Source organism: Petromyzon marinus, chromosome 17 (assembly GCF_048934315.1).
Source record: "Petromyzon marinus isolate PM22_M1 ecotype Great Lakes invasive population chromosome 17, UKy_Petmar_22M1.pri1.0, whole genome shotgun sequence".
Lineage (NCBI taxonomy): Eukaryota > Metazoa > Chordata > Hyperoartia > Petromyzontiformes > Petromyzontidae > Petromyzon > Petromyzon marinus.
The window spans coordinates 14,138,570-14,189,556 of record NC_133683.1 but is presented as its reverse complement, the minus strand read 5'-3'; the positions used below and the strand labels follow the sequence as shown (position 1 = coordinate 14,189,556).

The following is a 50,987-nucleotide window of genomic DNA, read 5'->3' as shown; positions in this document are numbered from 1 at the left end:
GCCGAGGGAGATTGACAGTTATTTTGTGTTTCTTCCATTTGCAAATAATCGCACCAACTGTTGTCACCTCACCAAGCTGCTTGGCAATGGTCTTGTAGCGCATTCCATCCTTGTGTAGGTCTACAATCTTGTCCCTGACATCCTTGGAGAGCTCTTTGGTCTTGGCCAAGGTGGAGAGTTTGGAATCTGATTGCTTGATTGCTTCTGTGGACAGGTGTCTTTTATACAGGTAACAAGCTGAGATTAGGAGCACTGCCTTTAAGAGTGTGCTCCTAATCCCAGCTCGTTACCTGTATAAAAGACACCTGGGAGCCAGAAATCTTTCTGATTGAGAGGGGGTCAAATACTTATTTCCCTCATTAAAATGCAAATCAATTTATAAGATTTTTGACATGCGTTTTTCTGGATTTTTTTGTTGTGATTCTGTCTCTCACTGTTCAAATAAACCTACCATTAGAATTATAGACTAATCATTTCTTTGTAAGTGGGCAAACGTAAAAAATCAGCAGGGGATCAAATACTTTTTTTCCCTCACTGTAGTTAAATAAAAAAAAGTCGTGGTTAAACCTCCCAATATTAAAACAAATCCTGGAAATGACTCTAGTCAGTTGGGATTTCACGAAGCAGCAATATCGCCTCCGACCACAGAAACCCAACAGGATCCTTCTGAAAAAAAGAGTCTTGAGACTCGGTGAGACTTTACTGGGTGAAAAAAAGCACAATCGCAATAATAAAATAATAACAGTGCTGCGTTTGAAGGCGATATCTAAGGAGGATCCTGCTACATTGGGATGTTTGGCTCACAACAATTACGTTTTATGTTTTAGATATGACAGGAAACCAGATAGCCTGGAGGAAATCTACGCAGAACAGGGGGAGAACACACAAACTCCAGACACTCACACACTTTGCAGAACAGGGGGAGAACACACACACTTCATACACTCACACACTTTACAGAACAGGGGGAGAACACACAAACTCCATACACTCACACACTCTGCAGAACAGGGGTAGAACACAAACTCCATACACTCACTCTGCAGAACAGGGGTAGAACACAAACTCCATACACTCACACACACTGCAGAACAAGAGGAGAACACACAAACTCCACACACTCACACACTCTGCAGAACAGGGGGAGAACATACAAACTCCATAAACTCACACACTTTACAAAACAGGGGGAGAACACACAAACTCCATACACTCACACACTCTGCAGAACAAGGGGAGAACACACCAACTCCATACACTCACACACACTCTGCAGAACAGGGGTAGAATACACAAACTCCATACACTCACACACTCTGCAGAACAGGGGTAGAACACAAACTCCATACACACACACTCACTCTGCAGAACAGGGGGAGAACACACAAACTCCACACACTCGCACACTCTGCAGAACAGAGGGAGAACACACAAACTCCATACACTCACACACTCTGCAGAACAGGGGTAGAACACACACACTTCATACACTCACACACTCTGCAGAACAGGGGTAGAACACAAACTCCATACACTCACACACACTCTGCAGAACAGAGTGAGAACACACAAACTCCATACACTCACACACTCTGCAGAACAAGAGAACACACAAACTCCATACACTCACACATTCTGCAGAACAGAGGGAGAACACACACACATTCCATGCACTCACACACTCTGCAGAACAGGGGTAGAACACACACACACTCCATACACTCACACGCTCTGCAGAACAAGAGAACACACAAACTCCATACACTCACACACTCTGCAGAACAAGAGAACACACAAACTTCATACACTCACACACTCTGCAGAACAGAGGGAGAACACACAGACTCCACACACTCACACACTCTGCAGAACAGGGGGAGAACACACAAACTCCATACACTCATACACTCTGCAGAACAGGGGGAGAACACACAAACTCCATACACTCACACACACTCTGCAGAACAGAGGGAGAACACACAAACTCCATACACTCACACACTCTGTAGAACAGGGGGAGAACACACACACTTCATACACTCACACACACTCTGCAGAACAGAGGGAGAACACACAAACTCCATACACTCACACACTCTGTAGAACAGGGGGAGAACACACAAACTCCACACACTCACACACTCTGCAGAACAGGGGGAGAACACACAAACTCCATACACTCACACACACTCTGCAGAACAAGAGGAGAACACAAACTCCACTCACACACTCTGCAGAACAGGGGTAGAACACACAAACTCCATACACTCATACACTCTGCAGAACAAGGGGAGAACACACACACTTCATACACTCACACACACTCTGCAGAACAGAGGGAGAACACACAAACTCCATACACTCACCCACTCTGCAGAACAAGGGGAGACCACACACACTTCATACACTCACACATTCTGCAGAACAAGGGGAGACCACACAAACTCCATACACACACACATTCTGCAGAACAAGAGGGAGAACACACAAACCCCATACACTCACCCACTCTGCAGAACAGGGGGAGAACACACAAATTCCATACACTCACACACTGCAGAACAGGGGGAGAACACACAAACCCCATACACTCACACACACTCTGCAGAACACGGGGAGAACACAAACTCCATACACTCACCACACTCTGCAGAACAGGGGGAGAACACACAAACTCCATACACTCACACACTCTGCAGAACAAGGGGAGAACACACAAACTCCATACACTCACACACTCTGCAGAACAGGGGGAGAACACACAAACTCCATACACTCACACACTCTGCAGAACAGGGGTAGAACACACAAACCCCATACACTCACACACACTCTGCAGAACACGGGGAGAACACAAACTCCATACACTCACCACACTCTGCAGAACAGGGGGAGAACACACAAACGCCATACACTCACACACTCTGCAGAACAAGGGGAGACCACACACACTTCATACACTCACACATTCTGCAGAACAAGAGGGAGAACACACAAACCCCATACACTCACCCACTCTGCAGAACAGGGGGAGAACACACAAATTCCATACACTCACACACTGCAGAACAGGGGGAGAACACACAAACCCCATACACTCACACACACTCTGCAGAACACGGGGAGAACACAAACTCCATACACTCACACATTCTGCAGAACAGGGGGAGAACACACAAACTCCATACACTCACACATTCTGCAGAACAAGGGGAGAACACACAAACTCCATACACTCACCACACTCTGCAGAACAAGAGGAGAACACACAAACTCCATACACTCACCACACTCTGCAGAACAAGAGGAGAACACAAACTCCACTCACACACTCTGCAGAACAGGGGTAGAACACACAAACTCCATACACTCATACACTCTACAGAACAAGGGGAGAACACACACACTTCATACACTCACACATTCTGCAGAACAAGGGGAGACCACACAAACTCCATACACTCACACACTCTGCAGAGCAAGGGGAGACCACACACACTTCATACACTCACACATTCTGCAGAACAGGGGGAGACCACACAAACTCCATACACTCACACACTCTGCAGAACAAGGGGAGAACACACAAACTCCATACACTCACACACTCTGCAGAACAGGGGGAGAACACACAAATTCCATACACTCACACACTCTGCAGAACAGGGGGAGAACACACAAACTCCATACACTCACACACTCTGCAGAACAGAGGGAGAACACACAAACTCCATACACTCATACACTCTGCAGAACAGGGGGAGAACACACAAACTCCATACACTCACACACTCTGCAGAACAAGGGGAGACCACACAAACTCCATACACTCACACACTCTGCAGAACAGGGGGAGAACACACAAACTCCACACATCGACGGAGGGGCCCACATCCTTCTTGATGTGAGGCACAAAGTCTTACCAATTTGCCACCCAACCGCCCGGATTACAAGTTAACTTTTTAGTGCCGCGATTTGTAACTGACTTGAAGCCAACATTCTATCATTGCGTATTGAAGCAAGATGTTCAGGAGCTAAATGCCGATGACGAGATATGTTCGCCACAACAAGAGGGCTTCAGGAGAAAGTTCGCGTCGTTTTGCTATTCCTCCTCTGCAGTTGAAGGAGTGCAGACTACAGTGGGTTACTATACGGGACGTGCCTTGGGTCGCATGGCCACAATTACACCGTGGCATGTCTTTAATTCTACATCTATAAAGGAAATGGAAACTTTCATGCTTGCTGCACATGAATCCCATGTTGAATGGAGCTGTGTGATGCTGTGTGATGCTGTGTGATTTGGTGCTGTGTGATGCTGTGTGATTTGGTGCTGTGTGATTTGGTGCTGTGTGATGCTGTGTGATGCTGTGTGATGCTGTGTGATTTGGTGCTGTGTGATGCTGTGTGATTTGCTGCTGTGTGATGCTGTGTGATTTGGTGCTGTGTGATTCGGTGCTGTGTGATTTGCTGCTGTGTGATGCTGTGTGATTTGGTGCTGTGTGATGCTGTGTGTGTGATTCGGTGCTGTGTGATGCTGTGTAATTTGGTGCTGTGTGATTTGGTGCTGTGTGATGCTGTGTGATTCGGTGCTGTGTGATTCGGTGCTGTGTGATGCTGTGTGATGCTGTGTGATGCTGTGTGATTTGGTGCTGTGTGATGCTGTGTGATTCGGTGCTGTGTGATTTGGTGCTGTGTGATTCGGTGCTGTGTGATTTGGTGCTGTGTGATGCTGTGTGATTCGGTGCTGTGTGATTTGGTGCTGTGTGATGCTGTGTGATTCGGTGCTGTGTGATTCGGTGCTGTGTGATTCGGTGCTGTGTGATTTGGTGCTGTGTGATTTGGTGCTGTGTGATGCTGTGTGATTCGGTGCTGTGTGATTCGGTGCTGTGTGATTCGGTGCTGTGTGATTTGGTGCTGTGTGATTTGGTGCTGTGTGATGCTGTGTGATTCGGTGCTGTGTGATTCGGTGCTGTGTGATTTGGTGCTGTGTGATTCGGTGCTGTGTGATGCTGTGTGATTCGGTGCTGTGTGATTCGGTGCTGTGTGATTTGGTGCTGTGTGATGCTGTGATGCTGTCTGATTTGGTGCTGTGTGATTTGCTGCTGTGTGATGCTGTGTGATTTGGGGCTGTGTGATTCGGTGCTGTGTGATTCGGTGCTGTGTGATTTGGTGCTGTGTGATTTGGTGCTGTGTGATGCTGTGTGCTTTGGGGGCTGTGTGATTCGGTGCTGTGTTATTTGGTGCTGTGTGATGCTGTGTGATTTGGGGCTGTGTGATTCGGTGCTGTGTGATTTGGTGCTGTGTGATTCGATGCTGTGTGATTTGGTGCTGTGTGATGCTGTGTGATTTGCTGCTGTGTGATGCTGTGTGATTCGGTGCTGTGTGATTCGGTGCTGTGTGATTTGCTGCTGTGATGCTGTGTGATTCGGTGCTGTATGATTTGCTGCTGTGTGATGCTGTGTGATGCTGTGTGATTTGCTGCTGTGTGATTAGGGGCTGTGTGATTTGGTGCTGTGTGGTGCTGTGTGATTTGGGGCTGTGTGATTTGGTGCTGTGTGATGCTGTGTGATTCGGTGCTGTGTGATTCGGTGCTGTGTGATTTGCTGCTGTGTGATGCTGTGTGATTTGGTGCTCTGTGATTTGGTGCTGTGTGATTTGGTGCTGTGTGATGCTGTGTGATTTGGTGCTGTGTGATGCTGTGTGATTTGGTGCTGTGTGATTTGGTGCTGTGTGATGCTGTGTGATGCTGTGTGATTTGGTGTCCGGTGTTCCTGCACTGGGGAGTGAAACAGTTCCCTGGCACAAAGTTTCGGCAATTAACCTGCGCCACAAAGAAAACTCAAAACGTATGAGTTTGTCAGCTTTCCGCTTCTACAGAAATGAGACTCGGGTTTGTTTAAGTTTTCGGTGTGAAATGGGAAACAGCATTAGTGCACCTGAAAAGTTAAGCTGTCTGCTGTAACATACCGTCGCAGGACACAAAGAACAGAAAATGCCAGATTTCTGCAAAGTCTTTCAAGTTTGTGATGAGTTTTGGCTCACATCTCAGCACCTGCGTGAAATCGGTGGTTATTTGCAGAAGAAACAGGAAGCTCTTTATTAGCTGTGCATACTCCACGCGCCACATTCATTGCCATATTCGCGTCTTCAATATAGCCCATCTCAGCCCTGAGCACGTCCTTCTTTCAGGATTCTGAGCGGAAGATCATCTTGCGAATAAGCTTGCCTTCCACCTACTAACCCAGTGTTTATATACAATTGATCCCCTTGAATCTCAGGAGCTAAGCTGGTTGAGTCTGCTTTGTTTTGGGATGGGAGACCGCCAACCAGGGCTTTCCAGGTGTTGTAGGCGCTTCCTTGCTGTGAAACACGTGTCGTCACTACAGCACCATGCCACAAAAATAAATAATTTGCATTGTTATTATTAAACTGTTGTCCTGCATATTATGCAGTTTATAGTACTATATACAAAACAAAGTACAATCCTTTGTTGATCCGCTGCTGGATGAAGTCGTTCCCACACCATGCCAGTCATGGGGATTCTTCACCACTGCCACCGCTGCGCCGCCTCTGATGCAGTACGCAGCCTCAGTGGCACGCTGCGCCTAGACAAGACGGCATGCGTGCCGACGATTGCTTCATGGTTCTGTCTGCCCACACACAGGGCACAGTGCCCAGCACTGGGCCTCCCTTACCTCCAGCAGCACAGCTGAGGCAATCGCCAGCACGAATAGGTTCTCACGGTGCAATGCCGAGGCATTTTACAACAGCGATCGCTCAAATGACTGGAGCGTCAAGAGATAGTTTTCCTAAATTAAATATGTGGGATGTGGAGCGAATAACTTTCCCTCTTTGATGTGCAGTTCGATCTGTGTGATTCTAGACGATGCTTATAATAATAATAAGACCGAGCTTGAGCTTGTTGGAATTCAGCGCTCTTACTTACTACAAGGCCTAGGGCGTGGGGGAAACAATATCGGGGGGAAATAACATTTAAATTTTTTTTAATTAAATGCATACGATGTCAACTTTTTAAAAATGTTAATGTACAAAAACGAGAGAGCACACGGCTTCTGACAGCAGAGCACGTGGCACGCGGATGGATCCGAGCGCGGCGCGGGTTCAGCGCGATCGCGGCAGCCCGCCACGTGCTCCGCTCGTGGTGACCTTGCGCTGTCTCGCCGAGCCCGGGAGGTTTTTTTTGCCGTGCGGGCCGCGTGCGGGAACTCGAGCTGGCTAAGGGGTTTGTTGGGGGGGGGGAGGTGGGGGTGGGCAAGGCCCCGTTCACCCCAGCCACCCGCCGCCTCCGCTGACAAGTGCTGAAATCCGAATTTCCGAGTCATTGTTTCGTACGGTGGGGAGTTGACCGCCGACGTTTCCATGTCGACGACGAGGCTGCTGAGCGAGCCAGCAGATGGCTAAGGGAGCAGCCGTGGTCAATCTCTGAAACGCTGTCGACGGGTGATGCGAGCGCGCGGTGGTGCGACTATGCAGTTTGTGGTTTGAGTTTGGCGGCTGCAGTCGCAACGAGAGAGACGCTTGCATTGCCCATGGGTGCGGGTGTAGGAGGAGGTCGTCGTATTGGGGCCAAGACGACGACCTGCACTTGGTTGCCCCCCGTTCCGTGTCACTTGTCGGCACTTTTGTGCTGCTCATCAGCACGACAGATGTCGTAAAGAGGTGGTCCAAATAATTTCCTATCCATGCACTTACTCTGTCCATAATCCTTGCTGGCGTAGGTCAAGGATCCTCTTGGCATTCAAATAACAGTTATCTCTACGGCAATTTGAAAACTGTGCGAACAGTAGCAGCGATGCAGTTGGCCTGTAGCCCCACACCGCGGAGGCGAGGGTTGGTAAATCGCATTTATGTTGTGAAACTCCCTTCCCGTAGGCGTCGAGTTGCCACATCCTAGCTCGCCAGCACAAGGCAGCACAGCAAGTGGACTAATCGCCATCTGTTTCCAACTGTATGGGGATAGAGTGTTTCCCCCCGCGCACGTGGGTTCCTCCCACCGGTATAATACACACTCAGAAATTGTCTGAAAACACCTTACAATTAAAACACCAATACGGAACCCTCCTAGAAAACAGTCCTACGACTCAGTGTGGCCCTCCTGGATGAATACATACATTTCAAAAATACGTTTTTTTTTCATTTCATCTCAGTAGCGCGCCTGAACTTGACTGTGTCTCCTCCTCCCACAGCAATGTCCATGTAGAGTGACAGCGCTTTGTGTCAACCCACCAGTGGACGAGGGCCTCCCTGCTCCCTGCAGGTCACGGGAGGTTATTTGACCACCTTAGATTATACTTCACCAAGATGGTCCCAGAGGATTGGTGAAAGTGGGGAGCATAGAAGACGGAGCGTAGTACAGTACAACGATGGATGTAGCTGCACTCCTGCCCGCTGCCAGCGCGGACCTAGGATGGCCGTGTTGAGCACAGTGGCCTTCAGAGCAATCGCCATCACAGAATGCGAACTATTTTCACATCGTATGTAACCAACCGTGCTAATCGGAGGTGCGGGACAAGGATAACAAACTAAACACAAAAAGCTTTCACCACTCTTCCGCAACAACTCCTCCTGCTCCTACTCCATGTCCTCTCCATATCATTGTGAACACAGAATCATCTAAGTGGGTGGGAGTAGGGCAGCATCTCACCTTACACGCCCTGAGTCAGTGGTGGAAAGTGCACATTCATATGGCAGAGGTGAAGCAATCCGTAGGACAGCCTCTGGTAAGTTCCGCACATGGTGATAATTATTTTATCTACCCCCAGGGGATGATGGGCTGAGTGAACCCTGACTGGGATATGAACTCACAACCTTCCGATTGCTAGTCTAACCGCTGCGCCACCCAGCCAGACTTAGTGGGTGGTGAAGCGGTGGGGTAGGGGATATTGGTTTCTACGTCTTGAGTGATGAGCACTGTTAGCAAGATAAATATGAGCCTGTGAGCCACAGAGCGTGTTGAACGCATTCGCGTCAGTGGGTGCTGTGGTCTCCATTCGCCTACTTTGAGATCAGCACAGAGGCAGGCAGGGGTCCGCAACAACTCGCGTTCTGATGCCAGTTCTACCACTGTGAGTCGATGAGAATTCTTATTCCACCATTATCAGCCATGATCTATCCACTGCTAAATAAAGGCCCCATAACACCTAGCTCTGTCTGAGACCTCCATCCAGCGAGCCGTGGACACTTCACGTGACGTCAAGGTGCACCTAGCCTGGTACCGCCACTTACTGACGAACGGTGGATTTTGTTGGGGGTCAGATATTCGCCATGGTCACGAATTGCAACGCGCTACCCGCTGCACCAATGCTCCACCCCTTCACCCGTGTATTCAAAAGAATGTACATCCTTTGTCAATCCACTGCTGGATGAAGACCTCCCTGTGCTGTATCGATCATGGGGGTTGTCTTACCATACTTCACCTTGCTGGTTCGTGAACCGTGGGTCCAGAACCGGTTCCAGATAACACTCACAACTGACGTTATCCGCGGCCAGGAATTGATCTCAGGTATCCAGGTTCATTGGGCAACGCGCTGCGCCTCCACTCCACCCCTGAGCTTGTTGAGGGCAGGACGCTCACGGTTAAGTGATGGCAAGTTCAGGTTGCGTCAATGTTCGAGCTAGGCGCTGATCAGAGCCGCTGGCTTGTGGTCAGAGGACTAAGCTGGCGACGTGCGTACAATACAGCGCGGATGTCGACATCGGCTACACTTAACCGCAGAAAGAGGACCATTGATTCGAGAACACGCACCGATTCTAAGACAATTCAATCTGTGAATAGAGCTCAGTGTGCCTGGGCGGGAGACTGCGTTAGGCGGGACGACGGACGCTGGTCAAGAATCACGACGGAGTGGCAGCCGAGGGACGGAACGCGTCTGAGATGACGTCCACCGAAGAGATGGAGCGATGTGCCCGCTCGTGTGCTAAGGGGATGTTTACACTGCAAGACCGTGACATATTTGGCGGTGGATTGGGGAGGCCTTCATCCAGCAGTGGATTGAGCACGGCTGTTGCGGCTGCGAATGATCGAAGGCAACTGCATCTCAATGATGCTGTACACAAACAGCATGTGTGGGTCATAGGCAATCAATGAAGGCAGGGAAATAAGTATTTTTGGTTTCTCCCGCACAAACTAGGCATTACGAGCCAGAAGCAATCCGTGACCGCACAAATGAAAAGGAAATGGCATCATTTAATTGCATAGTGACCCCAAATGGCCGCAATCCAACCCTGTACCCACAGTCTCGTAGCGCAGAGGTCTGTGGGTATTGTTCGCATCACATCCTCCACATTTACATTTGCATAAAATGAGAAGTTTAGAATTGAGAATTGAGTTTTCATGTCGTGACTGGCTTCGGTTTGATCGTTTGATATGAATCCTTACATTCGCAGTGTGTATCAGATACAGACACATACACACACACACATCATATCAGACAAAATAAATATGTTGGTGGCAAAATGCTGCCCCCTGCCGTGCATGGACCTGGTCACTTGAAGGGATCTCAGAAGTAGTGCTGTGATGTCCGCTTCAGCGGGCCGTTCTGACACGGGGGTCGCGTGTCAGGTTGTATTCGCGTCGATCTCGCATTGTTGTTGCTGCTGAGTGAAGGTCACCGTTAGCGCCCTTGGTGTCGGTGGATGAGGCTGGAGGATGTTCGTCTGCTGGGAACTCGCTCTGCTCATGAGGAGCGAGGTCCCTGAACGTAACTTGGCCATGCAAATTAGATCTCAAATTAAAGCAGCTGTTTAGCATTTCCAGCCTCAGTGTTGCCCACAGCTGCTCAATAGGACGAAACTACCTTAATTTATAGCAAATTACGTCCTGTGTAAATGTTATAAAAGACCGTGAAAATGTTTCTGATACGGACTTGTAAAGGGCAGAGTGGTATTTATTTAGCCTTATATTTGTTCTTTTTTATTATTTATCTCTTTTTGTCGATGTTAAACTGTTCACAGATGAAAGCAGCGCGCATCGATTGAACCCCCCGCGTGCACTTCAGCTGCGTTCACGCTCACGCCTCCAAAGCGCGACTGAGAGTTTGTGGACAGGGCAGCACCCACCTCGCCGACGCACAGCCTCCACGCGCAACCTCACCGCATTGCCTTTCACGTATGACCCACATCCCGTGACTTATGCAGAGTGATATCTGGCAACCCAACAGCATTGCTTAACGAGCCCGAATCCGCTGATGAGGCCGCAGAACGGCGACACCGGTCCAGAGTGTGCCTGCTTAGACAAATCTTGCTCCGCGTTTGTATGGGAAGCGAATAAATAGATTGACGGAACGCGGTTCTGCGTTTATTGACGTACGGGGTGGCGCCAATTGGAGAGATGCGGAGGTCTCCAACGGCGATTTTCTATTCTTGTGCATGGCAGCAAATTGGTTCGGGAGCTAAATGCCACTGTCGACGTCTGCCAGCCACGAGAGGGCTTCACCAGGTCGTGTCGTTTTTTTTTCAATTTCTCCTCCGATAAAAGGATTGCAGACTACAGCGATGTATTGTTTGTTCCATCGTTCGTGTTGAATGGTTTGTGTCTTTCATTAACTTTTCATGAAGGACATGTTCGCGTCGGCCTGTTGATGTTCTTAGAATTAGAATCTTTATTTAGAGTGGAGCCATCTGATGAGCTATCGTGCTCGTTTTCACGGATGTTCAAATGTTCTGATGCGGTTGATGGTTATACCACCAGTGTCTTCCAGGAATGTCACAGCCAGGTAGGATGATGTTTTGGTGTCGAGTGAGGTGTTTATTCTTGACGTCTGCATTGTTCCACTCTGCTCGCCAGCGTTCTTCCTGATCTGGGCGAGATTCAGGGACGGTGACAGCAGCAGAACGATCCCAGAAGGGGATGGATAGGGACTTGAGTTGGCGGCGAGGAACATTGACGAGGTCTTGGTGAACCATGGTTGGTGGTGGCGGTGGTGGTCGTTGGCAAAGAAAACGTGAAAACTCCCTCCCTTGCAATGTGCACGCCGGTAGTGACAGAACGTTCCCCAGGACAGGGAGTCCAGGGGGGGGGGGGGGGGGGTTGGTGTCGGTTTCAGTGTTCTGGTTGTGATGCTCGTCGCATTATCTCACTGCGCATCGAGCAGTCTTGTATACTATGATGCATGTGGAGGTTACGGCCAGTGCAGCAGACGCGTTGTGAGCTGTGTCACTCAGCGGGACGCGTCGCGTGGTAATTGCAGCAGACGAGCGACGCTCCTGCCTCCCAGCAGGCCCCTGCGGTCTCCCCGTTTACTAGCGACTGTGATCATTGCCGTGATTATCGCCTCGAGCGTTACGGGCTGGGCGGATTGCTACGTCGCGGGACCGCGAGAGGTGGCCACGGCTTAGGGTGGCCTTCATCCAGCGGCGGACTGATCATGGCTGACGGTGATGACGGATACTGTGAAATGAGCTGTGTGTAATGATTACATATGAATTGTGGATGATATGAATACTGTGACACAATAGATACGCGGACACTGTTTCCTTATGTCTGCTTCACCGCGTAAAAACACAGAATAAGTTTGGCACAACCCCTCGGCCGTTACGTGGAGAACATGTTTGTGTTGTATGTGGAGAGACAGACTTCGGAAGCGTACGATTCGTGCACGTGGCTTAGCTCGTTACCAGGCGAGATGACTACGATGACTGGAAGCCGTCGAGGCTACACGTTGCGAGTTCACGACGGTGCTCTCTCTCACGGTGGCAATCGGAGCCGAAGTTCACGACACTGATGGAGTTTGCCTGATGGCGGTGATGACGGTGATACTGGTGGCAGTGGCGATGGTACTGATGGTGTCGGCAGCGATGGTACTGTCGATGTTGACGGTAGTGCCGGTGACGTGAAGACGCGGATGGCGATGATGGTGGTCGCGGTGGTGATGCTCGTGGTGACGCTAATGGTTGTGCTGTTAGTGTCGGCACCCCCTCCCCCCTTTCCCTCCTCGTCTCTTCCTCGTCTCTTCTCGGGTCGGCGCGATCCGTGCTCGCTCGCTCACTCACACACTGTGCCATAGCAGCGAGGAGTGGTGGTGAGCGGGTGGGTAACTATTGATGAGAGTGTGAGTGGGGAGCTGGCGATTGTGAGCACTGCTAAGCTCACCCATCGTGAGATTTGGGTGATGCGTTGGCGATCAGTGAGTAATGTGCGTCGTGAGGCGTACTTAATATACTAATCGCGGGATTGGTGAGGGTGACCAGGTGAGTGGTGTGGGAGGCTGGCTTAGCTCATGGAAAGAGGTTTATAAAGTGAGGAGTGAGATGGTGAGCAGCTGAGTGATGACAATCTGAGCATTTTAATGTTGAGATAATGAGGAGGTGAATGGTAAGTAGTGAGGTTAGTGAGCGCATATTAGTCTGTGTGTGTGTATATAGCGAGTGGCGTGAGTGGTGAGCAGCTGAGTAGTGAGCAGGTGCTTTGCGTAATATTGAGAGAATAAAATAGGTGCGCTGAGTGGCGAGTCATGATCAGGCGGTGAGTGGTGAGCTGGTGAGTGGGTGAGCACTACACGAGTAATGTGTTAGCGAAGTCGTGACGTGAGATTCTGGTGCACGGTGATCGTGGTGAGCGGTGAGCAGGTGAGCGGTGAGAGGGTGAGTGGTGAGACGGTGAGTGGTGAGAGGGTTAGCGGTGAGACGGTGAGCGGTGAGTGGTGAGAGGGTGAGTGGTGAGAGGGTGAGCGGTGAGACGGTGAGTGGTGAGACGGTGAGTGGTGAGAGGGTGAGTGGTGAGACGGTGAGTGGTGAGAGGGTGAGTGGTGAGAGGGTGAGTGGTGAGACGGTGAGTGGTGAGAGGGTGAGTGGTGAGACGGTGAGTGGTGAGACGGTGAGACGGTGAGAGGGTGAGTGGTGAGAGGGTGAGTGGTGAGACGGTGAGTGGTGAGAGGGTGAGTGGTGAGACGGTGAGTGGTGAGACGGTGAGACGGTGAGAGGGTGAGTGGTGAGTGGTGAGACGGTGAGTGGTGAGAGGGTGAGTGGTGAGAGGGTGAGTGGTGAGACGGTGAGTGGTGAGAGGGTGAGCGGTGGGACGGTGAGCGGTGAGACGGTGAGTGGTGAGAGGGTGAGTGGTGAGACGGTGAGTGGTGAGAGGGTGAGTGGTGAGCGGTGAGACGGTGAGTGGTGAGAGGGTGAGTGGTGAGACGGTGAGTGGTGAGTGGTGAGACGGTGAGTGGTGAGTGGTGAGACGGTGAGTGGTGAGAGGGTGAGTGGTGAGACGGTGAGTGGTGAGTGGTGAGACGGTGAGTGGTGAGAGGGTGTTTGTAAGACTCGTTCGGCGCCACCCCGCCCCCCACGTCTCAGTGGTACCCCAGCAAAGCCCCCACCACCTCCGCTTTGAACAATCGAAGCGCTGCGCGACTCTCGGAGTCGCCACGCATGGAGTGCTCCGCGCCCATTGTTTCCTCCGCGGGCACCCTTGGCACGGATTTTGCTCTCATAATTCACATTATTACAAGGATTAGGGCTGTTGAAATTGGTTCGACGTTCTTTTTTTTTTTCTTAAATCAACGGAGGGTGCCTCTAAAATAAGAACATAATAATAATAATAATAAAGTCTTCCAAACCCTCAACCGAAGGTAATATCCGTCGGTCGTAAAAAAAAAAAATTGGACGTGAAAAGTAGTAAAATTAATAATAATAATAATAGGAGACAATAAGGAATTCGGCCGATGCAGAAGACGCCTTTGGCGACGAAGATTCCCCAGCGAGCAACGGAGCGTCAGTGGCACGGGGAAGACGCAACCCGGCGGCAGGCAGGTGGTGGCGGTCGTGCATCGCGACCATGGCGTTCAGCTTCTCCGCCTTCTGCTACATGCTGGCCCTGCTCCTGTGCTCCACGCTCATCTTCTTCGCCATCTGGCACGTGAGTGATGCTGCTGTTGCTGCTGCCCGCACACCGCGCGGAGCCGAATTGAGTGCCGGTGGCTCGCGCTTGGGTCCTGGGAGACTTGCCCGGGCGTACAGTATTTGGGCTGCGAGGTAGCCACTTGATGCCAGTGCAATGAAATGATTATTAAATCCATCTGTGTGGCGCTTTGAGTGTAGCCCGTCCAGGATGCCTTGTGAGCGTTTGTCTGGCTTTCCACCCCGTTTCCTCTCATGTGAAGCCGATCGGGAGCGTGGCGTTGTTCAAATATCTCATTCCAGGGCCCTCCGGGTAAACATTGGGCATTGCGAGTGCTGCTGTATTGTTTATCTCAAGTGGTGCAATGCACGTGTGTGCGCTTTTGGGGGAGCGGTGGCGCAGTGGTTAGCGCACTGCGCTATGAAACCGGCGAACAGAGTTCGTTTCTCGTTCAAAGACCAATAACAGTGGCGAATATCTGAACCGGTCCAGGACCTCCCCGAGGCTGACTCAGCCTTAAATGGGTACGTGGTGCGATGTGTAAACATCAGAACTGGGGAAACAAAGGCGGCCGGGCGCTGTGCCGGCCACCCACCCCCTGGTGTGCCGTGTCGGCCTTCATAGGTGCTTCGCTAACAGCACTTGCCCCCGACAGTCTTTTGCGGCTACACGTGGGATATTTGTCTTGTGGGTGGTGATGAATCCGCAGTGACTGAACTCGCGTTTAACATCCGGCCGTTCCGTGCTCTCGGGGGAAACCGCACGCGTAGACCATGCAGGGCTCACTCATTGCAGTCCAGAGTTCATTGGCCAAGCATCCTGCCGCCGGACCCGCGTCAAACACAATTCCAAGACTGTGAGGCTTGTTGAGGTAAATGATTTTACACGATCGCTCATATTCAACCGTGCTTTGCGCGATTCTTGGCTACCACCGGTGGCGAGCGATATCCCAACCGGGTCTGAGCCACCTCAACGCCACGCCACTTCAACAACCCGCGCGCCGTGGACCAGCGTGGTGAAGTATGGTCAAACGATCTCTGCGCCAGACACGGCGTGAAGAGGAGGCGTCATCCAGCAGTTGATTGAGAAAGGACTGTAAATCTGTTTAAGCGATGTAGGCGATCCTAGTTGACAACATTGTAAGGCGGCTTAAGATGATGCGTCGTGGGAAACTCTGGCTGCTGTGGCGCTTACATTTAGAGTTGTTAATTTTTGGAAAATGAAGCAAAATAATGAATCATGTGTGGTCGTGTCTATTAATAGTGGAGTTTCATTGCCTCGCGTGGTGCAAATCAAATTTACAAGCGGCCCACTTGGTCTGTAACGGCGTTAGGCCAGTGTGGTAACGAACTTCTACGTCGACGCGAGAACACGTGAAACAGGCAGATTGTTGATAATGTTATTACTATTACAGTTGTATTCATAATTAATCATTTACAGCTCTTGGCATTCCGCTGCTGGATGAAGGCCTTTTTGACACGCTCCGTCGCTCGTTGAGGTTGTTTAACTATACTTCACCAAACTGATCAGTGCGGGTTGGACAGACGCTGACCCATGATGATGAGTGTAGTTATATTTGACAATTTAACACGTAGGCTTTCGCGACCAATAGTATTCATAAGGTTAGATCGCGTTATTTATAAATGTGTCGCAACCCTCCACCACCCGACACGGCCAATCAGTAAAAAACGTGTCACGTTAACAAAAGTCAAATAGTTCACTACTTTAGCCCACCAGTGTGTTGTGTATATTTGACAATATTGCTCTGGGTGTGACATGACACCATAGGTTGTAGAGTACAGCAGTGGGAGTCCACGCCGCTCTGCGCATCCTCCGCCGATTCCGCTTTGTTCGTCAAATTCCACGTTCCTTGTCCACTGGGCGGCAGGGAGGCGCAGTGGTAACTCTCGCTCCTCACAGAAATAAGTGCCTGGGTTATGTGTGGAGTGTGTATGTTGTCCCCCTGCTCTGCATGGGTTTCCTCCGGGTTGTCCCATGGCTGAAAACACACCACGCAATGTAACGGTATTGTCCAAACATCCCAATGCAAAACGTATTACCTGCAAATTACACAATTAGGGTTACACACAGCAGCAACTGTGCCCCTGATGCGAAAACTTGGCAATACCCTCCTGAAAACGAGTCTTGAGTGAACAAGCAGAATGCAACGCAATGTGCTGCGGATTAGAGAACATACACAAGTTAGACATCTCCTTGACTGTTTGGGAAGTCGGTGGGCTTGGGCAGGTCTCTGGAAGAGAAGATTTCTGGCGTTTCAGTCGAAGGACTCAGCGATACAATCAGCCGGCTTGCAGGTGCCAGACCTGTTGGTGCATCGCGAGACTCTAAGAAATAGCAACGGCTTGGGGGGTGCCTTAATACAGCAGCGAATAGATCATGGCTGATGATGATGACGGTAACACCAGGAGTGGACGCCTGCTTCACTTACACCGAATTAGATTCGGCAGCAAGGGCCGACTCACTCGAGGTGTTTGGCGCAAACCTCATCATCCGCACGTGCGCGTGTGTCTCAGATCTAACTCCCCTTACATAACCGCGAGCATATGCCACCGAGCGACGGGTTAAAGGGGGCATCTACTGCGGCACACGGCTGGGGATCTGGCAGTCGGGCGTGGAGATTAATTGCAGAGTCAGCCAACCTGCTATTATATGTAATAATTACCTGAAATGGTGGGCTATCATTAGCCCCATTGCACGTCTGTCTGTGCGATGGTGGCCCTCTGTGGAGGAGGCGGCGTTTCGTGCGCCCACGCGCACGCCGATGCCGCTCATTGTCGTCGATGCCGTTCCATTGCATTCTTTGTACCAGGGGTAACAATGTCAATTTGTATCGAGTCGAGTACTGGTGTGGGTGTTTAATACCCAATAACTTAAGCCATGGGTTTGCGTAAAGCATGTTACTATAATGCGTTCGTATGTACACAGCATTGCACTGCGTGGGTTTGTAGTGTACTGCATGCGTATCTATGTAGTGTACTGCATGTGGTTGCTTGTTGCTGTGCACTAAATGTGTCTGCATACAGTGAGGGAAAAAAGTATTTGATCCCCTGCTGATTTTGTACGTTTGCTCACTGACAAAGAAATGATCAGTCTATAATTTTAATGGTAGGTTTATTTGAACAGTGAGAGACAGAATAACAACAACAAAATCCAGAAAAACGCATGTCAAATTTTGTATGAATTGATTTGCATTTTAATGAGGGAAATAAGTATTTGACGCCTCTGAAAAACATGACGTAGTACTTGGTGGCAAAACCCTTGTTGGCAATCACAGAGGTCAGACGTTTCTTGTAGTTGGCCACCAGGTTTGCACACATCTCAGGAGGGATTTTGTCCCACTCCTCTTTGCAGATCTTCTCCAAGTCATTAAGGTTTCGAGGCTGACGTTTGGCAACTCGAACCTTCAGCTCCCTCTACAGATTTTCTATGGGATTAAGGTCTGGAGACTGGCTAGGCCACTCCAGGACCTTAATGTGCTTCTTCTTGAGCCACTCCTTTGTTGCCTTGGCCGTGTGCATTGGGTTGTTGTCATGCTGGAATACCCATCCACGACCCATTTTCAATGCCCTAGCTGAGGGAAGGAGGTTCTCACCCAAGATTTGAGGGTACATGGCTCTGTCCATCGTCCATTTTATGTGGTGAAGTTGTCCTGTCCCCTTAGCAGAAAAACACCCCCAAAGCATAATGTTTCCACCTCCATGTTTGACGGTGGGGATGGTGTTCTTGGGGTCATAGGCAGCATTCCTCCTCCTCCAAACACGGCGAGTTGAGTTGATGCCAAAGAGCTCCATTTTGGTCTCACCTGACCACAACACTTTTACCCAGTTGTCCTCTGAATCATTCAGATGTTCATTGGCAAACTTCAGACGGGCATGTATATGTGCTTTCTTGAGCAGGGGGACCTTGCGGGCGCTGCAGGATTTCAGTCCTTCACGGAATAGTGCGTTACCAATTGTTTTCTTGGTGACTATGGTCCCAGCTGCCTTGAGATCATTGACAAGATCCTCCCGTGTAGTTCTGGGCTGATTTCTCACCGTTCTCATGATCATTGCAACTCCACGAGGTGAGATCTTGAATGGAGCCACAAGCCGAGGGCGATTGACAGTTCTTTTGTGTTTCTTCCATTTGCGAATAATCGCACCAACTGTTGTCACCTTCTCACCAAGCTGCTTGGCAATGGTCTTGTAGCCCATTCCAGCCTTGTGTAGGTCTACAACCTTGTCCCTGACATCCTTGGAGAGCTTTTTGGTCTTGGCCATGGTGGAGATTTTGGAATCTGATTGATTGATTGCTTCTGTGGACAGGTGTCTTTTATACAGGTAACAAGCTGAGATTAGGAGCACTCGCTTTAAGAGTGTGCTCCTAATCTCAGCTCGTTACCTGTATAAAAGACACCTGGGAGCCAGAAATCTTTCTGATTGAGAGGGGGTCAAATACTTATTTCCCTCATTAAAATGCGAATCAATTTATAACATTTTTGACATGCGTTTTTCTGGATTTTTGTTGTTGTTATTCTGTCTCTCACTGTTCAAATAAACTTACCATTAAAATTATAGACTGATCATTGCTTTGTCAGTGGGCAAACGTACAAAATCTGCAGGGGATCAAATACTTCTTTCCCTCACTGTATATCACATCGCGTTTATAATTAACAAGTGTACTGAAATGTACTTGTGCACGTTCCATTGAACATGCATCAGACGTGTACTGCACGGGTTTCAATACATCTGCGTGCTGCATGTGCATCTATATAGCCGTGCACTGCTTGGATTTGCATAAGACGTGCTGCATGAATTTGCATAAAGTCGTGCACTGCGTTAAGTGCAAGCGACGATGTAAATTCACGGAACGTCGCAGCCTTGAGCACGGTTCCCGCGAGCGAACAACGTAACGCCTCCTTCCCCTCCTCCTCCTCACAGATCGCTGCTTTCGACGAACTCCAGCGCGAATGCACGAGTCCCCTCGAGCACAGCAACGTGTTGAACAAGGTACGGCCAGAGTGGGCAGAGAGGAACGCCAGCCCCGCCGGAGGACTCGGAGAAAGGGAAGTGCCACGGGGCTACCCGCCTTAACCCACGCGCCGTGGTGCCAGCCTCTTTACCAGCTCGTGGGTCCTAGTATTTGGAGGGATGGGGGCATATTTATAACCAACCCTGTAGCTTGACCTGGTTTCAACGGAGAGTGAGAGGCGACATGACATTTTTCCACAGTCCGATTTAAATCATTTGTTTTACTTGAGTCAGGTGACCGCGCGTGCAACGTGAAGTAGTCTCACACGCGCAGCAATAGCACCCGAGTAACGTTGACACGCGAATTTGTGGCTTGCCAATAGGAACTTAGAAGGGGGATTTGACCCTTACGCAGGAGGAGCTCAGCCCCCTCAAGCCCTCCCTGATGTTACCGTCTGGAACAGCCCACCTGAGTCTTGTCAGCCGCTACATTTCCTGCGTAACCGCTCTGGCTTCCTCCCCGAGCTGAGCGCGAAGATAATGACTCGCTGCCTCCACGCACCAATACACGCGTTCACCTGCACGCGTCATTTGCGACCCCGCAGGTGGCGGTGGTGACACGCACGGAGCTAGCGCCCCCGGCTGACATAGGTGCCAGGCCAGGTTTCCCACGTGGAGTTTCATGCCAATAAGTTAATTGACTACCCTGGTGTGACGCAATTAGTGCCTTTCGGGCCGGGATGATGCGGGTCGTCCCTTGGCACCAACTCGGAGTGTTCCGCAGGGACGTCGTGGTGGGAAGCTCGCATTAAACACCTCCGTCAATTGTGCACATGATAGAGATTTCGTACAATGACGATGCAAATATAAATACATTTCAAGGGTGCCGCATAGATATGACAATTATGCGTACGTAGAAACAAAGAATCCCCACAAAGATGATTAATTTCCGCAAAAAAAAGCAGAGTGCAAGGCTGTTGACAATTTGGATAGAATCCACACACACGGACAGTCCTGGCAGAAACGATTATAGCAGCAATTGCCTTTGAACATCGGCACCCGGAAAGATAATGGCACAAGCCCTCCACGCTGTGCTATACATACTTACACGATATACACAGGTACAGGGCAGCACGGCGAGAGGGAGTGTGAAATGTATTATTAATGCTCAGCCTCGGTAAAGTAAATAACACAAATGTTCTCCTAGTTGGCGGGTAAGTGCAGTCGGAGCGTGGTTACGCTTTATCAGAAGTGCCCGCGTATTGATGGGGGCTTCAGAAGATCTGCCCTTTTAACTCCACATACGAGCCGTTTTAATCGCGTTCCACTGTAGATATACACTTGTGCATTGAAGCTATCTGATGGTAACAGAGTACACGTGTTTCTGTTCCATGAGCTAATGCATGCTGCGTGTGAAGTCTAAATCGAGTGCGTAAATGAACAGATATTGCGAACGTGTTCATAATTATACTTATTGAAATGACGCGCGTGTGCGTGTGTCCGTGCGCGTGTGTGTGCGTGCGCATGATGCTGTCGCCTGCATGCAGCAAGAGCGGATGAGGAAAATTGAACGGATCTGCCGCATGCTGAGACAGGTTGGCTTAACCCCTCACCCGCCCGTCACACCATTGTTTGCGAAAAGCGCACCGTGTTCTTTGTCTTGCGCGGAGCGGGCTTGCTGGGCTGGCCTATGGAAATACGCGCCTGTATGTTGAGGTCCGTGTGAGCCTGGGCCCCCCCCCCCCCCCCCCGATAAATCGCAGGAACGTTCGCTCGCAGTGCTCCATTCCCACGGGCGCTCCCAGGCTGTGCCGAGTCTGCAGCTGCTTTCTATATTGAGTTGTAGGCAACATATTATCCCCAGACGCGGCGCAGTCAAATAGTAACGGAGCGTCAAAGGAACATTTCGCACGGGTATACAAAGCAGTCCGTGGCATTCTTGCCGAATGTGCCATCTCGTACCGGAACTGTTGCGCATTGTTTGGAGACACGCCGCATCTGCAATGTCCCCTACTCCACCTGAAATAATTCCTTCGATTGAGCCAGTAACAGCGCATTTTGTAAACAATGTTATCACGAGCATAGTCAGACACGAATGCAATTACAAACTTACATTTCCGGGCCCATAATTCGGCAATCGTAAATCAAAGGCATCTGGCCAATAAGCTCCCGAAATCTGTCGTGAGAGTTGAAGTTGTTATGCGACGAAGAATAACGCACTTTATTCCATGTTAAAATTAAAAAGGAAAATACCACTTTGCAGCACAATAATGTTCACTGATGTGAATGTAATACATTTCCTTCTGAGATAATACCACGTAAATGTAGCCACTCGGAAAACAATCGCACTTGGTAATGTAAATCAGGCAGCCCTTGAGGGATTGAAGCCGATACAAGTATGCTGGAATGTCCCGAAGGCAATTAATGAAATAGATTTTGTAAAGCAGTATGAGTACGGTTTCTCCGTTTTTCCGAGACAATGATAATTTATATTTACCCCTGCAATGCAACATTTGCTGTTTAAGCATTTGCAAATGTGTTGCTGAAATCAATATTTAACTAAATTAGTTCTTGTTCATTTCGGGTGTGTGATTCAATTTGTTGTTAACTTTGCACAACAAACAAAGCACTTTGCAAAACGTAATGAATTTCAATGGCACTTAAATTACATCGCAAAGGATTTGAATTTCACATTGAAAAATGTACAGCAAAACAAAGGGTAAATACGTTTTAAATGTGCGCTGCCTTTGGACCACGAGTGCATTTGAAAGTTCTAATTGTGTCGAGAAGGGACCTGAGAGCCAAACACAGAGAACCTGTTAATTGGATTCCACACCGAGAAATGCAGAGCGATGCTGCTCGCTGGTAATTACCACGGTGCGCACAAAGAGCCCTGACATTTGGTGCCAGCCTCTCTTCGCCACCACTAATCGCGTTCCATTCAGTGATCTCAATTAATGAATGACAAATGGTTGAATGCAATTTGAATGCCAGTTTATTAATCATGTGGAATGCAACACATCTATATATTGTTTTATTTAACACCCCCCTCCCCCCTCCTCCTCCTCCTCCACTAAATTAGCATTACCGGTTTCGTGCGTGTCTCGTGCTTGGCCGATGAATCGATGCTGTGATTTAACGGGGAGCACGGTGGCGCGTCGTGAACCTTTGGATCGTGCGACAGCTTTGTTAGCGCTGCTTGTCCACACCTTGTAGAGCCAAGATTGGCAATGTGATTTAAAAAAAATATATATTTTTTATTTCGGATCGCGATAAATTTGGCAGCAAGTACCGTACTGCCGTTTCTCGCCGCCGTAATATTATCACAACGGCCACGTAGCTTCGTAGAATAAAAAATATATATCTGGCCCACTTGGAAATTAGTATTGTACGAATGCATAATTAAGTTTGGTTTCTTTGCGTTTGATGTTTTTCGTTGCTTGTTAATTAAATAACGCTCGGGAAAACATTTACGTGACATTTTTTGGTAAATTAATCACATGTGCGTGTTCAGAGGTTTTTAAAGTATTTAGGATTAATATTCATTCCCTGTCCTGAGGCCATTAAAAACATAACCATACAAAACACAATTACACAAATACGAATGTCCCTTTATTCGTTCCCACCTTTCCTGCAAACTGCCCCGCTTTGGCCGGGAGCAATGACGGGATGTGCGAGTGTCTGTACCCCAGTACAGAAGAGACACTATCCCACGTGAACAACCAATTACCGTATTATTATTATCATCATCATCATTATTATTTTCTAAATAATGTTTGCCCCGCACGCATTTAAAAGGAACGCAATTCCTCTGAGGCCGCGCGCGCCCTAGCAAGGCTCCCACTGTGCTCACTCCCGCGTCGCCGCCCGCAGTGTCGTTGATTGCCCGCGCCCGGGGCTGTGCGTGCCAAGTCTCTCACAGTCAGTGGCCGGTAAGCCGGGAGGTTCACCATTCACTGGTGGCCATAGCGAGAGGTAGACTGGAAGCGGTGTGCTGGGGCGTGGAAATATTTTCTGGGTCGCCGACCTCTGCTGCATCTGTTATGAAAAAAATATATTGGCTATACATTTATAAGTTGTGTCTTTTGTTATGGGACGTCAAAATATCTGGCCAGATGGCTCATCGGTAAAGAGATGGGCTCGTAATTAGAAGGTTACGAGTTCAATTCCTGCTTGAGGGTTGTAAGCCCATCATTCCTTTGGGGCCAATAAAAAGAAAACCACTCTGTGGGGTAGCCAACACTAGTTGTCTTATGTATAGACTGGCCCCCACCATAGAATGTGGAATTTCCACCACTGACTCGGCTGTAAATAGATGAGCACCGCCAGTATGCTCAATTGAGCAATAAATTACTTGGATTGTTCACGTAGAAATTGGTTATGAATGCACACGTCTCATTTTGTTGTTATACGGATGAGTTTTTAAGCCGTGGTTCTTGACGTTTGTTTCATTGGCTCACGTTAATGTTGTCATGCGTTTTATAGAAAGAGATCAGCGCTGGTCATTAACTCTGAAAGCAGCAGCCGCTTGGGTACAGTTGAGTCTCTTTGTCTTCCGACTGCCCCACGAAATCCACCGAGTGCCGATGACTCGTGCTTTGTGCAGATCAAATTGATTTGTGCGTCTTCATTTAGCGTCTCAACAGAATGTTTCATTGTCATCGGCCATGGTCAATCCACTGCTGGATGGAGGCCTACCCCAACCCGTCACCAACTCTCGCCATCCTGCAAAGCAACAATCCATCTGTAGTGTCATCGCGGATGTCACTGTGTAATGTTGGCTCTAGAGAGGCACGGGCGTGCGATGTATTGCCATCGCGGGCACCACGTGTATGTGGGTGCTGTACCGGCCCTAGGGGGGGCTCGGTGTGCGCTGTCTGACAAGTGCTGAGAGGCACTACGCTCTTCGTGCAGTGCCGACCCCTACAGGATAGGGTGTGAGAGTGCCGGCCATGGAAACGGGGTTGCTAAAGGCCGTGGCACTCTAGTTTACCCCAGAGGATACGTGACCGGTTGAGTCTACACAGGGGCCCCCAAGTGGGGGCTAGGGGTGGTCACGTGTCAGGTGGAGATCCTGCTCGAGGATTCTCGAAGGTGGTCGTGGCCAGGGACGTAGCCAGCCCCGCCACGGAGCATATAAGCCGGGTCCCCGAGCGGGACCGGCTGCTGTTGTTCATCCTGAATAATCTACGTTAGACATTCTACAAGAGTCACCAACACGTGGACCTGGACCCGGGCCAGAGTCCGGTCCGTCGTAGCTAATTCCAGTGTGATTGGTGTAGCTAGCCTGGTGGCCCACCACCATAGGTTGTTAATGTGTTAAGGGGTAGTGCCCCGTGTGTTGGTTTTAATAAATGTGTTGCCTCCAAGAAGTACGTCTGCGACCCGGTTGAACTCACTTCACATCCAGCACCTGCTGCACGTGAAATTATTTAATTGCTCCATCTCCTCGCTGGATCTCCGCGTGGATGCGTTCCGTTCCGTGCCTGCTATTCCATAATTCTTATCGGCAACCGTCCAGAATCGTCTCTTCTCACCATCACATGCCCTGCCTAAGCCCACTGACTTTTCTGAACGGTTTGGATGATGTCGTTAACCGTTAACGTGCGTATGTTCTCCAATCCACGTGTTCCTCTGTATCACAGTATAATGTTATGCATGCGTCTCCCAATGCTTCCTTGTAGTCTTCTCGTTTTTGTAAAAAAAAATTGGAATGACAGTATTCATGAACCATGCGTCATAGCAAGTGATATGCATTGAATGATGCTTATGATAAGAAACATGAACTCATTTTAGTCAGCTCACATTGGAAAATCCAATTCTATTAGTTATAAATATTTGCAGCCCTTTGTCAGTCCGCTGCTGGATGAAGGCTTCCTTATGATGTGGCAGTCATTGAAGGGTTTTGTTTTGAACCATACTTCACCAATCTGGGCAATGCTGGTTGTTGAAGGTGGGGCGCCAGGGCCAGTTTCGATATCACTCGCCAATTATGTTGGCCGTGGCCAGGAATCAAACTCAGGACGCCAGGTTGGTAGAACAGCACTATCAGGAGTAGCAACTGCGTGCCCTTGGCGGTGGGGTGGCGCAGTGGTAGAAATAATTTCCTGGGTTAGATTTCCGACTTGGGTGTTGTATGTTCCCCCCCTGTTCTGCATGGAATTCCTAAAGGTCCCGTAAATCATCAAAGTTACTGTTCAAGGCCAAAACATACCAATGATGAAAATTCAGCTGCAAATTACTCAATTGGGATAACACAGCAGCAGCAGCAACATCGCCCCCCTACTGCGAACATATGATAGACCCTCCTGAAAAATAGTCTTGAGACTCAGTGAGGCATGCCAGGGTAAACGAGTAAAATAACGATGATGATGAGATTCATAAAGTCCCACGTAGGCGGGCTGTGCGGTTCGCGTAGCGATGGCTGCGTGGGATCGGCCTGCACCGAGCGAGGAGCCCGGCGGCGTTTCCTCCGCAGCTCCGCTCCTCGTACTCGGATTTGTTGGCTCAAGCAGGCAGCTCGGCCGCTCCGACATGGCGCGTCGCCCCTCCGACGAACACCACGAGCACTCAACCTCATCCAGTCGGGGTGGGGGGGGAAGGGTGAGCGCGCCGCTCATCCTCTGGAGACGTTATACATTTCAAAACGTTCACGGCGAGGCAATTTAATGAAAGGCCTCGGCACTCACGTGTCTTCCTGGCCACTTTGTACGTTTCATGTCTGATGATATGTACCCGTGTTATGGTAATGATATGTCGATCAGTCTTCGCCAAAAAAGCCGTTTGTTGCCTCTCTGCAGGCATTGAGAATGGTCCCTCCCTGTGTGATGCTTCATTTATTTGGCAGTGTTTGACGATAAGTCAGCACCTGGGCAGGTGGCTCACTCACTGCGCCATTTTGTTGTCAGAGCTGTGCTGTGGTGGTGCCAAATGGACCGTTATTACTCGGGTTGTTAATGTTTGGGCTTTTTTTTGCATTACGGATAATTGCATTGAAAGCGTGGTCAAAGACCGGGTTCGTGATTTGTTGCACATATGGAAATGTACAGAGCAGTAAACATAAATAAACATGCTTTTTAACCGGGCAATGAAGGGCAACTTGTCACGGTGTCATGGTTAGCGCACTGGACTTGCAATTTCGAGGGCGCTGGTTCAATTCCAACTCCTGGTACGGCAGTTGACACAATGGGGCAAGTTTCTCAAATTACCCTGCTTATGTCCACCCAGCAGTATACATGGCGGGGTAAAGTGTGGGTCCATCTATCTCTTCTATAGCATCTGACTAGCGTGGAAAAAGTAGACAAACTACCCTCTAGCACTCCGTCTGGTGTGTGCAGGCAAGGATCGCACCTTTATCTTATGACTGGGAAAAGATAAGGAAAATGTACCAGGTGGAGACTTAGGCCACAAACTGCCAATCGGTGCCTTCATTACTGACATTCCACGGAACCGTTAACAAATTCAGAAAACCATTACCGGCTTGAGTTTTGGGTCTTAAAACAACAAAGTCTCAGGCAGGTGCTTGAATGATGAGCGTTCAAACGCACACTGACTGAGCTCGGTATTTCTACAGAATGTTTCGATCAATTTTTGTCACCCACTGCTGGATGAAGGCCTCCTCGTGTTGTGTTGAACGTGGGGGTCGTTTGACCATGCTGGCCAGTTGCATAGTTTAGTTGAATCTGTTTAACGACGGAATAACTCAAAATGCCAGCGTAGTCTCATTGCGAGTGACGTGGGTCGCCAAAATAACAGTGACGTATCCAGTCGGATCAGGTGCCACTCACTGCTCATGTTGGCCATGGCTGGGAATCAAACTCTGCTCACTGGGTTCATCGCGCAGTTTGCTAACCACTGCACCGACCGCCCCCCCTAATGTACATTGGAGAAATTTGCATCGAGGTGTTTTTCATCAAGATGATAACAGCGTTTCAAATATGCAGCTCGTGCAGCTGATATTGAAGTTCGTTTCATTGCCGTTGTCCTTATTAATTACACGCCCGGCAGTATACATTATGCAAATGTGGTGCTCTCAAGATGAAATGTAAGAAAATTGCTACTCTAGACTGATAAGCGTAAGACCTGCCATTAAATATTTGAAATGTTCTCAAACTATGTTGATGCCTTTTAAATCGTATGGTTGGATATACAGGGTGCCAATGAAGGTATCACCCTCCACTCTGAAAGCATTGCAATTAGACAGCTGATTGCATTATCTGATTGAAATGTTGCAACGTATTTTTGTGATATTCAACAGCACGAAACACAATCATTCAAAACCATCTTACTGGCGATGCTGGAGAACACCTGGGTATCTCTCTCTTAGATCTCCATATGACACGCGACGCCAGCACCATGACAATGGACGTGAAGGCTTGGAGGGATGAGATGCGCACGATCGCACGCTTGCTTGACATTGCGATTGCGTGAAAAGTTCAACTTACCGAGGCCAATTGGCTGTCTAATTATAATTATTTAACAATGCATGATCAAATCAGATTATTGTTTTTATATAGCGCGAGGCTATCACGGACCCACACTATATGTTACTTATTCCTTAGTCAGTAGTAGTTATGCAGCGGTGGGTTTTTCCAGATGTTTCCTGACACCAGCCTAACTTTACAGGGGGCATTCTGCCTTCACATTTCTGATGATGATCTGCAGTAGTTTCGTAGCATGGTGTAATGCATGTTAAACTTCTTTCGCACCGTACGTAGCCAACTGTGCTAATCGGAGTTGCGGGAGAAGGACAATAAACTAAACACAAAACTCAGTGATGTTGCTGCTATGTGAAATCCCAACCGAGTTTTTTTGCAGGTCAATCTTCAAATTTGGCAAATTTGGACCATAACACCTGTCGTGGAGATGAAGACTTTGCCCTAGTGTGCAATTTGGCCTTGATGAACACTTGCCCTTTAACTTTTGCACCAAAGGAATACTTGGAATGGATAATATTTTTCCTCTGGGTCTGATTCTATTATAATCCAGCCAATACACAAAATAGTGTATCATGTTAATACGGGAGCACAGTTGCAAACATAGGCAGCATTTCACGCTGATTATGTTGCGCAGACATATCGTCATATTTCAGTAGGCTTTAATGAAGCCTGTCTGGTGTTCTATGTCTGTTTTTTTTTACAATAGGGAGGTAGTGTATAGTGCTTAAAAAACGGATTTCTCATTTAAAATAACAAACTAATTTAAAACTAGTAATTATCAATAAGGGTTGGATTCACTTATTTTTTGTATGGATATGAGGAAGGGAAAACTTGGATGCATTGTAGTGAGCATTGGCCTGACTGCTGATGATAAAGTGAATGTCAGTCCTGAGTTTAACTTTTGTTGATCCAACGCTGAAATTATGCACTCTGAAAAGGCCGTGTGGCTGATGGGATATGTAAAAAAATACATTTCTTTTTTTACGTGGAAGGACGTGAAGGAGGCTTATTGTCTGATTATTTATTTGTAGTGAGTTTGCTGTTTCATCCAGTAATTGGAGATGTCCTCTGCATCCACAGCTGATCCTGCCAGAATATTTCATCCACAGCTTATTCTGCCTCATGTTCCTGTGTGCCCTGGAGTGGCTGGCCGTGGGGGTAAATGCACCTCTCCTGTGCTACCACATCTGGAGGTAACAAATCAAAATTACTTCGCTCCTTTGCCCTTCCCCATGTGATTCCCCAAGTAACAAACCACCCGTCTGCAAGGTGAAGGATGCGTGCGTTTGACATGTCTCCTTGTCTGGTTACCAGCTACTCCCATACCCTAAATCCATGTGACGTTACCTGTGTAATGACGGTATATTCGCCACTAGGGAGTTAGAGCGCTGTTGCCACCCACATGGGCGGGGCACACGAACGGCCCTAGGGGGCGTGATTCGGGCAGTTAAGGGCGCGAGCCTTCTGGGAGGTGCCAGAAGGAGGGCGTAGCCAGAGGGCGGGGCAAGGCCACGCTGAACAGAATAAAAGGGAAGCGCAGAGCTAGTCGAAGGCGATTCAGTGGGTAACGTTCGGTGGGTCCGGTCACGGCGTCGGGTCATGGCTCTTCAATAGCCTCGTGTATAGGGGGTTACCTAGTGATGGATACGTCTACACTAATTATAAAACCAGTTCCGTAAAAGTCTCGATATAAGGAAGTGTTAATAAATGGGTTGCCTCCAACCACGTAGTGTGTGTCTCCATTTATCAGCACTACAACTGTACTTAATTTTACTATGAATGTATTTTTTTATATATGTAGTGCCGTGAATTCACTCGGACGACAACCGTCTCTTTTTCCGCCGTCACTTTTATTCCATCGTTCCGTACACACAGTAATTCTCTCCGTGCTCCGCCAACACGGACACTCCGATTTACTTCAACATCGTCCGTGCATCCCCTTCCACACACAGTGTTCCTTCCTCTATCTCTTCACACACAGTGTCTTCCCTTCCACACACAGTGGTTCGTCTTCTATCTCCTCACACACAGTATCGCCGCTATCTCTTCACACGCAGTGACTTTCCTTCCACACACAGTGGTTCGTCTTCTATCTCCTCACACACAGTATCGCCGCTATCTCTTCACACGCAGTGACTTTCCTTCCACACACAGTGGTTCTTCTTCTATCTATTCACACACAGTATCCTGTCTGTCTATTCACACACAGTGACTCCATCTATCTATTCACACACAGTGACTCCATCTATCTCCGCTAACACTGACTCTCCCTATCGCTATTTACTGTCTTTGGGGTCCGGTTCTCTATCTATTCTTCCCTAACATTCCAGCTGTCTTCTTCGTATCTCTTCACCTCTCGCCAACAACTGCCCAGCAACAATTCTCCAACAACTCCCCAGCAGCAACTCTCCTCCGTTCAAACCACCTCGCGTTTTATCCCCTTTCGCATTAGCCTTAATTAATTGCCACGTGGCTCGCTGGCCGTTTTCCGCCAGCTCGCACCTGTCCCCTCCATCAGATATCCAGACGCCACCACTTAACACCAACAGCCTCTCGACCAATCACAGCCCTCGTGCCACGACTCCCTTAATTACTTCGGGTTGTTTATGCCACCCGTGACTCGACCACCTGTTCGACCTCATGTGACCCGTTCTCCTTGTCTGTCTGTATGTACTGTATATGGCCAATTCCTATGCGTATTGTTTACTCCACTACATCACCCCCCCCCCCCCCCCCCCATGATGAAATAACCTAGCCGTCCCCGGCTACGATATACTCGAATTGGAGTAGTGGAGTGAAGCGGACGGAACGATGACAACATATATACATAACGCATTTGCAATATACAACCATTTTGTACAATCACACACAACACCTTTATACAGAATTCCCAACCCCCAAAGTCAATGTATTGTATTCCTTCTGGAACGGGTTCCCGCTGCTGGTCCATCTCCCCTGCACGGGATACCCTGCGGTAAGGGAGGGCCTCGCTCGTCTTGCCAATGAACCCTGCGCCCATCCCTGTCCCAGCGACACTCAGCTGGCGGGGCTGTCCGTCGTTCACGGTCGGGACGGCCATTGGTCCGGATCTGTGGCCGTTCAATCGGCGTCCGGTCGGTAACCCTGCCCAAAAAGGGCGATCCTGCAGGCACACGGGGGGCAGATCTCTGGGACACGCGCACTTGTGACCTCCCCACAGGTTCGTCGGACACATCCAATACAGGCCGCTCTCGGATGGGGGATGACGCATCATATGGTAACACAAATTTCTTCAGGCGCGACGGGTGAACAAACCATATCCGACGACCGAATTTTATTCGCACACTCTGATCCCGTAAAACCTCCACAATATCAACGGGCCCCTGCCAGGGGCGGTGAAACTTCGGGGACGTTCCCACCGGCACCATGGGGCAGTGCAACCAGGCTTTATCTCCAACACTCCACGACTCTCGTGGCCGCTGCCTGCCGAACAATCTTTCGTTAGTGGCTTGTCGTCCTGCAGTATTTTGCAATGCAGCCTCTCGGGCTTTCCTTAGACGGTCCAAAGCCACCTGCATCGGAGCAGGCACCGTCGTAGATTTCTCCCGTTTTCGAATTCCCAATTTCACAATAGCCGGCGCTTCCGGTTCCCGTCCATACATCAGAAAAAATGGCGAGTACCCCGTTGAGGCATGCGGGGCCAATCTATACGCGGCCAGCGTCGCTGCAACATGCAGATCCCAATCATCTTGAGCGGTGTTTACTTGGTGACAAAGCATGGACGTCAGCGTCCTATGCAGCCGCTCGACCATCTCGTCAGTCTGCGGGTGGTACAGGGACGTCCGGATCTTTTTGGTCCCCAGCGAGTCACACACGTCCTTAATCAATTTCGATGAAAAATTTCTGCCTTGGTCAGTAAGCAAATGTTCCGGGGTCCCCTTATCTAATACGTATCCATTCAAGAAAGCCTCAGCGATCGACGTTGCTGACTGGTCTACTAGTGGCCATGCCATCGGCCAACGAGTTAAGTATTCCACCCCGACGAGCAAATATCTGTGCCCTCGGGGGGTGATGGGGAACGGACCCAAAATATCCAGTGCCACAATTTCGTTCACTCTCGAAACTTGAATCGATTGCAAAGGGACACGATATGGCCGTGCCGGCGCTTTCCTCCGTGCACATTCCTGGCACGCTTTTACATGCTGTTTCACATCGTTAAACATTCCCGGCCAGTAAAATTCACTCCCCACCGTCAACGCGGTCTTCTTCTCCCCCAGATGCAGCAATTTCTCATGTACCTCGTTAATCAGTTTCCCCTGCAACACCTTCGGGACAACAATACAAAATTTTTGTGCTTCCACATCCCAGCGAACAAGCAACCCCTCCGTTAACATCAAAAATGGGCGATCCTCCGATCCCCTTGAACGAGAGGCACGCAGCCTTATCCTGGTCAGCGAGTAATCTTCCACCTGCAGTTGCTTCCACTGCTTCAATGACAACCCCAACAGTCCAATTTCTGCTCCAGGGATTATCCCTGGCACCCCCAAACCCGCTGCAGCGACCGTTTGCGGAACCTCCTGCAGCGGCGGGCCGCAACGCAGCGAGCCCTCTTTGCACCGACACGTCTCAGCCGGTCGCGGCAACCTCGACAAAGCATCCGCGTTTACATGGTGCGTCCCTTTCCTATGCTGGATCGTGAAAGAGTACTCCTGGAGGGTCTCAATCCAGCGAGCCATTTGCCCCGACGGCTGATCCACGCGCAGCGAGTACTGTAGCGCCGCGTGATCAGTGCGGATCAAAAATTCCCTGCCGTATAGATATGGTCGGAACTGGCGCACAAAATGGACAATCGCCAATAATTCCCTACGCGTCACACAGTATTTTTGCTCCGCCGGCGATAACACCCGGCTGCCATATGCCACCACTCTCTCGACGCCATCAACCATTTGTGACACAACCGCGCCTATGCCCGTATCACAGGCATCCGTGTCAAGTATAAATTGCTTCGTAAATTCCGGGTATCCCAACGGCGGTGCGTCTGCCAGTGCGGCCCGCAACGCTTCAAACGATTTTTGTTCAGCAATCCCCCATTGAAACTTTACACCTTTCCTGGTCAGCATATGCAATGGTCGAGCAATCATGGCAAAATCCTTAACAAACCGCTGATAATACGATGCAAAGCCCACAAAGCTACGCACTTCCCCGTTGTTTTCGGCACTGGCCATGTACGCACACAACTCGTCTTTTCCGGATCAGTGGCCACTCCTGACGCACTAACGACGTGCCCCAAATACTTCACCGATGTTCTCAACAATTGGCACTTCTGTGGTTTAAATTTCAATCCAGCGCTCCGCACTCTGCCAAAAATGGCGCGCAGCCGTTGCAAACGTTCATCGAAATTCCTACTGAAAACAATCACATCATCTAAATATATCAAACATGACTCCCACTGCAGGCCCGACAATACGAGTTCCATTAATCGCTGGAAGGTCGCCGGTGCTGAGTGGAGTCCCATCGGGAGCACGTTAAATTGATACAATCCTTGTGGTGTCCGAAATGCCGTTTTAGGTCTTGACTCTTTATCCAGGGGCAATTGCCAAAAGCCTGACAACAAATCGAGGGTCGAAAAGATTCTGGCGCCGGACAGGGCGTCCAGCGAATCATCAATTTGTGGAAGCGGGTACGCTTCCACCACCGAAACTTTATTCAATTTCCGATAGTCAACACAAAATCGCATGGTTCCGTCACGTTTTTTAACGAGGACAATAGGGGCTCCCCACGGGCTGGACGATGGGGCGATAATATCCTGCTCTAGCATTTCATCAACAGATCGCCGAATACATTCTTTCTCAAGAGGACCTACACGATGCGAATTTAACCTGATCGGGGGTGCATTCCCCGTGTCAATACGATGCTGCAACGTCATTCAACCCACGTCGTATTTCCCTGAACTGAACACATCCTTAAATTCCACTAGCAACGCATGCAAACTCGACCGTTGCACAGGTGATAACTCTGGGTTTTGCTTGTAAAGATCCCTTAACCATTCCGGATCGTCCTCCTCTCTTGACAACATTTCATCCTGCCCCGTAGCAAAACATGTTTTTGTTTCTGGACCCGGCGCACCCGATGCGTGCTCCAACGTAGTGCCCAGTTGAATAACAACCTCTTTGTGCCCCGTGTTTACAATTTGAATGGAGGGGTCACAATAAGTTGGTATTATGGTCAAAGCTCCTACCACGGTGGGCATTCTCGACACAGCATTTGAGGGTGTCAACAGCACTCCCTCCTGTAGCTCATCCCAAGGCAATTCCTTATTTAACCGTAGCGGTACCAATATTTGCGATGCAGGTGGGACACGCACGGTGCGGCTCACCATGGCCTGCACCACAGCGTTCGCCACCGCAAATTTCGAAGGCGTCCCCAAAAATTTCATACATTTCCCCGACGGTAATTCCAAACAACCTTTTTCCACTGAAATCTTAATTGGCATCTTTTGCAAAAAATCCGTGCCCAACAAACACGGTACGGCCAAGGCCGTTGAAACCAAAACACTTCCTGTCACAATAACCTCCCCAATTTGAATTGTCACAACCACGCAGCCCATAATGCCCAAACTACCCCCGTTTGCCGCTACACATGGCCCTTCCACTGGCGCTAACAATCCAGGCGACGTCGGCAGCGACCGAAAAGTTTGCAACGAAATGAGAGTTGCCGACGCCCCGGTATCCACAATAAGCCATACCATAACACTTTGAATACATGCCATCACACAACACACGATGCACCAACGCGCCCCACATACCCCGGCCATGCGTACTATCCGAACCCGATGAATACGGTTGAGATGACACAGATGAGTGATGTGGATAGGGCGGCCGTGTATTGAATGCATCACGACTCACCCGGGATCCTTGGTCTTGGGGGAACCGCCCGCCGTAGTTGTTCGGCGCCCACGGAGGACCACCTCTTTGTCTCCAGCAGTCGCGGGCGAGATGACCCCTCCGCCCGCACTTGTAGCATGTCCGATGCACGCCGTCCCCATATGCCCCGGGATGACGCCGTCAGTCTCCGGTCGACACCCCGGCCGCCGCTGCCATCGGCGGCGCCTCGTCCACCACCACCGCCACCGTGCTCGCAGCCCCGGCAGGGGTCGTTAGCGACGGCTGCGCTACCGCCGCCGCTGGTTCGTCTCGTATATCAAGGTTGACTTGTATGTTCCTGGCGATCAGCAACGATGACACGTCGTCATCATCATCCTTGTCCGGGAGCGACAAGACGACTTTCAGTTCCTTCGCCAGCTGTAACATCTTCTCTTGCAGCAGGGAGTCCCAGCCCTCCTCGTCCATCGCCGGGTACGCAACCTGGGCGAGGGCCAGCAAGGCGCTGCAAAATGCCAGGGGGGACCCCGTGGCCTCCCGTTTCCTCTGTTGAAATCGACGTTTGGCGACCAACCGCGGCTCGTAGACCTTCCTCATTGCCGCAATAGCACCGTCCAATGTTTTTCTGACAGCGGCAGGGAGTCCGTTAAAAGTCGCCAAGGAGTCATCATCCAATGCCGTCGGCAGTGCTCGTAACGCGGCACTCTCCGTCCAATTCAGGGACTCGTAAGCCGCACGGAATCTTCGTATGAATGTCGTCCAATCTCCTACTTTGGCCTCAAATCGTTGAACGTGTAGCCGTCGTGGCGGTCCCTCCGACTGGTCGTCTTCGTCGTCAGAATCTTACAACCGCTCCGGCTGAGCGGCAACCTCCGGCGGTGGACCCGGTACGGGTAGTTGAATGCGGTTCTCCGTCAAGAAGTTCTGGAATTCCTCCGACAACTTCTCCATTCTAGCCTCCCACTGGGTCATGAGGACTCGCCAATCCTCTGGCGATCACGGGCCTTCAGCACCACCCGAACCGCTGTCACCGTCCGGAGTACTGCCGGCCATCTGGCCAGGCTGCAATTCGTCGTTGTCGCTGTCACCGCCCGAGTCCACTGGCAGATTTCTTTTCTTTGCCGCTTTCCTTGACATCGTGGCGTGTTCCGTACTTTTTCTGACACCAAATGTAGTGCCGTGAATTCACTCGGACGACAACGTCTCTTTTTCCGCCGTCACTTGTATTCCATCGTTCCATACACACAGTAATTCTCTCCGTGCTCCGCCAACTCGGACACTCCGATTTACTTCAGCATCGTCCGTGCATCCCCTTCCACACACAGTGTTCCTTCCTCTATCTCTTCACACACAGTGTTTTCCCTTCCACACACAGTGGTTCGTCTTCTATCTCCTCACACACAGTATCGCCGCTATCTCTTCACACGCAGTGACTTTCCTTCCACACACAGTGGTTCTTCTTCTATCTATTCACACACAGTATCCTGTCTGTCTATTCACACACAGTGACTCCATCTATCTATTCACACACAGTGACTCCATCTATCTCCGCTAACGCTGACTCTCCCTATCGCTATTTACTGTCTTTGGGGTCCGGCTCTCTATCTATTCTTCCCTAACATTCCAGCTGTCTTCGTATCTCTTCACCTCTCGCCAACAACTGCCCAGTAACAACTCTCCAACAACAACTCCCCAGCAGCAACTCTCCTCCGTTCAAACCACCTCGCGTTTTATCCCCTTTCGCATTAGCCTTAATTATTTGCCACGTGGCTCGCTGTCCATTTTCCGCCAGCTCGCACCTGTCCCCTCCATCAGACATCCAGACGCCACCACTTAACACTAACAGCCTCTCGACCAATCACAGCCCTCGTGCCACGACTCCCTTAATTACTTCGGGTTGTTTACGCCACCCGCGACTCGACCACCTGTTCGACCTCATGTGACTCGTTCTCCTTGTCTGTCTGTATGTACTGTATATGGCCAATTCCTATGCGTATTGTTTACTCCACTATATATATATAAATTGTTCAGGCCATATTTCATGATAGGATATTTATTGTATTGAATATTGGTTCATGTTCATGCAGGATTTTAGATTTCTGTAACGCAGTTATATTGGTCATGTTTCAATTTGGCTGTGTTTGCTTCCATTTTAGTTTGCTTCAGAGTTGGTACGTCAATTTACGTGATTATATTTGTGATGTTGGTGTCCCAGATAAATCTTGCAAAGACAATCCTGGTCTCTTGAGTTCTCACCTGGTCACATACATATACATGAAACTTGAAGGTGGCGACATGATGTTGTGCTAGTTTTCTAGAATAACTTGTGAAGCATTTAATTAAGCAATTGTTGGCATTTCATTAAGAATTCATAGTATAGCAGCAACTCGAGGGTGCATTTGCATGACTGCCCTTGCCCTGTGAGAATGGCAATCCTGCAGCATTGGCCTTTGTTATGCAGTGACAGTGATGCCAGGAAATGGTAAAATTTGATTTGCATAAAAATAGCTGCAAGCGCCAGTTCCATTGACTCTTAATTAAATAATACAAACTGAAACGGACACTTTTCTATTTGACCTAAACTGCCGTTTTTGTCCAAGCGGATCTCTTGAGTCGAGCCTGCTTATGAAGGTGAACATAACATGGGCGCTTTTAAATGAAAATAGGCATTATTCAAGAGGGCTAATCACACCCCAGTAACAAAACACTCCTGTTTTCACACAAGACATGGGGTTTATACATGACCGGATGGGAGCCGCTTGAGAACCAAGAGTCTATTATCCAAGGGAAACCTGGTATTCAATAAATACATTCAATAAAATGCCAACGTGTGAACATTGAAATACAAAATTTTCGGTACCGACCACCGTTATATTGCCTACGCCGTAGCCGCTTAGAGTGGTGTGTGATTGTGCAGGTTACCGGCAGACGCAATATCTCTGTAAATGCGTGCGGTGCAGCATGCACTCTGCTGGTCTCTCACGGGCATCTTCGCCCTCAGGGCACGAAGTGAGCTTCACTCCCAGGCACCCTTGTGCTTATGATGCCAGGTGTATGTGCCGCATGCATACATTTCTGCTAATCCACCCAGCATAGCTATCAAAGTCATGGCATTATTGGATTGGGTTTTTTTTTCCCCCCACAATTTTCTATCATTGAGATGTTTGACCAATACCAGTTATATTGTATGGGTTTTATTTAGCTATGCGAGGAAACCAAAGAACACAGCAGGTTTTGAGTGAAATAATATACTCCATTCTTTGTGACATCTCGTTATTGAAATTGGTACATTTCGAATTCACAATGGACCATGTTTTTCAAGAAGAACACATACAATTTTGGGACAGATTGTTGATATTTTCGCTCATTAAGCACTGTCCCATTGGAGTATGTGGCTTCAACCGTATAGCGGGGGAATGGTTTGATCAAACATTGTTTACCCAGCGACCTACATTTCTTTGCAAAAGTGAAGTTAATCTCTACAGATTTATCGCTATGTTGGTTTATCTCTGCAACCCAGCCACAGCAATATAACACATCATGTCACCGACTGAATAGGTGTAAGCGTATATTTGCCGCTGACAGGCTTTGTGAGGGAATCATTCTGAGACATGAGAAGAAAAAAAACCTCTGAGATTCGTTGCAATAGTTTATGTTATGTTTTTGAAACAAGTGGCTGAGATGCCATGTGGCAATATGACATCTAGTTTAATCCCTAGCCCAGGGTTGCTGACCTTTTTGTTAAAGAGACGTTAAAATATTGGATCGGCAAAGTGAGTGTTCAGAGTGATGCGAGTGCTCGACAGTGTGCAGGCCATTTCACAAAAGTGGATTGAAGTGGCCAAAGTGGATTTTTATTTAATTTCACTTCCATGTCCTCTGTTTATCCAGCGAGAGCCCATTGAGATTCACTGTTTGCATTGTAAGTGAGAGCGACACAGCTGTGTGTATGGCACAATATGTAGAATTTGGTGGGTTTTATTTTTAGTTTAGTGGAGGCAGGTTTACAGATATGAGATTTTCTACGTAACGTAGGTTCACACTTTTACAGATAATTTAGTCGGAAAACGTTGTTACCGAACAATAGTAAAATGCAACAAATATAATTTTCAATTGTGCATTTCTTTTGTACTGATATCAAGCTCACAATAATTCGAATAATAGTTGATATCTGGTTGTCAATCCACACTGGTTGATGAAGAGAAGGGGGGGGTTGGTGAATAGAGGGACCCTAGGTATCACTTGGCACCGATGTTAGCCGTGGCTGGTAATTAATCAAAGTCGTGATTCGTAGGGGATTGCGCTACCCACCCCACCACCACTCCTCTTTAAAAAAAACATGCACCACCAGATACAGATCCCTGAAAATGTGTCGTTGTAAATGTGGATATGGTGTTGTAAATTCTCCCTCTGCTGAGGTCGTTTTTCTGTAGATAAGCGGGCATTAAGAGCAAGGTTTGGTGGCACACGCCTGTAATCTAGCGTTTCGGAGTCAAGTGTTGGTGGATCGGATTGAGATCTGTGAAACTTCCAAAGCCACTGAGCTGCGAGGTAGTTAGGAAATGACAGTACCTATAATGAGCTCATAGACCTGTCTCTGTGGACCTTACAGTGTCATCCCCTTGTGTATGTTGGTCAAGCATCTAATTGCAGGACGTTCTTGAAAATGAGTCTATTGTTATTATAAACATCTGGGCATGTGGCTCAGTAGTCGAGTGAGCGGCTCGCAATTGGAAGGTTGCGAGTTCAACTCCCGTTTGGGGGTTGACTCAGCCCATCATCTCTCCGGGGTCAATAAAATGAGTGGCTCTGTGGAGAAGTCAACAGTGGTTGTCCTATGCAAAGACTCACTCTCACCATAGAAATATATAATTTCAACCACTGGCTCAGGGATGTAAATAGGAGATGGGCACCACCTCAATGTTTGTTTAAACAGCAGAAGATCACTTATTATTTTTAGTTTGACTCCGCGCAGCAAATTATGTCCAATGCAGGCATGGCAATGCTCACTCGAAGTGCACGCCGAAGAGTTGGAAGGTGCAGTGTTGCAGGGAAATTGTGAAAAATGGAGCCAGGGATATAACTTAACACTAATGTCCTCAAGCCACAATATAACCTGCGTCCATCATTCTTGTTTTTTTTGTTTACTCTCTGGCTCATACCTCTTTCATGCCCAGCAAAAATAACCACATAGAAAGCTGACGCTTGCACCAGCAATCCATCTTTTTGTCCCAGTTACGGTCTAATAAAGGCAAAAAAAATCACACACTCCTGGGTGAGCAGCAGCCAACACAATCGAATAAGAGACTCGCACAGCTTGTAGCAGGGCCCCTGTAACAACGGCCCCACCACGGCGTTGGCGTTGGGTGTCCACGTAACGACGCTGGCATCACTTTGTGTCACATCTTTGGTGTGTGCCCCTGTCACTTAACCCCACAGGTACCTACGTGGACCGGCGATGAGCTCTCCTGGACAGTACGACCCCTGTGCTGTTTTGGGCGACGACGCGTTGGCCTACTGTCGCAAGGAGGGCTGGTGCAAGCTCGGATTTTACCTGCTCTCCTTTTTTTACTACCTCTACAGGTTAGTGGGAGATTGGACAATTTGATGGCTCGCTCGCTGATGCAGCAGTGGCAGTTTGTTTTGAGAAGGCACAACGACTGGAAGTTAGATGATTGAATAATTATGGATTGATAACTGCTTTGTGCATGGAGGCGTGTGAGCGCCACACCTGTTTTTCTATGCTAAATTTGTCCTGGTTTGTGTTTTAAAAGCAATTACTAAATGGTTAATCTCGTGCCAAAATAAATCATATTATCTTTGAAATTCAGTTGGCTTTCATAAGTGTAACCATTATGTGTGCGCAAAAAGTAAAGCCTACGCATAAATTAGCAATAATATTTGCTCTGCCACCTCAAAGGTAGCTGCACGCGAGCGCTATTCGTCTGGGAAGGGCGTGCTTTGAGTAGCAGTTTAATCTCCCCCGTTACGTGTGGCTGCGTCCCTGGGCTCCCTGCGTATCGCACACTGAACTGGAGAATCACAGTTTTGGGGAATGGTGGGCGTGGGGTGGCAATCAACCCTCTGGTGGGCCTTTGCACCACAAAGAATTCTGTCAGCCTGTGATATCTACTGGGGCTGCCTTCACCCTGCGGATTTCCATGCAGTCTGCAGTTACAGCAATTCCAGGTGCTGATTATTTAACTGTTTGCCTGGCAGTAAAACATTGTGGTCCTCAGCATCGTGCCACGACCAAAGATAAATCAATGAATTTATAGTACACACGTTTTGTTTATCATCATTGCTTTTGTCATTTTGGTGACCCTGTCACTATTGCAAATGAGACTATCCTGGTCTCTTGAGTTCTCACCTGCTTAAACAAAATAAACCTTGATCATCATAATTTGCTAAATTAAGGCCCTCCCAAGCCGTAGACATATTTCATGGTCTTGCGATCCAGCAATCTTGTTTAGTCTCTGCCCACGAGCCGATTTTATTGCTCCATCTTCATTGAAGTACAGTGTTGCATATACATATTCGCACTGGGTGAACATGTTCAGCCATGGGAGCACAAAGCAACTATTTCAGGATAAATAACTTGACCTCTATTCCAGGAGGCCAGGGAAATGCGTGCAAGCAACTCGTGCCTTGAAAGGATTTTGAATTTTGGTGACAATACCACGTGGTGTGCATGTTTCACGTTTTCTTTCTGCCTGCAAGCTGAAAAAAAATATGCAAATTCTGTACAATGTATAGAATGAAGTCTCACACGGATTTTTCCATCGATATAAAATACCAATGGCTCAGTACCAGTTTATGTATGAAAAAGAATTATGCCAGGTGGAGGAGATGGGCATATTACCATATAATAACGTGGGCATTGAGCTAAAATGCATAAAGAGAGCAAATATATGTACGTATGTTGAACTTCTTTCGCACCTTACTTAGCCAAGCCGACCGTGCTAACCGGAGGTGCGGGACTCTGCAAGTGCTGGAATGACAGCCCAACTCAAATATAATGTGGTCTCATCCGGACCAGAAATCTCATCTCCTAGTTTACGAATCTTAAAAGTGAACCTTAGAGTGCTGTCTTTGCTGGCAAAATAATAGTTTTAGGCCTTTGGGCCTGTGTTTAACAATTGTGCTTGAAAATAAATTTAAAACATTTAATAATTAATACAGGCCCATAAATTACAGTGGACTTTTATTGGTGATACAGCGTCAGACTAATTACGAGGCACCAGTTATCTTGTAGTTTGGGCAAATGCATTAAATATTCATGATCAATCTGGACACTCGCCGTTTTATATGGCTACAAATGTACACCATCAATTACATGTCTTTTTCTATCGTGTGTACATATTTTAAAATAGAGATGCGAAATTAATGGGGCATAAAATACATATATACCGTAGTGGTTTATGGTCTGGAATTAGATATTGGTTCATAATAAAGGTTTTTGGGTTAGATCGCGTTATTTATAAATGTGTCGTAACCCTCCACCACCCGACACGGCCAAACAGTAAAAAATGTGTCACGTTTACAAAGGACAAATAGTTCACTACTTTAGCCCACCGGTGTGTTGAAGAGTGAATCAACATCATTTAAAATTTGAGTACGACGTTTCACTGGTAATTACATCCAGCATCATCGGGCAATTCGCCAGAATGGTAAAGCCATCACTTGCTCCCGGTCTTAAATAGAGCAGCAGCAGGGTGACGTCATCATTTAACTCATTCAGGTGCAGTGATTTGAGGCGGAGGGGGGGTATTGTAATTATATAATCTATTGGTAATCAGTCAATGGTTATGATTAGTAATGAGTTGTAGATTAGTAATTTGTTGTAATGTGTGTTATTGTGATTATATGCTACGTTAGTAATCCGTTAATTAGTATGTGTTTCCCCTATAAGGAATTGTAGTATGTATTATTTAATAATACGTTTCCAAGCCGCACTAAGCCTGTAGCTGTCAGAGCAAATAAAGTTATTTCTCTTATTTGGTTCTTTCGGTAAATTCACGTAGAATGAGAATAAAATAATAAATTGATAAAATAAAATAACACAATAATATTCTCACGACGTTTCGGCCACAACACAAGCGGCCTTCATCAGGTGAAGGGACGAGACTGTCTGGTAGGACAGCGCTGGAGTGAAAGAGCCACGTTCAGATCACGGCCTTTAAGCTTAGAGTCGCGGCATCTCGCTCGAGGCAAGTGCTCTTATTTCAAAGTTTTCCATGTACAGATTTGCTATAGCAGGAGATAAGGAGAGCCCATTGCTGCTCCTTCCTTTTCATTAAAGAAAAAAAGGAAGGAGCAGCAATGGGCTCTCCTTTAAATGATGACGTCACCCTGCTGCTGCTCTATTTAAGACCGGGAGCAAGTGAAGGCTTTACCATTCTGGTGAATTGCCCAATGATGCTGGATGTAATTACCAGCGAAACGTCGTGCTCAAATTTTAAATGATGTTGATTCACTCTTCAACACACCGGTGGGCTAAAGTAGTGAACTATTTGTCCTTTGTAAGCGTGACACATTTTTTTACTGGTTGGCCGTGTCGGGTGGTGGAGGGTTACGACACATTTATAAATAACGCGATCTAACCCAAAAGCCTTTATTATGAATAATATTGGTCGCGAAAGCCTACGTGTTAAACTAGACATTGGTTATTATAAAGTTATACTTTAACGTTTAATTGCAAACCCGCTTCACCAAGTGCCAAACAGCGTTTTCTGTTGAAAGGTTAATATCTTCATGCTGGTATGATTTCTTTATTGTTTCCCCATCTTTGAAGATGGAAAAACAATTAGGCTGCTTGTAGCTCATTTAAAAGCAAGGCGTTTTGTTCATGCGAATGTTACTTATTTACCGTATGTGGTGAATGTAACGAGACTACTGGTAAACGATGGTTCTCTCTTAGCACGAGTGCTGTGGGAGCATTACCACCCACGGGCTAGTGTGTGAGATGCCATAAGACAGCGTCTGTGAGTTTTTAAATAATTAAAACAATAATTTAGAATGCTTTGTCCATCCACTGCTGGATGAAGGCTTCCCCGAGCCACAACCACCTCTCATGGTCTTGCGATGTAATAATCCACCGAGCACCTGCATACCATTCCATGGCTATCACTCCGTTATTATTTCTCACCATTGGCCATCGTCCCAGCCAAGTCCACTCCCTTTGCTTAACAGCTTGAATGAGTCTGTGCGTGTTCTCCATTCCTGTTGTGTTCCCTAATCCTGCTGTGTGTTCTCCAAATCCAAACCCCATTTGGTGGAGCCAGGAGACTGTTCCCCCTTTCGGGTTCCTCTAAAAACAAACCACTGCAGTTAGGCATGTGGAATGTTGGTGTGCTAACCGTGGAGGAGAGGCTGCCATTCTGTGGCTTCAGAGTCAGAATCAGAATATTAAATTATACGGGAGGAATCCAATGAGCTATAAAGCTCTTTTCACTGATGTCCAGTAGGGACGGCTCAGAACGTTAAAACAACAAAAATACAAAAACACGACGTGTGCAAAGTATAGGAAAGGTAAGCAAATCACGAAAAAAAATATACAATTGTGTACATATGTATGTACATACATATTTAATGATACAAAAATAAATATACGTATTTTTTTAGATAAATCCCACTGAGCTATTAGCTTATTGTCCAGAAGCGACTTGGCCAAGAATGATGTGGAAATGTATAGCAGCCAAATAATCGAAATAATCTAAACGCATGTTTCTAAATGTGGAGGGAAAAACCGGAGGACTCAGATAAAATATCCACGTGACCATGGGGAGAGCTTGTAAACTGTGACCCCTGACCTCCTGCATACCAGGCGAGGAAGATAATATCACACCACTGTGGTGCCTCTTCAATACATAAATAAGAAATAAAATCTATAAGTTCAAATTGTATAAGAACATCAATTCCTAAGCTTGGGAAAGGCAGTAAACAACAGCAAAAACAGTCCCAGACCACACCATTGTACACAAAGTTTAAACATTTCTTCGTGTGAAAAATAAACTGGCGATGTAGCAGTGTGACTAACACAATTTAGAATATCTCATGGGAAAACAGAAAACCAGAAAACACCATTATTAGATTTGTAAAACTCGCATCATATGTAGCAATTTGCATAATTACACAACGAAAGTGATGCGTAAAGCTATCGCTTCCAATGTGGTAAAATGTATTTTTGCTGCATGTTTACAGCTACACAAATGTATTTTTCTTGTAGCAGCAGAATAAGACAACATTCTAATTAACGTTGTCCTGTTTTTTATAAGTTTATTTATGTATTACAAACTGAATTAATTTCAATATGCTGGAGTCACGTGCTGTGATTTATGCATTCTGATTATAATTGCCTTTTATCATCATCCATGTTCTACCTACTCCTGGATGAAGGCCTCCTCACATTCTTACATGCCCTGTGCTCTTGCGATGCTACAATTCATCTCACTCCTGCACATGAGCTGATTTCATCACTCCCACTTCTGCAGTGGTCATCCCTTTCGGTGTGTTCACTCCTTTGGCTGCCATTCTATCACCAGTCTCATCTATCTGCGATCATCCCTTATAGCGCTATGTTCTGCCAAAGTCCACTTACTCTTCTCCCAGTTATACTGTCTCTAATTTGTATTTGTTCTTTCATCCATATGTCCCTGTTTGTTTCTCAGCATACTTCCCAGCATGTATTCATCTAATCGTGCTTCTTTTTGAGCAGTTTTGAGCTTTTGTTCCACATTCTTTGGTTGAGTGCATGTTCCCGATCCACATGGCATAGTAGGAAATATGCATCGATTGAACACTCCGTTCTTTAGACACATTGTAAAATCGCTTTTCTTCGTTAAGTCCAGTTTTCCAAACGCACTCCACCTTACTCTGCCTGGCCTCTTTATTTCATCGTTTTGATCCCGATCTGCCTTAAATAATAATGGTCCTAGCTATAGACACACTGCTGGTAACGGTATACTCGGGGTGGAGCGGTGGTGCCTGTGGTACGTACACTGGTGACCCTAGTTTGTTTCCTGGCCGTGGCTAACAACAATGGCGAGTAATATCTGATCTGGTTCTGAGCCCCTCCTTCTCCAACCCACACTGACCGTCGTGGTGAAGTATATTCAATCTCCATAACTGACATGGTATTGAGAGTATTTTATCCAGCATTGGATTGTCAAAGGGCTGTAAGTTGGTGGGGATGGTTGGCATACTGACCTTGCAATTCAGAGGTCACCCATTTTATCTCCTGGCACGGCAGTTGGAGCAATGAGCAAGTTTTCTGAATGCCCCCAACTCTGTCCACCCAGCAGTTTAAATGGGAACACCACAGCTGATCAGCAGGTGACGTGTTGTTGGGTCGAGTGTGGGTACTCCCACCTCCTCTTGGACTTCTGGCTAGTGTGGGAGATAAAAGTACTTAAAAGTTACATTGCTATTCCTCCAGAGGGCACTCTTAAGAAGGCCTGGGGAGGCCATTGGAGCTCCCTTTTGTGGAGGCCCATCCACCCACAGTGGCCTGAGCAAACAGTTTCAGGGCTGCGTTTTACCATTTATATCTCAAACGGGGGACACGGGTTTTTGATCGGTGCACGCCTTCTATCTGCGTCTGCAGCATGGTCTACAACCTGATGAGTCCTCCTTAGGGACCCCAGCTCTTCCTTGGCTATGGCTGCTCCGCCGTGCGCCAACCTCTCTTCCAAAGCGGCGGTGCCTCTCAAGCGCCGATCGCTGTGTTTTGGTGGCCACCGGAACGTGCGATTGGGAGCAGATGGACGATCACTCACAGTGAGTGGATTGATCGCGGATGGGTTTATAACCAAGCACGGGGGATGAAAACGTTGCACTTTGGGACCACGTCAAGTCCTCGCAGGGGGAGAAGATTTTGGCAGAGTGTGAAGATGAAGACCCCCCCACTGAGTGGAATGAGCCTTAGTTTAGCGAAGTGCACTCAGACTCTTTGCAGTTAATTATTTGTTATTTGCTGCGATCTGTCAATCTCTTGCTGTTGCACCTCCTGTTTGTTCAATTGCTTCTTTCTGTTTTGATGCTTGTGCGCGACGTCTGCAGTCATGGACGAAAGCAAAGAGAGGGATTGTAGCTCAAGCCCTATCTTGCTGGGTTGATAAAAGAGAAACTAGGCATGATTAAGCATTTTTGGGTATTTTTTTTAAACAGACGGTACAAAATGTATGTTTCTCGGCTACCTTGATCATCTCAGTTCCATTTTTAAATAAGACTCGAACATGTTTGCAATCATCTCGGTGTTTGATCTCCAGAAAAAAAAATAGTTGCTGTTACACTGAATTATTACCTTTTTAAATGCGACAATGATGGACAAGTTACGTGAACCGAGTGGTAGAAAGGAATTATATTTCTGGATTATGTCTTAAAATAAATTTTTAATATTGTGCCACTAAGAAAAACACCTCATAGTGACACACACAGCAGGTGTCTAATCATTTGCATGCAATCATTCCTTGCTGCTTGGTATACGTAGACTAACTCGGGCGATATTCTGACCGACAGAAAGCGTGCGTGCCCTCGGACGTCAATGTGGGATGGGCCGAACACTCTCAGCCCTAGGGGCAGCAGCGGCACTTCTGATCCAGCCTAGGCCCTTAGCAGACATTGTGCGTTTGGGTTAGGGTTACACGATTACAAACAGGGATAAGTTAGATATCACCCTTGTGTGAAACAATGAAAATAACCGATTCATTGAAATTTACATTATTTTAATAGTATTGTTAGACATGTTAATATTTTTTTTTTAATAAGGATGTGAGTTTGAGCTCATATGTGGTGTACCCCTATTTTTCATGTCTCCTGGGCCACTTGGGTTCCTTGGGGCTCTATACTTCTTCTTAGTTTTCTTATGCCTCGCACCATCATTGCCTAAGGTGTGTTTTAAAATGATGTACTCTGCTATGTTTGATGCATCAATATGAGAGGCAGTGCCCGTGTATTGGAAGTGTAAATGAGAAGCACATCACAGCCATGGAGGAGGTGGTGGATGAGGTGTCCACCTCTAACTAGAGACAAGTAACTTGAATGAGGTGCACTTACCGTGTAGGTGGGCAGGTGGCTCAGACGTCACAGTGCTGAGCCGGCACTGCTGAGATCCTGGGATTGAGTCCAGGTAACCAATTGTGATTTAACTGTGTTCCCAAGAGTAGTGGATTGATGGTTTCAGCTCCATTACCAGTGACTGCACAAAGCAAGGTTGTGCACTTAATTTGGCTAAATTCCAATTCTGAAAAATAAAACGTTGGTTTGACTAGCTATCGTGTGACGAACATTGCAGGTACAGTTGATGCGCAAGTGCTTCCTCTTACTGTGCAAACCAGATCACATTGAAGGGTTCTCGAAGGTAGTTCTATGACATCTGCTTCAGTGGCCCGTTCTTCAACACGAAGGGTTGCTGCTCTGTGTGGAGATGCGAATGGATTATTCGTCTCATAGCATGACGTCGACAGCACAAACATCGGGATGAAGCTTATGGAAAATGACGTTGTAAAATAAAGTAACTTGAAACAAATTATGGTCACTAGTTTGAGCCCATTTGCGTTGTCTTCCTCTGACCACTGCGATGCAATGCACCTGAGTGTGCGTCGCTGCTCGTGGAAAAATGTCATATCCAGATGTGCATTTTTTTCATTTTATGTTCTGAAATATAAGGGTCACGTTCATGAGTGCTGGAACTCAAACAGCATTGGCAAGTAGGCCCTGGAGGGACTAATGTATCCGTTGTCACACCGCCGAGCCCTGAGTGCCCATCTCCCTCTCTGCGGAACACAAGCTGGATGGACTGATGCCACATCTCGTGTTGCCATGTACCGTGTAGTAAGGGTTAGTGTCAAGCCCTTGACGTGAAGACATTACATGTTTGAATGAGTTATGTTTTATGTTAATGTCTATAATTCATGTTGTCATTTTAAATATAACAATAAAAGTTTGTTAAGTTGTTATCTTTACATTGATAATGCTTTAAGTTATTTTGCAATGCTTCATAAGTAAAAGTGGTCAGTTGAGTGTAATACAACACAGTCGTCATTTTTAACACTTTCAATTCCAGAAAAAATGATGTGGAGTCCATGATGTTTGAATACAGTATTTTAAATATTAGAGCTGTGTGTTTTCTTTTAATAATATAGTTATTCTGCGCCTGAAAATGTCTGACATAATTTCATGAGAAACGAAAAGGAGTTGTACATCCTGTGCTCTCGTAAGATATTTTAAACACATCCATAAGTGTTTATAAAAAAAGTGTAATAAAATATTTTAAACGCCTATTTTTGCACCTACAGAAATACACCACGTACTGGATGATACAGCTCAGACACATTGCAGCCAATGCAGTGGATATTTTAGGAATTCATTCAAATGCTTCCTAATTGATTACTGAGCACAGTGTTAAGGCTTGTTACCATTTATGTGAACACGATGACCCTCCTGACTTATGCTCAGGTGACATCACCACCCCTGATGCCTGTCTGATCTGTGCAACGTTATTTTACAGATATTGCCTTGAAATGGCTTCATGAGGCCTGATTTTGCGTTTTTTTAATCTTTGTCCTAACTTTATCTGGGTTGTGCTATCGACATCACGTCACAGAGCAGTGCGACTCTTCGTGTTAGAGAACTGCCCACAGAAGCAGACATCACAGCTACCTCAGATCTCTTTAAGTGACCTGTGATCCACACAGTAAAGAGGCGGCCCTCTCACACACACCCTACTGCAGAGAGTAATGATCATCTCCTGACAGTCAAACCAATATTTGTAACTCACATAGATTACAATTTGGTATATATCATGTAGAATCAAATTTAATGTGATGCGTTTTATGTGCAGTCATTGGTGACACGGCAAAAGTTCAACATACACACAACCCAGTTTAATAACAGCTGGCTGCCTGGATTCAAACCCACGTTCTCAGCAGTGCAGGCTCAGCGCTCCTATCACTGAGCCACCCGGGCACCGCTCAGGCTGTAAGCCTAGGGACAGGCGACTGGCATCACACGAATTACATTTTACGGCTTCAGGGCTGCAACTTGGGTATGCGTGTTAAACGGCAAATGTTGAAAGGCTGCTTATTTTTGCCAGCAACATGCATGCCCAGCTGAAGAGCTCCATCAGTCCCCGTGATAGCTGGCCAAGGGAGCAGGTGGTAACTCGTCGCAAGGATTTTTGTCACAACCTCCACTGTGATGGTGACACGCTGGAGGTATAGAGACAGCTGGTAGTCAATTATTTTAGGTTGCAGGCTACAGTTGAAACCATAAACTTAACAAGCCCACAGGAGATGACACAAGGGGGCCCGGTGGCCAAATGGCAAGGCTCATCATTTACTCTCTCATCCCCATTTGGCATCGTGTGGTGGTTAGGAGAGGGTCAGAAATGGGCAGAACAAACGGCATACATTCATCTATGAGAGTAATTCTTGCATTACTCTTACATTGATTAATATTAAATAATTATGGACCATCATTCTTCTTGGTGATAATTCACCTGTGCTGTTGTACCTAATGTGAGCGGCAATTAAAACATTACAATTAACCCCCAAGGTCATGCTTTCAACAGGGACATTGTGTTCACGTTAATGTAAGGCATCATATCTAAGCTAGTATAAACTCACTCATGATTATTCAACTGGTGAGTGGCATTTCAATTACTTCTAAATAGATGGATATTAAAAAGACACATCCACCAGTGGGAGAGTAAAGGGAGCATTTTACCGACAGCAGAACGGAACACGATTTACATTAACACAGGAACAAAAGTCATTTGGTGGATTCAGAAGGTTTCCTTATGCAAGACAGAGAAGACAGGTGGCTTTACAGGGACACAGCGGGGATTGCCACCTTTATGAGGTGTGAT

At 47.7% G+C, this 50,987-nt stretch overlaps 1 protein-coding gene across 2 annotated transcripts; it reads left to right on the top strand.

The window, feature by feature from the left end:
• Positions 1-14,195: 14,195 nt before the first annotated feature.
• Positions 14,196-49,234, top strand: LOC116943310 (protein cornichon homolog 1-like). 2 transcript variants are annotated; one of them, XM_032956063.2, is made up of 6 exons: positions 14,200-14,869; positions 19,792-19,860; positions 21,369-21,416; positions 29,340-29,452; positions 40,559-40,702; positions 46,725-46,888. In XM_032956063.2, the coding sequence occupies exons 1-6, from the start codon at positions 14,789-14,791 to the stop codon at positions 46,753-46,755; spliced, it is 486 nt and encodes a 161-aa protein (XP_032811954.1). In that variant the 5' UTR covers positions 14,200-14,788; the 3' UTR covers positions 46,756-46,888. The 2 variants fall into 2 exon arrangements, with proteins under 2 accessions (XP_075923761.1, XP_032811954.1); XM_076067646.1 differs by lacking the exon at positions 29,340-29,452 and having other exon boundaries at positions 14,196-14,869; positions 46,725-49,234.
• Positions 49,235-50,987: the final 1,753 nt, after the last annotated feature.

Bases quoted from the DNA above. Each gene is read 5' to 3' on its own strand.
- LOC116943310 (XM_076067646.1), top strand. From the start codon at position 14,789: ATGGCGTTCAGCTTCTCCGCCTTCTGCTACATGCTGGCCCTGCTCCTG. The intron at 21,417-40,558 runs GTTGGCTTAACC...TTAACCCCACAG, and splicing joins TCTGCCGCATGCTGAGACAG to GTACCTACGTGGACCGGCGA. The intron at 40,703-46,724 runs GTTAGTGGGAGA...CTGCGTCTGCAG, and splicing joins TTTTTTTACTACCTCTACAG to CATGGTCTACAACCTGATGA.